Source organism: Hemibagrus wyckioides, linkage group LG10 (assembly GCF_019097595.1).
Source record: "Hemibagrus wyckioides isolate EC202008001 linkage group LG10, SWU_Hwy_1.0, whole genome shotgun sequence".
Lineage (NCBI taxonomy): Eukaryota > Metazoa > Chordata > Actinopteri > Siluriformes > Bagridae > Hemibagrus > Hemibagrus wyckioides.
This window is the reverse complement of record NC_080719.1, coordinates 4,971,365-5,031,234: the sequence shown is the minus strand read 5'-3', so window position 1 is coordinate 5,031,234 and position 59,870 is coordinate 4,971,365. Positions and strand designations below refer to the sequence as shown.

General features: G+C 37.6%; 4 protein-coding genes across 8 annotated transcripts; 2 read left to right on the top strand and 2 right to left on the bottom strand.

The window, feature by feature from the left end:
- Positions 1-9,867: 9,867 nt before the first annotated feature.
- dhodh (dihydroorotate dehydrogenase) lies at positions 9,868-18,787 on the bottom strand. Of its 2 annotated transcripts, none has more exons than XM_058401842.1 (9): positions 18,712-18,787; positions 17,515-17,727; positions 17,054-17,253; positions 13,690-13,772; positions 13,368-13,555; positions 12,686-12,799; positions 11,545-11,698; positions 10,646-10,805; positions 9,868-10,354 (listed from the first exon to the last, which is right to left on the bottom strand). In XM_058401842.1, the coding sequence occupies exons 1-9, from the start codon at positions 18,727-18,729 to the stop codon at positions 10,258-10,260; spliced, it is 1,227 nt and encodes a 408-aa protein (XP_058257825.1). In that variant the 5' UTR covers positions 18,730-18,787; the 3' UTR covers positions 9,868-10,257. The 2 variants fall into 2 exon arrangements, with proteins under 2 accessions (XP_058257825.1, XP_058257826.1); XM_058401843.1 differs by having other exon boundaries at positions 13,368-13,552.
- Positions 18,788-22,102: 3,315 nt separating this feature from the next.
- LOC131360808 (polycystin-1-like protein 2) lies at positions 22,103-35,694 on the top strand. The gene is made up of 22 exons (XM_058401576.1): positions 22,103-22,551; positions 24,273-24,398; positions 24,586-24,651; positions 24,737-24,795; positions 24,898-24,960; positions 25,043-25,186; positions 25,335-25,453; positions 25,789-25,906; positions 26,075-26,203; positions 27,219-27,432; positions 28,350-28,534; positions 28,637-28,867; positions 28,966-29,067; positions 29,227-29,405; positions 29,586-29,729; positions 30,214-30,416; positions 30,767-30,957; positions 31,906-32,041; positions 32,237-32,432; positions 32,745-32,961; positions 34,730-34,814; positions 34,930-35,694. The coding sequence occupies exons 1-22, from the start codon at positions 22,212-22,214 to the stop codon at positions 34,980-34,982; spliced, it is 3,300 nt and encodes a 1,099-aa protein (XP_058257559.1). The 5' UTR covers positions 22,103-22,211; the 3' UTR covers positions 34,983-35,694.
- A 1,690-nt stretch (positions 35,695-37,384) lies between these two features.
- On the bottom strand, positions 37,385-43,308 carry ist1 (IST1 factor associated with ESCRT-III). Of its 4 annotated transcripts, none has more exons than XM_058401098.1 (10): positions 43,169-43,308; positions 42,257-42,357; positions 41,978-42,158; positions 40,825-40,912; positions 40,661-40,744; positions 40,459-40,569; positions 40,196-40,372; positions 39,939-40,052; positions 38,837-38,885; positions 37,385-38,749 (listed from the first exon to the last, which is right to left on the bottom strand). In XM_058401098.1, the coding sequence occupies exons 2-10, from the start codon at positions 42,342-42,344 to the stop codon at positions 38,583-38,585; spliced, it is 1,059 nt and encodes a 352-aa protein (XP_058257081.1). In that variant the 5' UTR covers positions 42,345-42,357; positions 43,169-43,308; the 3' UTR covers positions 37,385-38,582. The 4 variants fall into 4 exon arrangements, with proteins under 4 accessions (XP_058257081.1, XP_058257084.1, XP_058257083.1 ...); XM_058401101.1 differs by having other exon boundaries at positions 38,837-38,846; XM_058401100.1 differs by lacking the exon at positions 43,169-43,308 and adding an exon at positions 42,741-42,763.
- Positions 43,309-47,874: 4,566 nt separating this feature from the next.
- On the top strand, positions 47,875-53,737 carry LOC131360656 (protein kinase C epsilon type-like). Its single transcript, XM_058401299.1, has 3 exons — positions 47,875-48,075; positions 51,729-51,790; positions 52,549-53,737. Exons 1-3 carry the CDS (start codon positions 47,875-47,877, stop codon positions 53,735-53,737), a joined length of 1,452 nt encoding a protein of 483 aa, XP_058257282.1.
- Positions 53,738-59,870: the final 6,133 nt, after the last annotated feature.

The window sequence follows — 59,870 nt, the reverse complement described above, 5'->3', positions numbered from 1 at the left end:
TTCAACAGAAACCCTTCAGATGACAACAAAAGCCCTGAAGAAAAGATGGGAAGAAATTGTACCCCTACTGCTGTGCTTTTGAGAAACATATTACAGCAGTATTGAAGGCGAAACAGGGAACAGGATAGAATTAATTGAGGACATAGAAATAGAAACACAAAGATTTGAATGAAATACTGGTTATGGGGTTAATCATATTATGAATTACCCTTAGAATACATTAAACTCTATTAAAGCACAGTGCTGTTATGGTCCCGCTTCTGATTGGTCAGGAGGTTTTGTTTCTTTCTAGAACAGCAGCTCTGAAAACATTATAAATACATAACAGCTTTCTGTAATGAAACATTTATTTATCTTTTATGGAAGGAGCCTCCAATGCATAAATGTGTTATTTATTACCGAGTGAAAGAGATGCTTTTTTATCCATCTCTAGCTACATTTAACGTGGAACCTCTGTAAAAAAAGAGTTCTTGTTATCATTTTGTTACTTTAACGACAGTTACAGACGTTTTACCAAGATGCATCACAGCCTTACAAAATGTGAGTCTAAACCAAAACTGAATACAAATACCTTCAGGCATCACTGAAACTAAAGGCACAACCTGAATAAACATAATTGAAGTCAAGAAACCAAACGAAACTAACAACACTGTCATGAAAGAGCAGGTATAAATAAGGCAACACATTAGGAGTAATTGGAAATAGGTGACAATACACGTGACATAACCTCATGACATTCAACAATGTATAGCAATGCACCTGCCAGTACCCCCTCTAGTGGTCTGTCAGGGAATTGTCCCAGTAGTTCCTGACAAAAGATAGAAAGGACGCCTATTTAACCGGAAGCTCCTTTTAAAAGGAACGTACAGCTTAAAGTGAGCTAGCTAGCCTGCATGCTATAAAGTGAGTATAGCTAAAATAAACAGAATATCTGACCATATTGCGTCCAAACTGTCTCTCACTGGACTTCTTGTTTATCGAACAATTATATAAAAGACATATGGCACCTGCAGTCGTGTTGGCTTAGCAAATAACAGCAGGTCTGTGATTAGTTACAGTTCAGTGTCAGTCATTCTGATATTTAGTATAACCTTGTGCCATATCACTTAATTAAGCAACACCTTCTGACCAATCATAATCCAAAGGTGTTATGTGATATAAATCAAATTTCAAATTGTGAAAGGCTTTTCTTAATTTAAAAGAATTTTATTTCAGGTACATATTCATGTAAAATCGGTACTACATAGACATTGAATAACAGTTAATAGTCACCTGCTATAATAAATCCAAAATAGTACTGAAAAGTAGAGAAGGAAAAACAAACCTCTCACACTGAAAGACAATAGTGTCCTGACTAATTTTCTATCAGACTTGTGGTCAGAAAATAATTCATTTGTTTATACTGTCTCTCTCTCTCTCTCTCTCTCTCTCTGTCAAGCTACACATAATACCCTCAAGCTCCCAGTCTTCTGAGTTCCCAGTGTGACCACTTCTTGTCTCAGAATATGTCTGATCTATTCTGATGCCCTATCTCTGGTTGAAATCTTGACTCTTGGTGATACATACTGTTGCTTGGGATTGCTCCATGTGGACAGCCCAGAGACCCATGGGTCTGCTGTGGATAGACACTCTTGAAGACTATGAACTGCTGCCGCGGTGGTCAGTTTTGCGCTCAGGTCTTCCTCAGTGAACATTTGAAGACTTGGCAGGAAGGAATTAGTGTTAAATCTATAATGAACTCAGAAATTACACTGACCTATTCGATTGCACAATTCCACTTGACTACATGCAGTTGTAGAAAGGACATTGTCACTTATATTCTCACTCTCTGGTGTCACCTAAATGAAGATGAGGTTCCCTTTTGAGCCTGGTTCCTCTCAAGGTTTCTTCCTTATATCATCTCAGGCAATTTTTCTTCGCCATTGTTGCCTCAGGCTTGCTCATTAGGGATATAATTTAATTTTAAAATTTCTTTAAAGCTGCTTTGAGACATTTTTCATTGTTAAAAACACTATACAAAATATAAAATTGATTTAAATTGAAAATGTCTAATAAGTCCATTTCCATTCAGTCTACAGAATGAAACACCAGAGTCCTAGAAAAAAGGTTTGCACTGAGATTAATCTCATCCTGTAGCTTAAAATGTACAGCTCTTTATTCTTATACTTTACCATATGTGCTTCTGTTATTCCTAGTTCATTGACTCTAAGCTTGGCTTATATTTCTCTTCTTCTGGAATTACGCACATGTAAATGAAGGCTTTTTTTAGGAGAGGATAAATTAGAACACCAGTGAAAAGAAGAAAGTTTTAAGGCGTTTGCGTAAATCAGGGATTTGAATAAGCACGTGCTGAGGCAAATGCTAGGATGTTCAAGGTGACTTCAGAGGGAGTTTGTTAACTACAGGTGTGTTTTATTACAACAAATCAATTGACAAACATAAGCTAAAAGATACATGAATCTGCAGGAGTACAGCCACTCCAGATAGAATCCGTGGACATGTCTATATCGTACTAAGTCCTTAAACCTTAGCGTATCTTATAACAGAATAAACACTGCAAATTTAAGACAGAGTAATGCACGTTTTCAGATCGTTAAGTTAATCAACATTAATTTGCGTTCCATTAACACAGAGTCACAGATCAGTGGTGTAATTTCATGCAGCTAGTCACATCAGCATTGGTTAATGGCTGTGGCTTTCACCTGGTCACACTCTTTCTCTAGGCAAATATGGAAATCAGGTCTTAAAAACAATGCTGTTGGCAAGGCGACGGGCAAAGGCAGCTTGCGCCATCGAGTTTTCAAAGCAATCTTTTCCTTTCTGAGCCGAGGTGCACTTTTAATCGAAATACAGTGGGTGGAAAACAACTGAATGAACCACAAACCATTTCCAGGTATTGTTTATTTTCAGAGATGTGATAACAGAAGCCTTAATTTGCTGACTCATATAGAAACAACCAAAATAACCAAGTCGCTTAAGCAAAATTGGTTAGTGCTTGCTGGGCTGAAAATGAGTGAAACCAATGAAATATGTCCTGCAGAGCCTTCATTCATGCCTCATTATGAATAAAAAAAGAAAGAAATTTGAATGGAACAAAAACAGACCATAGCACATACCTCCACAATTTGATTATTGACATATACAAAAAAAGCTATCTACTATATGTGATTCTATAACACATCCATATAATCCAGTATCCCATAAAATCAATATAATCCCAATCTATAATATTTACAATATGTACATTAATATCGTAGAATGTGCAATATTATCTTAATTCTCAGGCACCTTTTTTTTACATCTTGTACAGTATATATAGCATATTTCATATGTATTTAATTTATATTTGTTTAATTTATATTTAGTTTCTGGCAAAATAGTTTCCTTCAGTATTAATAAAATTCTATCATATCATATCTTATCTTATCTTATCTTATCTTATCTTATCTTATCTTATCTTATCTTATCTTATCTTATCTTATCTTATCTTATCTTATGTTAATCTATCAGAATTTCCATATAAAGTATTAAATATTGCTGTGATAACAGTTCTGGTGCAACCAGTCACCATCAAAATAACTGCAGTATTCAGTATAACAGCTGCCGTTTAGCTTCAGCTGTTACTAGAAGGGTAAAAGTGACCATGGAAAGAAGGCATTAGTCCGAGAAATAACTGAAAGGACACACCTAAAAGATCCACAGCTTGAAAGGGAGAAGCTGTTGGTAAGAAGGTGGTGGTAGCATCATGTTTATTTACCTTTCAGCCTCTTGGTAAATTTAATATTTGATATTTCTGGAAAAATGTAATCTATTACTGCTTACAGCACTCACAGCACAACTGAGGAAAGAAAAAGCTTTTAAAAGAGCTTTAAACTGAACTGTTTGTATTATTCATGATCTGGAGTGAAATGTATTTTGAAGAACCTGAAGGAAGTTAGGATCTGTTCTGACAAAAAGCATTCAGAATTTAACCCAGATTCCTAACAACTTCATTGTTTTGTAATGTATATGTGATAAATAAAGCCTTCTTCTTCATTTGAATAAATTCTGATTTATATTTCTTTCTCAGTTTTTCAATCTGCAGTCGCTTTCACAAATTGAGTTTGGGGGCGTTAGCAAATGAGGGTCAGCTGTAGTAAGGATTTTATTCATCTAATAATTTTACCAATCTTTTGAATTCCCAGCACACTCCATCAATTCCACATTCCACTGTGTAACTAATGATTTAATCTAGTGTTCCTCGGAGGAATGCGGGATCGATGCTGACTCGGGACACTGGTATCAGGTGTTTATCTGTTTACCTCCTCATACTCAAATACTTTGAAATGATATCGATCTATAAGGCACCCATGAGGGCAGCCGGTATGAGCAAAAAGTGACCTAAAGTAAAGTGAGCATACATAGATACTGATGCGCATTTCAGTTAAGCGAGCACTGAACACTTAGAGGCCCAGACATAAATGTGTCTATCCTGTCCTCACATTTTCCAGACCTTACATTTTCTTTTGCGCTCTTTTTTCTTTTTCGTACTATTTTTATTTATACACACATCTAAGAAGCAGCAGGTCGGATTTTAATTTCAGATCAAGTTGCATGCGATATATAACTGTATATAGATAACAAGTAAAATCTTAATCTTGTCCTTGAGTTCTCTCTTAACTGCCTTAACATCAAACTCAGGACAAAGAGTTTGTTACTAGTAGCTCATGGCAGTAATATAAACAGAGCCAAATAAAATGTTCTGTGATATCCATAACTGATTAACACCTAATAGTTCACTCATTTCAGTATCAGTCTCAGGTTCCAAAAAAATTGCATCACTAATGCTGACCTCAGGCAGAAATTGTGCTCCTGATATAACACAGTGTAGAAGTATGTGAGTTAAATGATGCAGTGTAATTATGGCAGCAGTTAAGGCGGTGCGGCTTGCATCTGCTCCAGAGTCCTCAGGCTGTGTCTTCTCCTGCCACAGATCCACATCTGAGACACAAATCACGCAACTGTGGGCCTCAGCAATCATTACCAAATCACTTAGAAATACTACAGAAACATAAACGCTTCAAATTGCTCAAAAATATACAGTACAAGACAACAGGCAAGATGCAGTAAACAACTAATAATGAGCCTAAGGTGTGAGAGTAATTTGATATAATTTAAAAAGTCTCCTGAGTGCAGGACAGTGTTTAAGGTTTCGGCAGCAGCTCTCAACAAATCTACAGGTGATCATCATCTAAAGTAAGTATGATAGACTGTTCTGGAAAAGTGCAAATCATTAGGGTGCCATGTATTTATGATATTACAGGTCATTCATTTTTCATCATCTTATTTTTTTACTTAAACCCAGGTGGATGAAACCAGTTAGATGGGGTTGTATTTGACATTTCTGCTCCTAACTGCCTCTGATCTCTGTCCACCTCTGAGGAGACCATGGCAGAGGAGGCCAGGGCGGATTTCACCCATGAGGAAACAGCAGACCTGAATGTCGCCTTAGGCTGTGCACAGGACACATGAATAAATTGGCTAGCAAAGATTTAACCTGGTTTGGGTACACAGCAAACTTCACTCCACAATAAAAGTACAATAAGTTCGATTTTCTGTTCTCTGTGTCAAAGACACCACGTCACCTTCTCAGTATGAGGCATCATGACTCTTTGACTTGGACTTCGTCACATCCTTTTTCTCAGTGAGTTCATGTTCACACAAAGGCTTGTCTGAGTAATTTTATTGAATATCTTTACACTGACAAGATCTATAATGGTGAGGAACTCTGTTGGCAAATGTCACCCAGGGAAAGTAATGACATTTACTGTTTTTTTCCCCTGTAGGACAACTCTACTAACAGCTTCAGATGCTCCGCCCACAGCCCCAGCATCACTGATAGGTTTTCTACAATTAGATGTACACAAGCTTCAGAAACATGAAAGTTACAGTCGGTACTCAGTGTTTCATCAGCTCACCTTTTAGAGAGAGTGTTCAATGTGCTTCATTTAATGAGGATCTAATACTGATCAGGAAGGAGGAAATCATTTCCATTTCAAAATGCTTGCTTACTTATCACAGTGCAATTTAAAAAATAGCAGTAATCAATTAATAGGTGGTGTGGCACGGCTCAACATGAGGTGGAGTTTCTGTTTCCACCTTGAAGATGATCATGTTCCTATAACAATGACTGGAATGATGTACTTCCTCTATTATTACAGCTCTTTATATAACTCAAATTATAGCAACTATAAACCTTTGTTCCCTAAACTTTCTCTTGGAGCAGTGGTAGCTCAAGTGGTTATGGCTTTCGATTGTTGATTGGAAGGTCGGGGCTGTTATTCCCCTCAGCAAAGTCCTGTATAACGGCTGACCCTGCACACTGACCCCAACTTCCGAGGCTGGAATATACTAAGAAAAGTACTTTACTGTGCTTTAATATATATGTGACATAGAGCCTCCTGGTGGTTCAGCAGCAGGATCCCACACGGTCATTGCCACAGCTTTAACACAGGGAGCTAACCTAGCCAGTGAAGAATTAACTCTCAGTGCTGGTCCCAAGCCTGGGTTAAAATGGGAGGGTTGTGTCAGAAAGGGCATCTGGCGTGGGCGGTGGTAGCACAAGTAGTTGTTTAGCAGAAGATCAGGGTTCAAGCCCCAGCACCACCAAGCTGCCACCACTGGGCCCTTGAGCAAGGCCCCTAACCACCATGCTCCAGGGGTGCTACATCATGGCTGACCCTGCGCTCTGACCCCAACCCACAAGGATGGGATATGCAAAGACAAAATTTCATTGTACAGTAATGTATATACAAATAAAGACAACATAAAACCTGTGCCAAATCAAAACATTCAGATAAAATGATCCACAAACAGGAACATTTGATGTGATGTGTGTGTGTGTGTGTGTGTGTGTGTGTGTGTGTATATATATGTAGTATATAATATACAGTAAGTAGTATACAGTATATATATTGTATTCTACACACACACTGTATGTATGTATGTATGTATGTATCTATCTATCTATCTATGGTAGGTCCTTAGAAATCATTTGACATTTGATTTTATAAATACCTTGGCTTATGACTTGTGATCAAAAAGTGGCTTTTAGTGTGTATACTAATATTTTAAGTTTAAAAAAATGTTAAAATATCTCTGAGCTTTTTCTATTTGATTGAAAAGTCTGGGTTCAAGCCCTAGCACTGCCAAGCTACCACTGTTGGGCCCTTAAGCAATGTCCCTTACCCCCTCTGCTCTAGTTGTGTCATAGCTGTCCCCAAGGAAGGTTTGGCTCAGAGCGCAGAGGCATATGCGAAAATAGGCAAAGAATTTCCACTGTGCTGTAGCGTGTGGCAATAATAAAGGCTTCTACTATAGAAATGATAACTTAGAACAAGATATAAATATTTGCTTAAATTAGCTAGTCACTTCTGTTGAATCAAAAACTTCTGACCAATCAGAATCGAGAATTCTAAAAGATAATTGCACGATGGAAGGTCGAATGTGTTCATCTGGGTTGAATGTCAATGTTCGGGTTAAATGACACTGGTCTGTTGTTGTTCATTTTTCAGATACAGATTAGTCAGGGCCCAGGGAGAGAGCAAGAGCTTGACAGCTGATGCACACTGCAATTTACTCAGAGATCATAAGTGTCAGTCACAGTCTGATAGAAACACTGACACCCCAGGAAAAATCTCAGTACGTCTGCAAAACAAGGGTCACAATTACTTGCACACAATGACATGGAGACTTGACTACCTACAAAATCCTAGTGAAAAATCTTGAGAATACATCAGTGGACAGCCTCCATGCTCAAATGATAAACAGTACACTATCCTGCTCTTTTAATGATTTAAAATAAAACCATAATAAGCAGAATGCTCCACATAATTGACAATAATAATAATAATAATAACAATAATAATAATAATAATAATCGAGTGCGAGTGTGCCCTGTGATGGGTTGGCACTCCGTCCAAGGTGTATCCTGCTTTGATGCCCGATGACGCCTCCCCCATGACCCAAGAATAGATCGGCTATGCAGTACAGACAATTAATTAATTAATAGCTGTTTTTTAATTAAATATGATTTTTATTTATCCTTTATTTAGCCCTGTAACTGATTGGCAATCCTGTACCAATACACCAAGCTCCATGTTGTGCTCATCTTTATTGATCAGCCAAACACTGATTGATAAAAAACACTTTAAAATAATAAAACAGTTATAAAGTGATAAAACAGTTGTGAGTTCAAATCCCAGGACTACCAACCTGCTACTGCTGGGTCCTTAAGTAAGGCCCTTAACGCTCAACTGTATAAATGAGATCAATGTAAGTCACTCAAGATAAGGGAATAATTCCTTACAATTGAGCAGTTGAGGGTTAAGGGTCTTGCTTAAAGGCAGCATAGCAGTGCTAGAATGGAACACCAGAGCTTCTGATCAGTAGTCTGATACCTTAAACACTGACCATTTGAACCCAGAACTGAAAAAGGAAGGAATGCTTTCTGAAATCAATGAAGCCACTCAATCTTCACAAGACACTCAAAATCATTTTAAAGCAATTCACATTCCTTTGTGTGTGAAGCAGGGGTGATGGTGAGCGAGTGTTATGAATGTTTGGAGAATGCTACTTCTGTGTGTCCTGCTGAAGAGAGGGGGGAAAAAAACAACCAACAATCAGTCAATCTGTCAATCCAATCCAGGGAATATAAAAGGCAGGACTAGGGGAGGCAGATAAATAATAAATAAAGAGCTCCATGAAGTGACCGGGGGGACTTGGTCCAAAGGGCTCTCTACATCTCAGAGAAGAAAAGAAAAGATAAGACACAATCTTCAAAATGTCTTTACAATTCCGATCTGAAAGATGACGCAACTATGGCGTCCGGTTGAGACTTTGTGTAGACCACAAGGACAAATCACTGAGAAAGAGAGTGGGATTTATTGTTATTTTGGTGGAATCTATTTAAGAAAATTTCAGTTTCTGAAACGACTGAATAGTCAACCAGTGCACTTCTGTGTACTTCATAACATGGAACTAGAAACCTTGCAGATGACTTTCTGGCATCTTTGTGATCCTTGGAACTACGTTGAAAAATTCAAAAGATGCGGAATCTAATTTAAAAGCGATTCACATCCACACGCTCCCTCAGCATCACAGACGCTTCATACAGAAGAGTTGGATGTTAAAGGAATATTTTTTTCACCCTGCTTTTTGGATGTGAAAAGCATATTTCAATCATAATTGAGGCAGCTGTTCGGTTTCTGAAAGGTCATAATATTTTAAGTAAGTGCACGACTACGTTCTTTATAACATGGAATAAACCTATAAACCTTGACTCATGCTGGAGACAGAACCTATATAAAAAGTTTATTGACTATAAATACGCCAAGTTGTTATCTTCGAGAATCAATTCTAACCTACTGAGTTTGTGTAGCGATTCTGGTGCTAGCCGATGTTTTATTATTAGTGTTATTTACATGAGAAGGCATTCTGGCGTTAAGGGGGACACCGTTATTGCTAGCACAGTTCATAATATTGAGGTGATTGATGAGTGTGATGGTGGTAGTGATATTAGTACGAAAAGGTTAATAGGTGATGCACCGGACAAAAAAAGCACTGCTGCTAAAGCACTGCTGCATCACTCACTGTCAAACAGCGCTGTAGGTAATGTAGGGAGACTGGGAAATAAAGTAAAAATAAATTCACTTTTATTTACAAAAATCTTTAACAGATTGATATTTATGTTGCTCGGTTTAGTTTTCCTTTTAAGTACACATTTAAAGTGGATCTGGCATCCCTGCCTAATTTTATTCCAAAAACTATCCTGTTTAGAGATTCAGTGTAAATTTTATGAAACATTTAAATGGAAAACTCATAGGGTGCTTGTTGTTTAAGTGATATTTATTATTATTACATTATTAAAATCTGACAAGTCACATCACTAAATCTTTACAAAATCTGCTCCATCTTCAGCTTGTTTACTTGTCAGGATTAAGTCTCTGTCCATCACAACACTGTTTCTCTCTGTCTTGAGTCACAATACTGATGCTTGACTTGAGTTTCATCACATCACCTTGTATCCCATCAATTTTTCTAATTCCACTGTCCAGCATCAGAATGCAGCTCAGGGTCATGCGTCGGTTCTCTGAAGCCCCAAATCGGGTCATGTAAAGAAGAAGATCTGGCGCTGGAAACCAGACTCCACCATCTAACACCAGTCTGAGGCTCTGCATGGAGCTGGAGAGTTGCACATGAGCTGTGTTTTAGCTGGGCCTAATTCACTGTTGATCGTCCTGTTTGTGACGACGCCACACCATCAGTCCTATGATCAGCACCTACTGCTTCTGATACACTGCTGAATCCTTGTTCCCTGTAAGAGATACAGAATATTTACATAATATTTATTTATAGATAAAATACATAATATGAAAAGACTTGTACTATTAATAATTATTATTAATAATTTAAAATTAAATTTATTTTATTAATAATAATAATAATAATAATAATAATAAAACTTGCATGTTAAAAAAATTATAAATAAATAACAAGAAATAAAAATAAATCTTACACAATAAAAAAATAATTAGATATTTTATTTAAAAAAAAAACAAAACAAAAACAAAAAAACCCAACTACTCATGAAAAAGTGTGTGCTCACGTTAAGAGCTCGTGCAGTTCCCTTTTGATCTTGGTTATGACTGGAGGACCCTGATACACCAGTGCTGTGTAGAGCTGAACAAGAGATGCTCCGGCACGGATCTTATCCAGGGCATCCTGTCCGCTAGCCACGCCGCCTACACCGACGATGGGCACCTTCCCTATAACACAAAATAATACACTGTAAAAACCAAACCCAAGAACATTAAACATCTTAAGAAACAGAAAACATCTTATATACTGTCAGACCTATGAAGTATTTTCTATTTTATTTTTATTTTTCTATTTTTATTATTTTATTTTATTTTATTATTTTATTTTTCTATTTTTATTATTTTAAATATTTAACTTTTATTATCTCTCTAAAACGCCAAGTTTGTTTGTATTTCAATAACTTGCTGCATAAACTATGCCAAACACATAAGTGAAATCTGCTTCAGAGGCAAGTAAACATTCAGCAAATTTACCACCAACTATAGACACTGCCACTGTCGATTCAGCCATGTTTTCTTACTGACACGCCCCCAGCTCGGAAACTCGGGGCTTAAAGAAACTCCTGAGTTTCCAGCTCGTAATTATGGCTCCGATGCTTTCAACTTTTAAATACGTTTTTTCTGACGTGACTTGAACACATCCTAAGTTCCCATTTCGTATCAAGTATGCTTCGCTAAATGTTTGTAGAGCAAAAGCATGTAGATGAAAGATGCTTTAGCACATGTTGATCTTTCAGCATGATGATCACTCAGATATGTAGCAAAGGATTTATTGTAAATATCAGACATAATCAGACAATAAAAAACAAAGTGTTATTGGTGTGCATAAATACATTTATGTATACGTCTATAAGCAGAAACTTTCTTTATTGCTGATGGATGCCTTTGTTTATTTATTTATTTTTACCTTTGGTTAAGGTGTACATCTCCCGTACTGTGCGAGTGGACAGTTCTTTAAGCGGCTGGCCGCTCAGACCCCCCGCCTCGTTCCTGTTGGGGTCCTGCAGGGTCTCCGGCCTGGACACCGTAGTGTTGGAGACGATTAACCCGTCCACACCGAGCTAACACACAAACAAACATGAAAGCCATCATTCAGACATGAGAACAGCAATATGTAAAGTGTTACAGGAAAATGATGATTAGGTGTGATGTAGCCTGATACGAAGCAGAATTACAATACAGGATTTATTTAGCTATAACAGCACATTCCCACACGCTTTATACATCATCTACTCCACCTGAGTAGCTTTCCAAAGCCAACAACTAATTTATTAAATAACTGTTTATAACTATATGCAGTATTATGGGATGTCCTCTACTGATTTCTGTCATGTGGTGTTCTCTTCTCAGCCTCTTTTTTCTCTCTCGAAGTAAATAAGACAAAAACTCTCATGTTGTAAAATTCAGTTACAGCTTTACCTCTGAATCTTCACCATAAGACCATTTACATGTCTGTTTATGTAAAAGCTCTGCTGTACAAGTCCCTGTGTACGATGTTACCACAGAAACATATAACATATTAGAATGATTTGAATTACCAATCTATTGAGTCGACCAATCAGATTCAAGAATTCGAAAGCACTGTGGTATAATGTTGTTCTTTCGGCTGCTCCCTGTTCGGGGTCACCACAGCGGATCATTTGGTCTGTATATTTGATTCGGCACGGCTTTTACACCAGATGACCTTCCTGACGCAACCCACCCATTTTATCCAGGCTTGGGACCAACACTGAGAGTTCACTTCTCAGTGGCTGGGTTACCTCCATGCCCAAGAATCAAACCCGGGCCACGGCAATGCAATGAAAGCTTGGGATCCTGCCGCTGGACCACCAGGAGGCATAAGTGGTGTTGTATAATACACTTGAACTATTTGCTTTACTTTTTTAGAAACATGATTTAAAAAACAAAAAAAACAAAAAAAACCCAAAAACATACAGACAATCAACATGACTGTCCAGTGGTTTATGTAACATAATTGTAATATAAAATTAACATTATAAAATAACAGTTATTAATGAAGCTGAAAAGAAAGATGCTGTATGTATCACCTCTGTGACGACCTCTGCAATGTCCCGCTTGTCCTGCTGGGAGAGATCTGGAGCAATCTTAACCATTACCGGTGGCCGATTCACCCCCTGCAGAGTATCTCTCGTTTTCAGTACCTAAGTTTGTATTCAACACACACACACACACACACACACACACACACACCCGTGACCCAGTGTAATCCAACAACAAATCCCAGTTGACAATCCCGGCTTGTTACACAACATAAGATCTCAACTTTATAACCAGCCTAATGTTCACACAGCAGAATGAATCTGATTGATCCGATTTATCTAATCTGATTTCTTTGTTTTGTACTGTATGTGGACGATATTCGCTTACATTATTGATTCTGCCATGGATTTGTTTTACATAAGAGCAAAGTCCAGATGCAGTTCCGAGCGTATTTGACGCAGATTGGGAGTTTTTAAGCAAAGACATGAGAACATTTGCTTTTCGGCTCTAGACGCTCATACACTCCTCCTTTGTCATGGTTTTTTTAGTCTATGTTGTTCTACTTGCAAATTTCTGATGTCACTGCACAACAAAAAAAATCCTAAGTACAAAAAAAGTGTCAGCAAAAAAAAAAAGTTAGACTTGGTTAGACTTAGTCATGCTAACGTGTAAAGCCTTCACAGACAGGGCCAGACATTTTTGCATCCAGTAACCCAAGCTGTGTTCTACCTGCTCCAGGAGATGGCGCAGTTCTTTCTTCCCCTGCAGGTCTCTGAGGCCTGGAGTGTTCGGGCTGCTCACGTTCACGACCAGGTAGTCAGCGAGGGGGCCAAGCGTCCTCACTCCCTCCAGATAATCAGCCACGGCATCTGTGGACAGCTTGTTCTTCCCCAGGTTGATGCCTAGCGGTTTGCCTGCTGAGATCATAACGGACTCAGAATCAGAATCCTTTATTGATCCCTTCAGTGAAATTGATAAATAACTCTTTATTGCTTATGGAGACTGAAGTAACAGGAAAAGAAACTGCTCTGCATCTCAGGATGTCCTGTACCTTTCGTGAGTTTAGACTGAACTCCTTCCCTGGCTTTTAATCTCTCCTGAACAGCTACAATGCCACAGCTGTTAAAACCGTATCTGAAACACACACACACACACACACACAGATCATCATGTCATCATCACTAACTTTATTCCAGTCAACACAGGAACAAGATAATTATATGCACTTGTGTCTTTTTATACCAAGGTGGAGGTGTTGATTAATTCTCTCTAACAGCAGCTCTTTTCAACGATTTTATCCCAGGTTTCAGTATCGTTTCCATAGTAACGGCTCATTCACAAGGACTTGCATTGTGCACACGTCACATAATAATAAACAAATGAACGATGTGTTGTTTATTTGACTTCTTACGTAAAAATATATTTTTCTTTAAAAAAAAAAAAAAAAAAAGAAGTAAAAATATATTTTTAGGACATTTAACAGAAAGTTGTGAGTTCTTAAGAAAGCAGGGGGAAAAATTTATTATAATTGTAGACAACAGGCAAAAATATTCTAATTTTATGTTTGGTTGCCAGATTGGGGGTGAATAAGCACCAATATATAAATAACACCTACGAAGTTATATTAACAATAAGAACAGTGGACATGATTAGTTTAGTAATAATTCATGACGTTTAGTTTTGCTAATAATGCAAGAAAAAAAAGCAGAACTGAACAATGAAATGGTAGCTACTGACTCTTTTTATGCATAAATGTATAATCGCAGATATAGTGATGTTTTCTGTAAGGAGACATTTATTTAGCATCTATTAAAGGAGTCTCCACTGACTGTGCTTTATTACAGCCAGCAAGTTCATAGAGAGGCACAAAAAAAAGGCTGGTGAAGGAAGAACTGTAATATTTAAAAGTAACAATAAATGGATAAAAACAACATTCTTTAATTTAATTGTTGATATATTATTGTGGTATAAGATTATTAACATTCTTTAATGGGATGGGGAAGGCACATAATGGATAATTCTAATTCTAAAACATACTTATATTATATAAACTTATACTTATATACTAGACAACAGGAATGAATGATATGGCTCTCGCTCTCTCTGTGTGTGATATATATATATATATATACACACACACAGAGAGAGAGAGAGAGAGAGAGAGAGATGAAAAGCTCAGCTTCAGGGTGCAATTAATAACGATAGCAAATTATTTTCTTCAACACTCATGTTTTATTTCTAATGTAATAAACTAAACACAGAAAACAAGCCACACTAATACAGAATCATATCTAAAATAAGACCATAACTGACTCTGTCCCTCCGAGCATTTCTCAAAGCAATCGTTTCTGCTCATAAAGGCAGCTTTCCTCCTGTGCCCCTCTCCTGCGCTTGTAAGCGTCTGACTCAGCACTTTATCAAAGGGTGTATTAATCTATAAACCAGTTGACGTTTTTTCCGTTCACCTCAAAAGCGATAATATTTCCAAATCTGAGCAAAGCAAACAGACCACGGACGTTTTGCTCAGTCATTAAGACTCATCGATTACCGTTTCCATAGCAACAAATACAATGCAAACTACTCTTTTTCCCCCCCTGCCAATTGAGTCGAGGCAAATAAACTGTAAAGCTGAAAGCTATATTTAATGTCAGGAAGCACTGTGAAGGAGGTGGCTGTGTAGACTTGCGTTGCTGTTGAGCATGTTTTTTATTTTAATGAAATACAATTTTCTACAGCAAGATGATGAGGGGTGCCAATATATTTTTTTTACAGCTGGTTTGATAATGCAGTCTGTCTAAAGCAATAAATATACTAAAGAACAATATCCACAAAATAAAAAATCACATATGTATGTTGGGTTGCCAGATTGGTAGTTAATAAACACTAAAGAATAAATAAAACATAAAACCAAGTTATGGTATATCTATAAAAACAATCAATATGTTTAGTTTAATAAAATATAATTTGGAAACTGTGTATTATATACACAATATTTCATATTTAGTTTAGCTTAAAAAAAGAAAGCTAACAAAAATGACCTACTATTTGATTATTTAGCTTTGCATTATTACCCCTCATAAGACACACAAAAAAACCTTTATAACTTAAACCAAAAATTAAATTCTGCCCATTTTAGAATATTTATATATATGCAAATTTTTGCTCCGAAAAAGATTTCTCCAACTATAACCTTAAAGTTACAATGTAGTAAACCAAATAACCAAGTTCTCACACAGCGGTCCTGCTAATTAAAATATTACCTAATAAATAAAAAAGGTGTTTTTGCGTGATCATCGTCACTTCAGAATTCATGACGGTCACAAGTCTAAGGGCACCTTTTTCCAATCTTATGCAGTATGCCTAACAAAGCAAGAATTTGCCATTCAAAACCTGGAGTGTGTACACACCGCACTGGTTTACGTCAATAGCGCAGGCTCGGCTTGACTTTATCAATGTCTATTAGTTACTACAATAGCTGATGACTGTGTCTGTTGTGCATCGAAGCTATTCACAGACCAAAGGGATGTGAATTTTTCATTCGTTTCATAGCCCAGGACGTATCTGCGCATCAGATTTTCCGATTCATGCCTGTTTCTCAGTGATGTCTGCGACTATTCAAATAGCTTGCATCTCATTTACATAAATCCTACACTCATTTTGTTTATGAGTGTTTGTGAGCATATAAAATAGGCCAATCTGACTTTAAGAAAGGTTTCAGGCAATTTTTAAGAAAGGCTTCTGCACTTGTGTCCCAAATCAACTTGATCACCTGATCAAAAGACTAAAAATAAGAAGCTATATAATTTCAATGAACCCCCCCATCAGGTTTCGTCATCCTCTTCCACCTTGATGTTACCATGACGCTTCACGGTTCTACCTTCCCCATTTCAAATTCAGCATGCCTTCCACCTATTCCTTCTGCCACTTTTACACTTTTACCCAAAGCAACTTAAAGGTGTGACAGAAAACAACCTGAGCGTCTCAAAGAAGCCACGCACGTCTACATGAAAATGTTTTGTTTGTCTGTTTACCGAAATGATTTATTTACATTCTGCATACTTCTGCGTCGACATATTACTTTTCTGACATGCTTAAGCTTCAGCTCTTTAGTTACTATTTAAAAATAGACCATTAAGGAACATTAGATATTGTTCCTTTAGACCTTTTTTTAGTTTCAAACAGAAATTTTATTGGTCACATACACCATACACAGTACAAGCAGTGAACTGACTGTCCATGTCAAAAATAAAAATAAAAAATAGAAGAAATCGAATTTACCTAGATGGGCAGGGAAAAAAAATATCTAGAAAATATAAAAAATATAATATAAGACTGCAGATCACTAGCAAAAACAGAATGACTAAAAATGTACAAGTCCAGAAATGTCCAAGTTCTCTGTTTAGATGTTTTTGTACCTGTTAATAACGGCCTGGTCAGCCTGGAGTCTGAACACACGGGGTTTTGGATTTCCCTCCTGTGGTTTTGGGGTGACCGTGCCTACCTCGACAAAGCCAAAGCCGAGGCGATACAGAGCATCCACCGCCTCACTGTGCTTATCAAAGCCTGCTGCAATCCCAAGAGGATTCCCGAACCTCCGTCCCAGCACATTTACCTCCTGGATTACCACACGATAACATTTTAGATTAATATCGCTAAGGCTTAGTAGAAAATGTAACATCATGTATGTCACACTGAAATAATTTACATTAGACAACTATTCAATCCAGTGATATGTGATGCAGAAAACAAGCTAAGCATTAAGCTGTTAAAAGCACATCAGAAAGCTAGTATAAAGTCATTCATAGCAATAGACAACAACAATACAGCTAATGTGTTAATGTGAACTGAGATACGTGTGAAAATGTTGTACACTCACCAATGATGCAGGATCCTTGTAGCGATTTCTAGGCACCAGGCCCAAGCTGAGGAAGCGCACAGCCATGACATGAGCCGTTTCTGCTCCCACAAGTCTTTGCAGCACGGGCATGAGGGCGGTAGAATAGAAGCGCTCGTCCCCGGTCGCAGTGAGGTATCCCATGAATAAGGTGCTGCCACATCCCAGGATCTTTACAGCGTCCTTAAGACGCTCCTGTGATGGAAAATCAGGAGCCATGATGACCAAACTGACATGAAGATTACACTTGACCTGAGTCAACAGAGCAGTTCATGTTCACGTTACTGTGTCTCAGGCTTGGTTTTTATGACTGGTAAACTGGAGAAAGGAAGCAGGGAAAGTAATAATAGGAAACTGACAATCAATTGCATAAAGCATTTACTTTAAAAGTTAGACACCATCCTCTAATATGTCCTTTTGAAAGGGATTTCTTTCTACAGCTCAGTGGCCTCAGGTGTGTGTCACTACATCATTCATTTATTAGTGACCTTCTTCAATGAGTGCTTTATCCTGGTTAAGGTCATGGTGGAACACAGAGGGCATCCCTGGAACACTGTTCATGAGACAGTGAGACAGTGAGGAATACACCCTGGATGACTTTAGGAAAATCTGACAGCTTACAACCATCCAGGTAATAAAACCAAAAGTATTCACATTTCTTTGATCACATGAATGTTGGGATTGATCGTAAACGTGCAACTACCCAGGATTATCTCTTAATGTCACAAATGTGATTTGATTTTTAAAACGTATTTACATACAAACTAAGATATCGCTCTTGCAAATGACCGGTATCGCGATAACAACAGCCAAATCAAATACTGCGCATGCGTACAAGGTAGAACTCGCAGAAGCGTTGCAATCGCATGGTCGAAGGAAATCAGTTCACTAATGTCTGCGTGTGAGACAAAATTGTTCACAATTTGTCTGAATACATAGTTTATAGTCCCGGAATTGCAAAAGTGATTGATTAAAATTAGAGATTAATTAACACAAGAGAAGACATTTAACATCCGAGACCTTTTTGTCATTTGTACTATTCATTTTAATTTGTTAAAGGTCACGGGTTAAACACATCATGCTATACAGTCTTTGTATATAGTTTTATAGTATTTGTAGCACTTGATTTCTGATATTACTGTGGTGTTGTGGTTGTTTTAATGCTACATGCTAAGTTACCTTTAGCTGTCCCGCCATAACTGTTCACGTTGTAAACACTGGAGGCGTATCCACGTCATTCTACACAACTCTCGCGAGTTCTCGCGATGTTTAGAGCCACTTATAAAGCGTGGCGTAATGAAGTAGGGAGTGCTTTATTATACAGTTGGTGTTAATCAACATTACACTGATCAACTTTGTTTCTCTTATAAATATAGAAAAGTGGCGTTTTGCATTAAACATGTGTAAATAAAGAAATTAATAATGCAGTATGTAATTTTTTGGTCTTTATTTATAAGAAACTACACCCTTGTTGGACTTCTTTGAACTGAGCAAATGATAGGAAAAAGAAAGAACACCCTCATTCAATTCTTTGTTTCTATTAATCAGGGTCTAAACAACAATTATGATATAGTTTGCGTATATGATGTATTTCAAGATCTAGTCTTTGAATCCGGAAAAAAAACAGCATTCAGAAAGCAGGTGGGAAAAAAATATGTGCACCCTTCAATAAACACGTAAATCCACATTTAACAATAATAACTTGAAGTAAACGTTTTCTGTAAGAGTTCGTCAGTCCCCCAAATCATGTGTGAATCCCCCCATCACAGCACAGCTCTCTTAAGATCCCACCACAGCATCTCAATGTGGTTGAGGTCTGGATTGTGACTTGGTCAAACCAACACCTTGATTTTTTCTCCATTAGCTATTCAGATGTCAATTTGCTGGTGTGTTTGGGCTCATTGTCCTGTTGCATCACCTGATTCCGGCTCAGCTTAAGCTGCTGGACAGATGGTCAAATATTTGCCTCAAAAATATTCATGTTCAAAATGGAGTTCATTCTTGTTTCAATGACTGCAGGTTTCCCAGGTCCTGTGGCTGATCCTGTTTCCCAGGTCATTTGGCTGCAAAACATGCCCAATTCATCACCTTTTCACCAACATGCTTGACAGTTGGTTTGAGGTGATTGTGGTGATACACTGCATGTGGATTTCACTAAACACAGCACTGTGCATGATGACCAAACATTTCCACATTGGTCTCATCAATCCAAAGAATATTGTTCCAGACCTTTTGTGGTCTTTGTGGTTTTGGTGCAATTTTGTAAACCATGCTGCCAAATTCTTTCTGGAGAAAAGAGACTTCTTTCTAACATCCCTGTCCTGAAAAGCATAATTTCCCATCTTTCTGATTTCTGCATGTGTAAAACTAAACAATTAATGTGAAGCCTGTAGGTCACATAATGTAGCTCTTGTTTTTTTTCTTCTTATCTCTGAGAATTAAATGAAGTATTTGCTGGGAAGATTGGCAAGAGGTAACTGTCTCAAATTGGCAACTGTCTTAAACCGTTTTTAACCCTTTCTGAAATTGATGAACCACAACAGTTGCTTCACTATGGTCACGGCTGATGTCCTTTTTTCTTGGCGTGATGCAAACACACACACGACGCGACTGCTCCAGAGAACCGAAGTGCCAAAGAATAATTACTCTCTTAATGTCTGTAGATGCAAGAAGATGTTACAGAAGTGTGTTTGTATGTCAGTGAAAAGACATATATTACATAACAGCCCACTTTTCAGGAACAAAAATATAATGACGTTTTTTGGGGTTTTGCCTGAGTGTCCAGCAACACAGTGGCTGATGCTGAGTAAAATTCAATGATTTATTACCTTATAAAACTCTACAAAGTATACCTGGAACTATTATTTAAAAAAAAAAAAAAAGATAGGACAGTCACACTAGACATTAATTATGTGTAGTTTGTTATTGTCTAATAATTACAGTATATATGATGATGATGAAGAATCTTTGGACAAAGTTATTACATTCTTCTGAAAGATTTAATACCATCAGGGATATGTTATTAAAAAAGGCCTAATCTAAGGAAAATGTGCCGTCTCAAATGACCAAAAATTAAAAAATGGTCTCAAAAAAAAAGGTAGGTTAAGAATGTGATGAAACATGAAACATGTTTCCTTCCCATGTAGATAAACAGCTTGAGGATTTCAGTAATGTCTCATTTATCAGGTAGTTTGTTATATTAATGACAAAAAAAAAAGCTTAAACAGGGTGATATATCTGAATTCACTACGTAAGCAATTTGTGCTCCTAAGCGACAATCAGTTTTTAAAAAAAATACAGCTCTTAGAATGAAGAAATGATCTGAGAACAGGGTAAAATCACACAGACAGACACCACAAACACAAGCGCACACACGCACACAAAATTTAACTTCAAAATTTTACTTCCTGACTTAGACATCACCCACGTCACATGCCGTGCAGTCGAGGCTGGAGGGAGTGCTGGAACACTCTTGTTAAAAATAAGAATAAAAAAAAATACATTCAAATCATTTCATTCTTTCATTATTACACTCTCTCTTTATATTGTGATGTGGGAATTGTGACATTTTATTATGTGTTTCATAATGTTCCTTAGAGTAGCATGTAAATAAGATAAGATAAGATAAGATAAGATAAGATAAGATAAGATAAGATAAGATAAGATAAGATAAGATAAGATAAGATAAGAAAAAATAAAATTAGATAAGAGATACTTTATAGTAATTGTATACAGAAATTCACTGAACTCTCAGAAAGCATTTTAAACATAACACTTATTGAAGGAATTTAAACTGAAAGTTAAAATACAGCAATTAAAAATAAATAAACAAAGAGTCCACTATAAAACATTTACAAGATGCCTTGCTTATTGTAATATATTAAGTTGTATCTACAGTATTACACATAATAAAGCCATTAGAGGCATAATGCACATTGTATAGAGTATGAAGTAAACCATAGTGTATAGAAAGTGTACTGTAGTGTGTATTTCTATACTGTGTCTCACATACCATATGATACAATTCTATTCTAAGGTCATTTAAACCCGAAAAAAGGGCAGGGATAATATGGGTTTATACTGTAATCCAGTCTTTACTGTAATGTAGTGGTGTTCACTATAGTGATACGATAATGTACTGAATGTTCATATGTTCCAGTCCTAACACAGACTCACGCTTTTCATCTAGGATAATGTGGATTTTCACTGACAGCTTAAAAATGAGGCCTAATATTTTGTGTGTATCATAATGTATTATGTGTTAATGCAAAGGATCAGAAGTTTTTTGTACCTTGTATGTCATATTTGTTGTTGTTGTTTTTTAAAATGCTTTTTTTTTTTGCCCAAGTAGGCCATCATTCAGTGTGTTAATTACTTTTCTCCACTTAAATTCAGTCGAAAAGCAGTCTGCGTATATCTTTTTGTTTTGTAGCACCCAGTCTGAGCAATCTAAAAATCCCCATTTTTGAAGCAGCTGAAGTTCAGCTGAAATCAGACTTTGCATGTAGTTTGAGTGTCTCCTATCATTTCCCTAATGAAAATGAGGAAGTTAGCTCACATCCACTGTTTTCACAAAGAGAGTTGCCTCGATTTGCCTAAGGTGGACAGAAGCTCCCTGTATTCCAGTCTCTGAGATCTTGACAGAAAGTGAAGTTTGCTCGTTTTCAGCTCTTTCCACGATGCCTTTCTTAAGGCAGCTCTGCGTTTATTGTTGGATTTCAGGAACTTTGCTGTTATCCGCTCACGCCGTGTTTCCAAAGACGTCCAGAGATGTATCCGACAACCAAAATATCAATAATTTCATGTTTCGGGATGTGTCGTATGAATTTGTCAAGAAGCCACAGTCATGGGAACAGGCGAGCGAAACTTGCGAGACTCAAGGAGGCAATCTTCTGAAGTATCTGGACTGTGATATCAAAGATTCCTTTACCAAAGTGTTCAAGGATCCCGAGATCACATCTCTAGGCTGGTGGATCGGTGAAGGTTTGATGGGATCTTACGATGAATGTAATATTCAGGGTGAGTAGAGAAACAAAATCTTGTTCAATTTGTCGGCTCTTTTCCCTTAATAATTCTTAAACTATGATCTCTAAATGTGGAAGAAATATTGAAAGATAAAACAGTTAAAGCTGTAGCTGGGATTATTATAAATTTGACTTTCACTGTTTGACATTTGAAGTTCTTTTTTTGTCTCACACAAAACATGATAATGATATTAGCCCATATTTATCGGCAGTTTATTGGGAAAACACACGCCTGTGGTGTTTAATTCGATGTTTTCAGTGATCCCTTTGGTCTCAGCTGCCCCTTATCTCTGTCTCAGGCTAATTAGCTGATTAAAATAAATGATATTAAATGTCAAAACCAGAGGAGATGACTTTTATCTTGAACCTAGTTGCTGGAAGTCTTAAAAACAAACCTGGAAAAAAAAATTCAAGCTCTTTACTTTAGTACTAGTGGGAGCGAGTGGCTCAAATACGAAGCTGATGGAAAGAAGAAGAAAGGCTAAGTTCATTATTATAGGAGCTGCTTCTATAATGCATCATCAGTCTCTGTTTTGTTCTGGTCTGGAGGTTAAAATGGCTGATTTGGTTTGTAATCAGGGTTTATAGGTAAATTATTAGATTCAACCCACTAAGTAGGCGGATGTGAGATTAATACTAATGCTACAGATTGCATCATATTTAGAAAAGGACACATTGAGGATGTTTAATCTGATCATAAAGACAGATCTTGCAGTAATACGTACATGGTAGTTGGTTCTTATTTATAAAGCAGCTACAGTAATTGTGTTGTACACCGGTTTAAATGTCCCGAACATTCAAGAGCATCACATCTACTTTTAGAGCTGAGGGCAAAAGTTTGCATCCCCTATGCTTTTTGAATAGAAAATGAATGTAAAAACAGAATGAATCTAGAAAAGAATGTAAAAACAGTAAAAATTTGTCCAAAAATGTTCCAAATGAAATGTGTGTTGATCTTCAAATAAATCTACAATTCAAAATTAACTAGAAAAACTCAGTGTGTGTGTGTGTGTGTGTGTGTGTGTGTGTGTGTGTGTGTGTGTAGTTATGGGGCAATTATCTGAAAAATGCAGCATAACTAATCTAGCAGCCGTCACAAATTATTCAATATTTAACGGTCCAATACTTGAATTTTAAAATGTTTGATACTTTAATAAAAAAATAAAAATATGTAAATGTCTAAAAAATATCATTTCATTTTTATGTTTAAATTTTTTCTTATTTATTTATATAAAAAAAACTAATAGTAAAATGAACTGAAAATTTTTTAATATTGTATAATACTGTATATTTCTTTTTAGTATTTTAAAGATTAAGTACACAATTTAAACATCGACTCAGCAGTCAGTTTATAATTATTAAAGCAAATTAAGATATAACAATATCAACAATATATCGGAAAAGTGTGTAGTGACAGAATTTATCGCAATATTGAAAGTACGTCATCATTTCGCCCAGCCCGGGGTGACATCACGTTTTCACTTTGTTCTAAATATATGCAAATGTTTTAAGTTGCTGTACTAACTTCAGTACCTGCCGATATTTTCCTGTTCATTTCACTATTATGTACTGGATTATATGCTGAATAAGCAGGAGGTGTATGGAATTGAACCTGAATACTTAATGTCTGAATACTTCTGCCATGAATGTATTTCTGATTTATTCTCTTTAAATGAAAGAGTAAATGTCCTGTTTCTTCTTATGTGCTACGTGCAGAAATTCACACTACGCAACCTGCTGATAGAGCGAGTTCGCGTTTGTGCACCTACATGACAATGGATCCATTCCAGCTGGTGACCACGCCCTACTGCAATATGACCTTGGGTTACCTGTGCACCCAAGGTAAAAAAAAAAATAAAAAAATAAAAATTATTTTATTTTATTTTATTTTATTTTATTTTATTTCAAATGATGCATTTTCATGTATTTCAAGTCACTGGAAATACCAAAATCCATAGTGTTTCTTCTAAAAGGAATATCCAGTTCTTTAAACTGAGCTAACAAAATGCTGTGCTCTGTCCTCTTACAGATCCAAACGCTGAACATAAACGAGTGCAGAGGAGCGTTCGGGTCCGGAGAGCCACAGATAGCTTGAGTAAATCTATGTAACATGACAGTAGAATATCAGATGGTATATTCTGTATACAGATTTTTAAAAATATCTTTCTCTTTCTTTTCAGTAACTGGATGGTTAGGACAAATGGATACAGCAGGATCAGACTTGACAAAACTATTTGATGTCAGTGTTAAAATTTTTCTCTGTCATTGCATATATCTATACATACATATCAGGCAAATGTGGATCATTTTTTTTATATTAATCTTGTCACGTATTTTGCAGAATGCTAAGCAAATATTAAGGAAAATTGCAGAGGAACCGGTGGAGATGCTGCACGATGCAAAGGTGACACACCTTCAAGTAGCTCTTGAGTCGATTGGAAGCAGTCGTTTATCAGATCTGACTTTTTTCTCTTTTCACCTCACAGCAAAAATATTTAGGGTCCATACTAAAATCACTACAGGCAATTAGCACAATAGATCCTGGGAATAAGGATCTCACTGTGAATTGTACCGGAGGCCTTATTTTGCACATCATAGAGCAGTGTGAATCAGATGACAACGCAGAACATGTAAGCAATAACAGAAAATAACAATAAATAAGCATGCAAAAAAGGATTTATTGAGATGCATATTATATATTCCATAACCAGCAATATGTGCTGTTCTTTGTGTGTGTGTGTGTGTGTGTGTTTGTGTGTGTGTCTTTGATTCAAACAGCTTGAGGAGGTGATCATTCTGTCTGTCCAGATTTATCAGCAATTAAACATACTGACAAAACAAAGCACTAATCAAGTGTACTCCTGGGATTTTGTCTCAGGCACGCTGTTTGCAACCCAGTAGGTGTATTTTAGATTTCTACTTATCAATTAAACCAAATCCAACTTTGATATATTCTATACTGGAATAAAGTTTTCTTCTAGTGTCATGTAGCCTTTTGAACACCGCCTTAAGTAAATACTAAAGTAGGCAGTCTGTATGTCACCTGGTGTTTATTGAAATAAGAGTTTATATAAATGATAATAGATTTAGGTCAGTTGTCATGAAGGGATTACGCAGGGATTATGCCGGTGTTATGAAGGCATATGAACACCACCATATACTGGTAATAAAAACATTTAAATAGAAATAGTTTCATATCATATTCATCTGGGGTTTTTTCTCTCTATTAAAGACAGGTGCCAGCGAATCTGAACAACATGTCACTTGGGAGCATAGACAAGGGTTTCATCCAGTTCCCCACTTTCGATGTGTTAAAGTCACAGCTCCCAACTGGTCCTGTGGACGTTCAGGTTTGTTCAGACATTTACAGAAAAAGCGCAGACTTTTATGCCTGATTTTCAGCTATCTGCTAAAGACATGGCAGCATTCGCAGACCTAATAACTAATCCAAACTATAATATCATTTCAATCATTTTCATTTCTAAAGATGTATTTGTTTATTGCTCATCTCTGTCCAGATGTTCAGTTATAAAACAAACCCAATGGCTGCAGAATCAAACTTTAGCATCAGCGGCTCTGTCTGCAGTCTGTCACTCTCGGATAAATCGTCTAATATCAAACTCAGCAATCTCTCAAGTTTCATCGAGGTGAGTCCTGGTGACCTCTTTATACTGATCCTTCATATCACATTACAAGCCTCGTGCTCAGAGAAAGGTCACATGCATTTTACAGAGGATGACGTGATTTCATGCCCTGAACTTACACACGTGAAGAAAGTGCATCATGCAATATTATTCGAATAATGAATCATGTTAAAAAATCTACAAAAAAATACATTCAAAAAAATATATATGGGGTGAAAAAATAAATCATAAAATGAATCCTGTGAAAATAATTGAATCATGAAAAAATAAATAAATTATATGAGAACTTAATTAAATTAAAATATAATTAAATTAATTATTGTGAAACATACATTATGTGAAACAATAACTAATATGTTTTTTATTTTTATGTTTATTATTGTTGTTATTATTAACAAAAAGTTTCAGGTGAACCATGAATTCTGTGAGAAAATATTCTGTGACATTAAAATAAATGAATTGTGGTAAAAAATAAAATAAAAAATCTTGTGGTAAAAAGAAATCGGAAAAAAATCTAAATATAAATAATTGAATTGTGAGAAAATATGTTAAAAATAGATGAATTATATGAAAGCTGAATCATATGAAAAAACTGCATGTAAAAAAAAAGGAATTATTCACAGGTGTAACATGAAATAATGTGTAAAAAAAATTACTTATTTTAATTAATTAACATTTTTAACAATAATTCCCATGCGAAGCATGAATTTTGCGAGAGAATAATGACATGTGCACGACATAAATCGTGAAAAAAGAATTGTGAAAAGAATTGTAGTAAAAAAAAAGAATTATATATGGAAATTATATGAAAATAATTACATTGTGAATCAAAAACAATATAAGAATAAGATAAGATTATAATATATATATTATATATATACATGCTTATATATTATAAGATTAAAAATCTCAAAAAATTTTGGGAGTAAAAAAAATCACATAAAATGAAACATATGATCTCGGAAAACAACATGTGTAAATTTCAAGTGCAATGCATTGTTATCTTGTCTCTGTGCAGATATTCCTGCCACGTTCAGATGCCCCTGAGCCAACATATACAAACATGTCTATGAAATATGGCTATGCTCTCATTACGTCCTTCAACGTCACTGATCCAAACTCAACTGTCATTGTTACTGCCATACCATATACAAATGTCTCTCTTCTGGTGATCCTGTCTCCCACTTACAAATCAAACAATCAGAGTCATCGTGCTGTCCTGACCGGCAAAGGTATGCAGTGTTCTGAAAAAAATATCTATACAATTCATTGAGATGATTTAGCCATCAGGCTCTAAGAAGTTCATCAGACTTTAAGCAAACAAGTTACGTTTATTCAGAGTTATGCACTTGCTTAAGTTACCAGTCAGAATATGCAAAGTGTTCTGGGTTGCCAGATTCTACTTAAGGAGCAGTGACTTGTGTGGGTTTTTTCACATCTACACCACCTCCTTTATGCATAAGAACATTTCTTTAAGCCTGAAAGGAATTTGAAATACAAAAGTGTGGAATTAATTTGCATTGTCAAATGTACTAGTATACAACATCAAGTCTAGTATATTGGTAGTCAACTGCTGTATAAAATAGCATAGGGCTTTATAGAACAATATGGCTTCCACCCCTGTTATTGAAAACTAATAAAATTGCACTTGATGCAGCAAGGTTTTTTAAAATGTATGTTGCCAAATACAATTAATGCTAGATCTATAATAATAGCTATATTCATAAAAATACCTATAACTATATTTTCAAAGATATATTAAGAGCATTAATGTACACCTTATAGGTCCAATATCCACAGATCACATGTTAATTATTGATCACATGTTAATTAAAGATTGATATGCAAATGGTTCAGGGTGGATTTTTCCTTTTAAGGTAGCAGATCAGTTATTTGTACCACAAGGTTTGATTGTTAAATATTTTATTTATTTATTTATTTATTTTTGCTTTATTTAACAGGAACACACATTAATAAAACATTACTGTAAAATCTTAGGCAAAGGTTATTTTTCATCTGTTGTCTTTAGACAGAATGTTATAAAATCCTCCTAAAAGCACTTATCAATAATGTTGTTTTGTGTTTCTGTGCTGTGTGATTTGATTTTTTTGATCTTTTCATTTCATCTTTCTCACTGCTACACCTGAAGCCGATAATTATCGCTGGATCATCCACCCCGAGATGTTGAACAGCACAAATGGGACCATGTACGTCAACATCACACTGTTCAACTACACGTCCAGCATTCCAGTGTCCATGAACGTCTCACTCATGAACTTCAAGTGTGTGTACTGGGATGTAGACCTAAACGATTGGAGCAGAGATGGCTGCTGGGTGAGTGTGTCATTACCAATTTCTTAAAAATTGCACAGAATTACAAACTGAGTAACAATATAATAGAATCAGGGATAAGAATGTGTAACTTCTTTCACACAGGTTGGTCCTAAAACATCACCCAAAATGACTCACTGCTTATGTAACCACAACACCTTCTATGGGAGCTCCTTCTTCGTCATGCCCAATCCGATAGACCTGTCCCAAACAGCTGCGCTCTTTGCCACCGTCAATCAAAATTACGTGGTCGTCTCTGTCCTGTGCGGCTTCTTTTTCCTCTATCTGCTGCTTGTGATATGGGCGTGGTATGCTGACAAGAAAGCCTTGAGAACGGTACAGACCACTTCCATCCTCATATGTTCTAATATTATGAGAGAGAGAGAGAGAGAGAGAGAGAGAGATGAGAAAATTTTCTTTCTGTATCTTTTCAGCGCAAGATAATGCTGCTGGAGGACAATCATCCATGTGCTCATTATAACTACCTGCTGAATATACAGACAGGAAACCGGAAACACGGAGGAACCACAGCCAAGGTGTGTGCGAATCATTTGTCATGCCAGAAAAACGTCATATAGGAAAAAGTCGTTTTTAGGCACAGTTCGATATGATGGGACCATCAGACCACCACATATTTTTCATATGAGACACTGAGATTGTGTGTGTGTGTGTGTGTGTGGGTGTGTGTTGAACAGGTTATGATGACTGTAGAGGGCACCGATGGCGAGAGTGACACCCATGTCCTAGGTTACCCAGACCAGCCTGCATTTGAGAAAGGAGGAGTGGACATGTTCATACTCAGCACCCCATTCCCTCTGGGAGAGCTGCAGAACATTAAACTTTGGCATGACAACACAGGAGGAGACCCAGACTGGTGAACATGTCTTCCTTCCTCTTTTTAGATTATACCTTTAACACATTAAGAATATAGCTACAAGATTCTCTAAAGCACTGAACGTCTATTGTCCTTTAACTTACATTCTTTTGGTTTGGAAAACAGTAGGAATTTAGGCCAAATTATAGTGATTAACTAGATCAAATTGTTTCCCATCAGGTTTTTGCAGAAGGTGACAGTGCAGGACTTGCAGACTCGTCAGTTCTGGCATTTCCTGTGCAACACCTGGCTGAAGGGCAGCGGAGATACACCTTGCAAAAGAACCTTCAATCCTGCAAAGAAGAACGAGATCACCAGTTTTGGGTAATGAGATCACATTAAAAACTGAGTTATTTGATTTAGGAAATGTATCTAGAGAAAAGCTTTAAGGACCATAACAGACTCACACTGGGAAGGTCCTATGTAGAATTTTGGAGATGTTGGTTGGCATTTCTAGCTATACCAAAGAACCACAGAGGAACTTCTTATTAATATTTTGTGCTTGTGTCATTTTATGTTTCTAATTGATGGTTTCTACTGAATAGATGGAGTCTTTGGATTGTCTGTAAACTGTAAAAACTGTAGTTAAACCATATTATGGTTCAAAACCAATAAATAACGAGCTGAGATTTTAAGGAGGTAATAGTTCTAGTACTTAGAAATAGGAAAACACTCAAGCTTGCAAGCTTGTACACGAAAGCATTATGTATGTGGTTTCTTTTTAGATGGACATCTAAAAAACGTTTAATGGTTTTTCCTTTATTTCTAAGAATGAAACTCACACTCTCGTTCCCTGTGTCCACCCCAGCAACTTATTCCAGGCTCGGACGTCCACTGGGTTCCGAGACGAGCACATTTGGATGTCTGCTGTGAATCCTCCACGCCACAGCCCCTTCACCCGAGTGCAGAGAATCTCCTGCTGTATGTGCCTGCTCCTGTGTACCATGGTCATCAACATCATGTTCTGGAACATTCCCAAAGATGGAGAGTCTCCTGTCATCGTGAAGCTAGGTCAGAGTTGGACCTGATCCACATTTCGTCATTTCATGTTTCAGTGTGCTATTATACAGTCCATATATGAGCGACTGTGTGGTCCATGGTTTACAATCCACACTGCAGGCCACAGTTAATGTTATATATAATTATAAATTATTGAAAATGACCATGTGTCATTCTTTAATCCGTTAAAAATGGTAATCATTGCTGAGTCATCTCCATCACACCAATTTCTCACTGATTATTTTCCTAGAACTATTAATTATTTAAACAGTAAATAGTTATAAATCCCTCCAGGATCACTGTGTATATTTAAAATACATCATCTTTTGTATTCTAAACATTTTGTCCTGTTGCTTCCACAGGATCCTTTCAGCTCACCTGGCAGCAGATCATGGTTGCAGTGGAAAGCGCTCTGCTCATGTTCCCGATTAACATCCTCATTGTCACCATATTCCGCAGCATACAGCCACGCGTTAAAAATGAGGAGGAGGTCAAGGCCAAGACCAGCAGTGGCGACAAATCTTCTGTTGTTTCCATGCAGACTATTCTCAAGGTCCTCGAGTCGAATAGTTCTGAAATAATCTTGTTGCTCTGCTTTATGAAACGTTTGATTATTTATTATATAATGTATATTGTAATGTTATACGTTCATATTTAGTAATACAAATAATTAATTATGGTGTAGGATTAGGAAAAATGTCACCATGGAGTAGTAAATTCATTCAAATGGTATAAAAACTGTGAAAAAGTGACTGGGCCATGAAGGTAAAACAAGACACCAGAAAATTAAAGATACAACAACAATTAAGATATTTAAAAAAAAAAAACAGAACAAACCTCCCTATATATAATACATAGTAATATACAATCAAATATGAAAACCATATTTTATGTTGTTACTATTACAATTTATTCAAAGGGAAAAATGAATTGTGGGTGCATCCTGCAATGTAACAAATAGGATTGTGGTGGATCCAGTGTCTATGCCGGGTTTACTCAACAGGAGGTTAAAATATTCCCTGAAATGGGACACCAATGGGACATGAGAACCCAAAACAAACTCAGAAAGAGCACAGGATTGAAAGAAAGAAACTATTATTTGTCACAAACACATTACATCACACTGAAGTGGGTTTTTCCATATCTAAGCTTGTTAGAAAGTTAGAGCATGGAGACAACCATGATATAGCACCCTTGGAGTAGTGAGGGCTAAGGGCCTTGTTCTTACTCAAAGGCCCAACAGAGGCAGCTTGGCAGTGCTGGGACTTGAACCCCAAGATCTGATCAACACCCCAGTTTAATCATTTAAACCACTACTACCCCTTGCACCGGGGAACCTAGAACTTTGAGGCAGGAATGCTCCCCCCGACAAAATATCCAAAAAAGAGTATAGAACTGGAGAAATATTAGACTTTGAGATACAAATTTTACAGTAAATATTTGATCCTAAAGGTATCCAAAATTTTGTATCTCATGTACATGTTTTATGTCGTCTTTTCAGGACACTCAGGATATTGTGACTCTCCTTGGCAAAAGTCCCAAAAACTGCGTGATTGCATTGCAGCAAAATCTCGAGACCACCGCTGATCTGTTCGCTGCTCTTAATCAGATGCATGAAGTTGTTGTGAATATACAAGGTAGGTATTACAGAAACACGTTCAATCGACGTCTGTCCGAACGAATTGTCTTACTCGATATACCTTTACCTTATCATTAAGACTATTTTTGAGCTATGTTTCTTTATCCTGAAGATAAAAATAAAAATTAAAATAAATAATAATAATAATAATAAAAATAAAAAATAAAAATTTCCTACATTTCCACCAATTCAGGCCAGACTGTCGGGGATCAGCACTGGGCTCACTGCAGCCGCTTTGTCTTCCACACTTTATGCCATCTCTCATCGTTACTGGATCGTGCCGGAGAGAAAGTGTTTCCTCACCCCGAGGACCTCGATCTGGCCAAGAACACGGTGAACATGATGCTGAAGAAGGCTGAGGCGTTGACCAGCACGCATCCAGTGCAGAGGTCAGAATTCTGATTTATTTACAAACAATTAATTATCCAATGAACCAATAAAGATTGCTTGAAAAAAAAAACACTTAGAGTAGCAAGAGAGTTTATATTCTGAATGTAAATTCTTGGTTCTAGATATTAAGAAAAATAATGACTAAATTTGGAGCAAAAAATGTATTCAATTAATACATCAATTCTTAGAAAAGAAGATCCTTCAGATGTTTTTTAAGGGTGCATTAAGGGAAAATTAAGCGATCTTATCTTGAGGCAGCTTAACTTTAAGACAGCAATTCAACAAAAACAAATACATTCTTTCAATTTCAGCTTTGTGCCTGTGCAAGAGAAGAAGAAAAAAGCTGGCTGCAAGCTGCCCTGGTGGTTCGTCTTTATCGGCTGGGGTCTCCTGGTTGCCATAAGTGGCATCTCCACCTTCTTCACTTTGCTCTACGGCTTTCAGTATGGAAGGGAGTCATCCATTAAGTGGGTCATCACCCTGACACTGTCCATGTTCCAGAGCATCTTCATCATCCAGCCTCTGAAGGTGAACATGAACGTTTAGGTCACTCGTCAACCAATGACTGCATCAGTGATGACTTAAGTACATATAGTAATAACATCAATAATGACATGAGTGTATGGAGTAATGAAATCAAAACTGATGTTAGGTTCAATAATGACATCTTTACATGCACTAACAACATCAGAATGTGTAGTGACATCATCATTGCATGCAGTAATATCAGTACATCAATAATGACAACTCTGTTTGCAGTAATTACAGCAGAACACACAGTAATAGCATCAGTACATGCACAATGACATCACTATATGCAAAAATGACATCTGTATATGCAATAATTACATCAGCACATGTAGTAATGACATCAATATATGTAATAATGACATCAATATATTGCAATAATGTCATCTGTACCTCAATTATAACTACAGTACTTCAGTAAGGACATCCTTAAATGCATTAATGACATCAGTCATTACTGATATTATTACACGCAGTAATAATATCTGCCCCTCTATAATGACGTTAGTAAATGCAGCAATGACATCAATATTGAATATGCATCAGTTTAAACGATAATTGGTACAGCCAATAATGGCGCATGTAATAATACAGTACATCAGTAATGACATCAGTAATGGCCACAGCACATGCAATGAAATCAGTAATAATATCAGTACATCATTTATGACATCTGTATATACAGTAAAGACATCAGTATATCATTAATGACATCAGTACATCATTAATGATATCAGAATATGCAGGAATGACATCAGTATGCCATTCATAACATATACAGTACAGCACATCATTTATGACATTTGTATATTCAGTCATGTCATCAGTACATCATTAATGACATCATAATATACAGTAATGACATCGGTACATCGTTAACGACATCATTATACACAGTAATGACATCGATACATCGTTAACGACATCATTATATACAGTAATGACATCGGTACATCGTTAACGACATCATTATATACAGTAATGACATCGGTACATCGTTAACGACATCATTATACACAGTAATGACATCGGTACATCGTTAACGACTTAATTATATACAGTAATGACATCGGTACATCGTTAACGACTTCATTATATACAGTAATGACATCGGTACATCGTTAACGACATCATTATATACAGTAATGACATCGGTACATCGTTAACGACATCATTATATACAGTAATGACATCGGTACATCGTTAACGACTTCATTATATACAGTAATGACATCGGTACATCGTTAACGACATCATTATACACAGTAATGACATCGGTACATCGTTAACGACATCATTATATACAGTAATGACATCGGTACATCGTTAACGACATCATTATACACAGTAATGACATCGGTACATCGTTAACTACATCATTATATACAGTAATGACATCGGTACATCGTTAACGACATCATTATATACAGTAATGACATCGGTACATCGTTAACGACATCATTATATACAGTAATGACATCGGTACATCTTTAACGACATCATTATATACAGTAATGACATCGGTACATCGTTAACGACATCATTATATACAGTAATGACATCGGTACATCATTAATGACATCATTATATACAGTAATGACATCGGTACATCATTAATGACATCATTATATACAGTAATGACATCGGTACATCATTAATGACATCAGTATATATTTTAACAGCATCAGGATGTGATTTGTGACATCAGAACATGCAGTGTGTTGATCTTGAACATGCTGTGACTCATGTATGCTGTTTGAAATGACAGGTTGTTGGTCTGGCCATATTCTTTGCGCTCATTCTGAGGCCGGTGGCAGTCGAGGACAACCAGGAGGTTGAGATATTGCTAGACGGTAGGAACTAAAACAGCGTGCATGCCACTGAACATTTATGATTCCTTGATTTATTACGCTTCAAAACAGATTTATTAAAGAAACATATCAATGGATCATGTTTGGTTTTTTGCAGAACAACGTGAAAAATGCGAGTCATACTGCGGACGGCACATGCACGGATGCTGATACCGAGGCGGACCATTTCTGATGATGTGATTTTGACCGATGCAAAAAATCTCAAACTGAAGATTCTTCAAAAAAAGAGTTTTGAAGATTTTGATGGAAAACAATGATCAGGGTGGAGGTTTTATCTTTTGTATCATAAATGTGTACTATATGAGCCTATATTATTTCCCCTCTAAAATCCCATAATGCATGCAAAAGTAGAATACAACCTGTAAGTAACTGTGCAGTGACACAAGGATTTTGAAATAAATAAATAATAATATTTATAATAAGAGATATTGTGCAACATGAGATATTTACATCCAAATTGGAGCCAGATTTTACTACTGCAGCCCTCCACGCTAAAGTAAATTGTGTCACTGGTTAATTGCTTACAGACAGCTCTGATCTTTATTTATTTACAAGATATCTTCTTAGAAAAACTTTAAAAACCGTGCAATTTATTATACGCTTAGCAATAGAATATGTAACAAAAATATGTAAACACTGCATCACAGCTTTGCGGGAATGTCGAAGCAGGAAAAATGGTCTGGGTTTCCCATGTCAGAGCGTTGGGTGTAACTGTAAATATATCCATATTCATACGCTTGTTCCAGTCATCCTAAGATCCAAGAGGAAGTGACACGTTACCAGATCAGTTTAATTTCTTTCTCTATGTTATTGTTCATTTATCTGTATGGAAATTCTGAAATAAATGGCTTCTCATATCTTATTTTTGAGTCTTGTGTATGATTAAAAAGTGCACTTACAGGCATTCACAAAGAAAGAAAATTATTTAGGCAGAATCTCAGAATTACATATAAGAGGCTTTGGTGGTTTGTACCAACATTAGATTTTAGTGAGTTTGAGTTTCTGTTCACTATACAGTGTGATAGTGGCAAAAAAATAGAACAAACCATATACTGTCCTGTAATAAAGACAACAAAAGACAACATTTCTGCAAGAAGATATTTATTAACTCTTTTCCCAGAGGCCAAACATGGAATTTGCACTGTTTTGTTGTGTCCAAGTTCAGCACTGAATTTCTTTGTCATGTTCCACTCCATAGTGGTGTTTAGTGGCTCATATGAAAGTAGACACTCAGGGCTTTAGGAATTTCACCGTTATAGTTATTATTTATATTTATTATATAAATAATATTTATTCGTTATTAGTTATACACCGATCAGGCATAACATTATGAGCGCTGACAGGTGAAGTGAATAAGACTGATGATCTCCTCATCATGGCACCTGTTAGTGGGTGGGATATATTAGACAGCAAGTGAACATTTTGTCCTCAAAGTTGATGTTAGAAGCAGGAAAAATGGACAAGTGTAAGGATTTGAGCGAGTTTGATGAAGGGCCAAATTGTGATGGCTAGACCACTGGATCAGAGCATCTCCAAAACTGCAGCTCTTGTGGGGTGTTCCCGGTCTGCAGTGGTCAGTATCTATCAAAAGTGGTCCAAGGAAGGAACAGTGGTGAACCGGCGACAGGGTCATGGACAGCCAAGGCTCACTGATGCACGTGGGGAGCAAAGACTGGCCCGTGTGGTCCGATCCAACAGACGAGCTACTGTTGCTCAAACTGCTGAAGGAGTTAATGCTGGTTCTGATAGAAAGGTGTCAGAATACACAGTGCAGGACGGGTCAGGGCTGTTTTGGCAGCAAAAGAGGGACCAACACAATATTAGGCAGGTGGTCATAATATTATGCCTGATCGGTTTATGTTTCTAACTAGCCTACTAGGAACACTATATTCATAGAAAGGTTTTCTTTAAAAAAAAAAAAAAAGGGGGAGAGGGGTCACCCAAATGATTCTAAATTGTGATATTAAACCCATTTCTGGCCCCAAAGGAGTTATCTTCAACCACTAAAATTCTGTGTAAGGTTATCCTACAGAGGTAAAAACGTCTAACACAAAGCCTGACTCACAGCCAGAAAATAATTCTAGTACTTTCTAGTAAAGAGGGTTGATTACAATCGTTTGCAAATTACTGTGGTTCAAAAGGAATAAAATAAAAAAATTCAGGACATGTTGTTAGAGGAAAATAATACACTTCTGAATCACGCCACATGCAGTTGTATTTTCTTCTGTATCTAGTTCAAGAAACAACACTAGAATAGTAATGTAAAGAGACTCTAATATGTGGTATCATATGATGCTGCTAAATTATAAGAGAAAGCGCCATTTGCTTATTCAAAGCACTTTGAGTTTGAAGTACGACCAGGCAGAAGTAGTAGTTAGAGCGCCCTCTGGTGAAGAATCTTTGTTATAACAACCTTTCTTTCTTTACCTTAAAGAAGCATACTGTACTTTTTATTGTTTCCAGGGTCTGTGCCATGCCGTCAATGAAGAAACATACCTTGAAAAACGTGACTCAAAATCAGTCCTTTAATAAAATCCGTCGTTTGAGAAAAGTTATGAGCAAATATACTTTATTAGATGACCGTCCTATATATGTTTCCAGTACATGTTATAACAAGTAACAAACATTCCTAAAGCTCATATCATATTGCTCCTTATAGCTGATCTGAATGGAGACGTTTCTGCACAGTAGTGTTACGAGAAGGGAAAGAATTTTAGAACTATACAAACAAAACGAAAATATTAACACTCTCCAGAAGCCAAGAACAACAACAACGACAACAACAAAAAAAGGTAACCCTTCACCAATAAAAATGAATATACATTTAGAAACCGGACCTAAATGTAAAGACAAGGCCACAGATCTGGATATGATAATATAATGATAAAGGGAATAATAATACTAGGAGTGTTTTATCTTTAAATCAAGAGTCAGTTTGTTGTTTGTTATGATCGTGTTCTTGTGTAAAGGTTTCATCTTGAACAAAGAAAGCAAACCTGGTAATAGGATTTCTAGAATTATGTAGAAATAAGCAAGACTGCTGCCACTTAATATTTTATTTACTTAGTACCAGTGGAGAGAAAAAAAAAAAAAAGCTGTGTCATTCCAGAGATACTCAGGTCACATGACGAATAGCCCTATTGAGCAGTGACATGGTGGGTTAGGTCATTCGAAAAGTCCCTGCCTCGTCACTGGGTGTAATCAGTAGCCGACGGGTTAGACCAGTCTGTTTTGTTAGTGCGGAAAACAACCGCCGACTTATTTAACACTTCCTACACTAATATCAGTGGCTTCAGTCTTTATCATTGTTAATATTTAACTCCCATTACTGTGTTATTTAATGGAAAGGAAAAAATCCAGATGAATGACAGTAACAGCAAAGTTTAGTTAAAAGGAGGTGACATCACACCGTGTGGGCGTGGCAATGCTGTAGCTATAATACATTGCTTTACATTGGAGAAAGGCCATACATGGAAAGTGCTTTAAAAAAGGGATTCTAGCAATAGTCTTGTGTTCGAATTCCATCAGATCCTTCATGTTGTAATGTTTTAAGTAAAGTAACCTCCACCAGAAAGACACCTTTTTTTCGCATGAGGTAAATCTTACACTGATGTCTGAAGTGATTAAAAATCATTGCTTCAGATGAAGATTTTGTGTATATAATCTGACCAGGGCTTATTTTTTTATTTGTTTTTTTGCTTCTCCTGAAGATTCCATCCACCGGACGTACAGACGTGGGCTTTTCAGAGATTAGGTCTTCTTCTTGAGCTCCTCGAAGCGCCGTGACAGGTCGTCAAAGTCAATGTCGTCTGAAGCACCGGGATTGCCGCCCAAGGAGGAGTTAGGGAGCGTGTCGGGGACCGAGGGAAGCTCGGGAAGAACGTTGTTATCGTAGATCTGAGCAGACGGACCAGGGCCTGCGTAGAGAAATTCACAGTGAGGTGACAGGAGGACATAAACTTCTATAACTACGCTACGAGGGTACACAGGATACGGATACGTACCTGGAACAACCTGGGGAGAAGCCGAGGGTTTGAGAGCCAACTCATCAATCTTCAATAAAAACCAAATACATGTTAGAGAGAATTAAAAACATGATACTGTTTTGTAAATTATTGGTAAGATGGCGGGGTTAGTCTCTTATTCCTCTAAAGAAAAGGAAAACGCTTTTCGCATTCCAGCTCTGCTTTGTTTGCTTTTTTTAGGCTAGTAAGCAAAAATCTGAGCATGTTCATTAATGGATTTATAATCACTGGATTTAAACATCAGAATATAACCACTAGATACAAGTGAGTGCAAAAGTTTGCTGAATAAGGGTTATGTTTATCCACACACCAAAATCGTTAATGGAACATAAACTGTTAGTAAACATTACAAAATGAAATATCCCACAATCATGTAATACACCAGCTAGAATCTTCTGAATTAGATTGTTAGTCATTAAAGAATATTTATGCAACACTGAGAAGAAGCTTAAAATAGTGATTCTGTTTTGTTACTGTTGAAAAGATTACTAAATTAGTGCGTAGGTAAAGAAGGGGAAAAAAAGAAAAAAGGACGGAACAATGTCCGATAGGAGAGTCAGTAAGGATCTAAGTCAGGAAGTAAGTAACGGAGGGAGAGGGAGGTGAGTGAGGGATAAAAGGAAGTCAGTATGGAAATAAGGAAGTAAGTGAGAGAGGAATGAAGTCAGGAAGGTAGTATCTGAGGAAGGAAGGAAAAAAGGAAGCAATTGAAAAAAACAAGTCAGGAAAGGAACAAGGAGGAAGCAATTCAGGAAGTCCAGAGACATAGCAGGAAGAGAGAGGAGTGGGATGTCAAGGGAGTGCCAACTTTTACACTCGACTGTAGAGTAGTGATTCAGTGGCGATCATTTAGTGACGATCTATCTGAAATTTAACCTCGTTATCTTCTCGTAAACCTCGGATTTGGTAAACAATGAGACGCAGGGGTTAGTTTTTAAAAAATTAACAAATAAAGAGGAGGCAAAGCAGTGACAAGAGACAGTGCATATGAACTAGAACAAACTCCTCTTTCCTGAAAGGCCAAAAGGACGTCCTGGGTCTGCTGGAAGGGTGAGGAGGGGGCAGGGGTACTTGCACTTACAGACTCGTAGGTTGGGGGGCAGCTGGGGAGTTGAGGCGGCTGCCCTCCCCTCACCGGAGGCTGGAAGTTGGTAAAGCCAACATCATAGGTGGCAGTAGGAGCACTGAAGGGCTCCTGTACACAGTGGGAAAGAAAAGCATGCAGAGGCTTAGAAAAGCATGCTGGCTAAATTAGCAGTAATTTACTATGTAACTAATAAAGAAGCGTGGCTGAAAAAGAGGCATGGCTGTGACTAATAAGGAGGAGGCGTGACTCACAGCTCCTTTGGGTGAAGGGTAGTTGAAGGCTGTAGGTGTTGGCATGGGCATGGGCATAGGCATGGGCATAGCAACAGCCGGAGGAGCAGAGAACCCTCCACCTCCTCCACCTCCACCACCGTGCTTCTTAAAGTCGCTGTCGACGTCTATAAGGTCTGCTTCCTCTCCGACCTCCGGCTATAAACACAGTACTGAATTAAACACAATCTCTTAAATTAAACTCAACATGAAGTGACACTTAGCGAAGTACTGGTGCACCTTACCCGCACCATAGCGTCCGGTTCATACGGGACGTTGTAGTTTTTGGCTATTTCAATGAGGTAACGTTCCACCAGGATCTTTGGCGGGGCTTCCACACTGAGTTTGTGCATGAGCTGGGGGAAAAAAAAAACAAACAAACATAGAAGTTACGCCTAAAAGTGTACGCTTTAAAAGTAATAAATGCTATTGTGAATAAAGTCATACTCGGTCGTTGACTGTTCCGATCTGGTTTGTCCTACACAGCTTGCCGTACTCCTTGCTGTATTTGGCACACAGCTGGTCTGAAACCTGCCGAAGAAACAAGATCACGATGAGAAAACTCAGTCTGCAATCTTGTGTTATATGTGTGTGATTGTAAGGATACTCACGATTTTAAGCTCGGTGACTTCTGATTGAAGGCGAGGAGCCGCCCAAATCAGAGTGGACACTGCTTCCTGAAGGCCAGGATCCAGCTCTCTGTGAGGAAGAAGTCAAAACTCGATTCAAAGTGGAAATGGCCGAAATCATTCGGAAATCGTTCACAGGATCATTTCAACATTTGTGAAAATCCGGTTAGTTCGGAGAGTGCACATATGTATAAATGCGCATTAATGTGAATCTCTAATTTCAGCTTTGAATTATTATAACTATTCAGTTAGAACAAAAGTAATGGCACCCCACAGAAGGTAGCTGACACCGCGATGGCTGTGTTGTATTACAGCTGCTCTTTTATCATTTAGTCAACATTTTTATTTCTGCTGGGAATCTAAATTAACTGTACCATGAACTGGGAATCCTCTGGAATTCACAGCATATTTTCAAAATGTGAGGACAAAGAAATGTTCACAAATCTAGTCAGAGTTTTCAGTTTAGGAAAAAAAAAATACACATTTTTACTTTTTACCCTCTAGTGTAATAAAGATGAACATTTCAGCTCAGTACGACTGTGGCATTAACAGTGTCAGGTCGCTTTTCTGTACTGCAAGGAACAAAATAAATATAGAATATAATAAAGCCTTCGTATGCCATATAGCACAAAATACAAAAGTTCAGTAGGACGTCTATATGTGTAATATCAGGGTATAGCGGAAATTATATCATTACTTGAATGAGCCGCCTTCCTTGGTTAATATTCACTGCTAAAATCTGATTATAGTCGTTATGTTAAATTCTATTCTATTACTCTGACGATGCAGACTGAGTGGGCGCACAGGAAAACTGTCTGAGATGTTAATGTTTTCCACTGATTTCTAAAGAAGGTGTTGATTTATTTACTATATTAGCAGCTTTGACAGTAATTCAAATCACAGGTTTATACCATAGAAAATCTTGTATAGCAGACATTCCACAAAACCTGATCTTTTCCAAAAAAATTGTTGCTATGGTGAAGGTTTCAATAAGGAGGTGTTTATGTCACATTTTTCATGAGTTCATGAGTCTCCAGTGCCAGCGCTTGCTGAGGCAGAGCTGTAACTTTAAGCATTACGATAGCGAATCTCATTATTGGCAATTACTAGTTAACTGCTTGTCTCAGAAACTCACTTCATAGACTGGATTAGACCAAAGCGGGCCAGCAGCAGATCACAGTACAACTCTAGAATCTCCATGGCCTCCACCAGATAATCTTCTCTGATGATATGCTCCACCCTGATCCGTGCTCGCTCATCTTTACCTGCCGACAGGTAGTCTGCTATCTCCTTTCGGGCTTTCTGGGCTAATTCAGCTGGAGATATAGAAAAGAGAAAAAGATTCAGAAATTATATCTACGGCTTTATAACAAGAAGTGAAAAAGAGAGAGGAGAGGGAGGAAAAAAGACTCACTTTTCTTCTTCTCAAGCAGTTTAAGGCGGTTGATGACGAGTCTGAGATTGACTCGCAGTCTCTCTCCTTTGAATCCACTACCGAGCATGACGGACAGACCGCTGTGGATGATTACAAAACACAAAACAAGCACAAAACAACACAATGTTATATGTACAGCCCTTGACACAGCTTTAGAGATTGATAAGGTCTGAGAATTACTGTCTTTTGGGTGATAGGATAACAGACCATTCATAAATTTCAAGTTATTATAAAATATAAGAGCTATAAGATAACATAATATAATAATATAATAATATTATAACATAATACCCATAAAACTATGTAAAAGCTGATACCAATACCACAGTACAGCCATGTTCAGCTAAGCTGCCCGAGTCTATTTGCGTTAAAGGACAATCATCACAACCAGCTAATTATCACATAAAGACATTTTCGATATGCTTACAATGCAAATTATTGCTAATAAAAAAAATACACTAACGTTCTGTATCAAATATGTAAATAAAGTTCGCGCGTGTAAATAAACAAGTTAGCGTCAACCAAGCTAGCAAACCAGGAAACGCGTTATTTTTCACCACCCGTATTCGAAGAAATCCCGCCCCTTCATTACGATTGGTTAGTAGTCATATTCTTGCGTCAATCATCGCTTCCACCCAATGGATTGCTCATACAGAGAACTACCGAACCAATCACAACACAGAAATCGGAAAACGAGTAGGGGGAAAAAAGGCCCCAAAAAACAAGAGTAACCATACCAGGAAGAAACAACACTAACCGGCAGGCTATTTAGGCAGCTAACGTCAAAGGAAGGAAAGTAAACAAAGATCATATCCTTGAAACAGCAGACAAACAAGCAAACAAAGCTGTGTGAATCAGCAACAAGTTAGAAACCTATCGTTTTAAACGTACCTTTCTTCGATTTCGTGTCAAAACTAAGCAGGGAGGTGTATTCAATTCCGATGTTGGAAATGATATGAAGCTTCTTTGCCACTTCCGCATTGAACGTAACTCATGACGTTTTACGTCACATCGTTACTCACCGGGGAAACTCCCCTGTAACAACAATGCGTGTAAAAACTTAACAAATCAACCGGACAGAAACATGAAAGACATTTTTAAACGTAGATAAATAATATTAATAATAATAATAAAGTATTTTAATACAATAAAAGCCGTGTCAATCTGAATAATAGCAAGAATAACTACATTTGAGTACAAAAGTTAACGCATTAGTACAAAAATGACTAAAACATACATACATAATCTCTACACGTACAACATAGACAATCCTTTTAATTTACTAACATAACACGACGATTATTATTATTATTATTATTATTATTATTATTATTATTATTATTATTATTATTATTATTTAAGGCTTACTGGGTGCAGTTCTCAAAATCAACACTAGAGTGTGTAGTTCAGTTTATAACACGAGTCTCAGTCACTCTATTTGAAATATTTACTAGTATTTATTTATTTATATTATATTATATTATATTTATGATGTATTATTTATGTTGTATTAAGCTATAAAAGACGCGCGTTTGAGTCATTCATTTAAAACCTAATTTTATTTAGTCCTGAAATGGAAGAGCAGCAGAGTATGGACTCAAAAGTCTGTGTATTTGTGCAGCAAATGTAATCAGTGCCATTTATTATGGTGTTGATTGAATGCATTCTGAGCACGTGTATTTAGAAACAGAACAGATGCCTCAGCAGGCTCTGATTACAGTGCAATGTCAATACACAATGTCAGTACACACTGCACTTCTAAGTAGTGAAATGCTTGTACAAAAATCTTCCCATCAGAGAGAGTTAAATAAGAGTTAAATAAATGTTGCAGTACAGTTCCAAGGTAGAGCTATGAGGATAGATATAGTAAAAATAAATAAATTTAAAAAAAAAAAAAAGAATAAAATAAAGTAAAACGTGACCAAGACAAAAAATTACTCATAGGAGTTATGTTATAGAATATGTTATAGAATAGTGAGTGGAGTGCAATATCATGATAATCTAGTCTTTGGTCAGTTGTGTGAGTGTGTGTGTAAGTGAGTGAGACTAGAACCAAGTCTGATTATTTCTCAGTTCTCAGTGTGCAACTGGTTGAGGGCCTGCATGGCTCACAGGGTGAAGTTCCTCCTCCTTTAGGGAGCGAAAGCACTTCCCTGACTGCAACAGTGAGAAGAGTCCATTGTTCAGATGGATGAGGTCCTCCTCTGTCTTCCTGGCTTTGGTGCTGATGGATTGCAGATCAGGGAGCTCAGTGTGAATGATGCGCTCAGCTGATCGCACCACTCTCTGTAGGGCTCGTCTGTCCTGCTTGGTGCTGTTTCCAAACCAGGTTGTGATGTTTCCCATCAGGATGCTCACTATGGTGCAGGTGTTAGTTTCTAAGCACTTTGAGTGCAGTCTGAAGTCCTTCAAAGGTCTGGGATGATATAGACGTTGTCAGGCCTTCTTCACCTCGCCCATGAATCGTAATCTGTGTGTGATGACTGTCCCTCTCTACACTGCAGGCATTTCTGCTTGCTCCTTGGTGGGAAGTGGTAGCTTAGTGGTTAAGGCCTTGGATCATAAGGTTGTGAGTTCGACTCCACCATCGGCTGCCGCTAAGCAAGGCCGTTAACCTGCAATTGCTCAGTTATATAAAAAAAATGTAAGTCACTCTGGATTATGGGTGTCTGTCAATTTCTAGAAATATAAATGCAATGCCTTGATCATGTTATCCAAGGTTTTGTTAAATCACCCAGCATGACCATTGCCCATGGGTTGATATGTAGACATTCTGAACTTCTTCATTCCAGCATCTTCCAAAATCACTTGGCTTTTGAAGTTGGCTCCTTGACTCAAACTGATCTTTTCTAGAAAGTCAAAAACACAGAAGTACCTGTCCAATAGCAATCTCGCAAATGGCCTAGCTGATTGGTCATAACAAGGAAAAGCATGGGCCAACTTAGTAAAAAGGTCAGTTATGACCAGGACATCCACAGTGTGACCGCTGGCAGCCAAAAATCTATGCAGCCTGCAGAGGGCTTGATGTTTTAATGCTTTCCAGAGGAGCTCTTCCTTCAGGTTCAGGCATTTTGATTAATACACAACACTTGAAAATGATGGTCAAGTGAAATCAGGATGAGCCAGCACAACAGATTCTAACAGGGCTACCTGCCAACTTATGTAACACTTCACTGTGTTCTTGCTTCCAGTCTCCAGGGTTCAATTTCTTAAAAATTTGCAGCACCTTTCACAAAGCCTGTCTTCCCTTTTGGTTAGGTTGAACGAGGGCTTGGCTACACCGATAGTACAGCACCATTCCCAGAAAAGACCTGATCTTCTTTTGTGAGGGCGTCACTCTATCCGACATCCGATATTTGCCTCACATCTGCACTCTGGTGGTGTTGATTTAGTTCATTTGAATAATTAAGCACAGACATTTGCTCAGAAGGGTCAGAAGGGTGCGTCCAGGTGTTTTATTTCTGTAGAGACAGAGCAATATCAGCAAATATGTCCCTCTCTAGATGCACAAGCTCCAAATGAAATCAGTTAATTATGTACATATGAAAGTTTTTAAATATACTAAATTACTTTGCCTTTTAACTATTATTTGTTTATATGAACAAACACACCATGGAAATCATTGTCATGGTATAGGGTATTGCAGCAGAATGTGAACAGTTAAGATTTTTCAAATTCATTTTACTTCTGAATTACTTTGCCATCAGCAGTTACACCATCAGTGAAGATGAATGATGAGTGTCTTTGTCCTGAAACATTATGGAGGGCTGTGTATATGTGTGCTTTTGTGTGTATCCACCATGAAAAGCAGCTTTTTGTTCATTGTACATTTTAGACCAATGCTGTGGAAAAACGCAGACGCTGATAATCTCATCAGACATTACCAGTGAGTGTCTGGAATACACAGAATGCTCTATGGTATTTGTCTGATTTACTGAAATCGACCACCTTGAAAGGTGAGCTCCAAACCTAATAATCAGTTTCAACCAATTAGACAAAAGTAAAACAATAGACTTAAGTAAAACCTTTATTTTCTTTCTTAAATATGTTGTTACTTGAAAACATTCTGTCTCATTAGTGCTGTCACTTTTATCCCCCCTTTTATATATATTTAAATAACAATCAATAACATACATTCACATATCAACACAACTAACAACGCAGCATGCATACAGACATTGTGCTTTAGCATTGTGTACATGTAGCATATACACCGATCAGGCATAACATTATGAGCACTGCCAGGTGAAGTGAATAACACTGATGATCTCCTCATCATGGCACCTGTTAGTGGGTGGGATATATTAGACAGCAAGTGAACATTTTGTCCTCAAAGTTGATGTGTTAGAAGCAGGAAAAATGGAGAAGCGTAAGGATTTGAGCAAGTTTTAAGGCCAAATTGTGATGGCTAGACCACTGGATCAGAGCATCTCCAAAACTGCAGCTCTTGTGGGGTGTTCCCGGTCTGCAGTGGTCAGTATCTATCAAAAGTGGTCCAAGGAAGGAACAGTGGTGAACCGGCGACAGGGTCATGGGCAACCAAGGCTCATTGATGCACGTAGGGAGCGAAGGCTAATCCGTGTAATCCGATCCAACAGACGAGCTACTGTTGCTCAAACTGCTGCAAAAGGGGGACCAACACAATCTTAGGCAGGTGGTCATAATGCTATGCCTTTTCAGTGTATAAACAAAAAAAAGAGAGAGAGAGAGAGAGAGAGAGAGAAAATACCACCAATTCCCACTGTTAAAAGAAGGGGGAAATGACTGTTCCCAATTAATTAGAATTAAGCGCCTTGCCAAAAGAGAAGTAAATGCCAATTCACCTTTTGACAAAATGTTGTTTTCACACACAATATCAAAGGTAAATGATTTAAGTTAGATGTTTTGTGATTTATATATAATGATTTATATATATATATATATATATATATATATATATATATATATATATATATATATATATATATATATATATATATATATATATATATATATATATATATATATATATATATATGTAAAGATATATATATATCATATATATATATATAGACCAAAAAACAGACAGACTAGGACACATAGCCAGGGCTGTCACTTTTTAACTGGTATTTGGATGTGAAAAATTCATATCCGAACTATAATTTGAACCCATATGAATATTAATGTGCAGCTTAAGTGCATTAGACAGCTTTTCATTTTGTTGTTTAGCATCTGATCCAACAGTGGGCTCCCTAAATGTTTGGAATGTCATCTTGACTTATCAGTAAATTAAGCTAATGATAAGAAAATGGAAGATAACAGCAAGTAGCAGAGCTGCCTTGAGCGGACAATTACGACCCCCAAATCATTTAAAAGCAGCGTGTGGGAAGTATTTTGGGTTCAAAGTTACAGTCGACTTTGTAAAAACATATCTATGACAACAAATGTAGGCTGACCTACTGAGCCAAGCAGCACCAAGCATACAACCTCATATGACTTTGTATTATTCAGAGTTGTTGTACAGAGTGTTAATAAAATACTGAAAAGAATGTAGCCGATTTTGAAGGGCGGGTATTTAAAAGTATTATATTTTATCCCACTATAAACCAATCGAAAACATGGCAAGTATTTTTGCAAGTGAATACACATTTGCTATGCTTTTCTTTAAGGATACTCGTGTGGACCTGGATGAAGTGGAACAGCAAACACTGAGGATTATCACGAAAGGTGGCTCCATGGTTGATCCTTTAGAGATTGGGATAGTGCTGGAAGGCACAGAGGTGCTTACAGGGTCAGCAGTTGTATTACGAATCATTACGGTACATCATTACATTTTGTTTCATTGCACATGTTCTTCTTCGGCGCTGTGTGTCCTGTCTTGTGTTGGGGTTTTTTTGTACTTCTTGGTTGCACACGTTGCACTTTATGTGGCTAGGACAAACTCCTGTGTTGTTATCTGGTGTAATTATACGTTGTATACTGTTTATGTAGCACCAGGGTCTTGGAGAAATGTTGTTTCATTTCACTGTGTACTGTATCAGCTACAGTATATGTGGTTGAAATGACAATAAAAGCTTCTTGAATTGACTTGACTTGACTTGACGAAGGCTCGTGCTTTGCTACTTGGCCTAATATACGCAGTATATTTGAGTTAACCTAAACAACTTCAATACACATTTCAATTTTTTAAAGAAGACCGTTTTGTACAGAAGTCCTATGCGTTATTATATTTTCTGCTTCTAGTTTTCTCAGGATCACGACTTCATTTTCTCGACGTAACAAAAGCACATGGACCACTGGGTAGAGCCACAATCCTTCTTCAGTTTTCACATGTTGACTCGCACAGCTAAACCAGAAAATCTGCCCGGCTGTGATCCTTTTCTGAACAGACAAATGTAAAATGAGGCAACAGACAATAAGTATATTAAATTTGTTAAATATTCATTTGTTTGCATTCCTCTGTTACTGTTAAGCATGTCAATGGAATCAGGGCACCCATCTTTAATTTATTTTCTCTCTCCAAGATTCAAGATTCAAGAAGCTTTATTGTCATTTCAACCACATATAGCTGACGCAGTACATAGTGAAATGAAACAACGTTTCTCCAGGACCTGGTGCTACATAAACATACAACAACAAAGTTCAACACAAAACAACACCACAGAGCTAGGACAGAAGTTTGTCTTAGCCATGTAAAGTGCACAGTGTGCAGCTAGGTGCAAACAGAGCATAGACAAGACAGTGCAAAAGACAATAAATACAAGAAAGACAACACAAAAGAACACAGGACACTTAGCGCCGAAAAAGAAAGAAAAGAACATGTGTAATGGAATGTGAGTGAAATAAAATAAGATAAAGTGAAATGATGTAAAAAAGTAGTGTGCAAAAATATTGTGCAAAAATACACAGCAGCGGTTGAGGTAGTGCAAATAGAAATAAACATAAATATGACTATAGCAGCCAAGGAGTGAAAAACAACAGCTACATAATGCGATGCCTGCTATGTGCACCAAAACAAGCTGACATCTCAGTGTAGAGGAATTCCAGCTCCAACTTACAAAATGTACATGTCACAGTAATGTCTGCATCAGGGTAAATTTGACCTTTGAATTTTGAAGGTCAGGGTAACACTGTCTGATGGGGCAGTGGTTGTTCAAGTGGTTAAGGCTTTGGGTTGTTGATTGGAAGAGCGGTGTTCAAGCCCCAGCACCACCAAGGTCCACTTTTAGGCAACTGAGCAAGGCTCTTAACCCTCTCTGCTCCAGGGGTACTGTATCATAGCTGCCCCTGTGCTCTGACCACAACTTCCTCACCTTGGATATGTGAAGAAAAGAATTCCACTGTGCCGTAATGTATTTGAGGCGATAATAAAGGCTTCGTGCCCTCAGTACTTCTTCTACATTTCAACTTACAGTAATATAAAATCTCACACATGGACTTCATTTTCCTCATCTTGCATTCATACACAAAGCACCCTTAAAGAACTGCCCTGAGTTTAAGTGTCACATGAAGAATCTTGTTGAGGTGAAACATGATTGTGTATTTATTTGTATATCCTTATTATATCTGCTTATATTTATACCTTGATTGCATTGTGTAAGTGACTTTGAATAAAAACCTCTGCCAAATGCATTAATGTTAATGTGAAATGCATTTTTATGAGAATAATATGTAACAAGTATAAGCTTTAGAGCTCCATTTAGCCAGCATGCTATTGATTTTACATATTATATATTGATTATACAGACTACAGTGTGTTCAAGGCACATCTGCAGTCGTATCTGCTCCACTGTTTGCTGTTTCTTCCACACACATACTGTAGTATAGTGGCATCAATAATGAAACAAATGAGCTATAAGCCTGGAGGTCGCTTCTGGGGCTCTGATTGAATAGGAAACCGAATATGGAAAGTGAAAATGGTATCATTGTAAAGTCACATTCTCGAAAAGTATAAGATTACTGCACTCTAGAACTCTTGGTCAAAGTATAAGCGTAAGCAAGTGCAGAACTTTGATATTAAGGATTTTGTCCATTTCAGAAGTGGGGTTTTCCAGGATAAAGATAACTTTGAAGCATGAGCATGGAGGAATCGGCAGCCATGGTAATATATTTCTTCTTATTATTACCTTTTTTTAAATTAATTTATTATTTTTTACAGGATACATGCATTGGTGTGTTTACTCTCAGCAACCAGATTATATTTTTGTGTTGTTGTTGTTGCTGTTGTTTTGGTTTTCATCATCCTCAGCATTCAACTTAACCAATGGAAGATGTTTTTCCTACATCACCCTAAAAACCCTGGAACTATATTTCAGATAAAAAATTTTAAACACTACCTCAATACCTCTTTATTTTTGCTGCTGTTTTTTGTTTGTTTGTTTGTTTAATATATATTTAATGAGTCCTGTCTCCACCGTGTGTGTGTGTGTGTGGAGTTTGTGTGTTCTCCAGTTTCCTCCACCAATCCAAATACATGGACAAGACAGGCCTACTGGCACCTCTAAATTGTCTGGAGTGTGTAAATGTGTGTGTGTGTGTGTGTGTGTGATTGTGCCCTGTAGTGGTGTCAGGGTGTCCAGCGTATCTATCCCCTGCCTTGTGCCCTAGCTTTTTGATACAGGCTCCTGGCTCAATGTGACCCTGTGTTAGATAAGTGTAGAATTCTATTTCTACAGAAATACCATGTAATGATAGAATCTACAGAATCTGTAGATCAGAATCTACAGAAATAGAATGCATGGACGTATGGACGGACTTGTCAACAAAACAAATGCAAAATACTGCCACCATAACACATTTTCCCATAAGTTATAGTTATCAGATACAGCTCATATAGTCTAAGGCATCAGCTGTGCTCGGCTCTTTTCAATCTCTCCTCCATAGAAATGATCTAGAAATTATAGCAGGAATATTTGAAGCGGTAAAATAAAAGAGCTACATAAAGAATTATAATTATTACTTGTATTTGTAGTAGTAGTAGTAGTAGTAGTAGTAGTAGAAGTAGTAGTCACCTTGAGTTGTGTAAAACAAAAATACAAATAAATCCAGGTTTAATTTTAAAAAAAATTAGAATCAGAGAATTTACACTACAGAATTAGACCACACAGTGACATGATAGTGACCGTTTGAGAGCATATAGAGACCACATGCCAGATTCTTACGCCGTATGAAGTGTTGCATTGTGTATTTGTAATTTGTGTTTCGATCGCGTTCGTCTTTATTTACAAGAAGATTGTTCTGCGATGGGAATCTCATTGGGCTTATTTCAGTGTGTGAGGAGGGTAAGGATGGACCATAGATACTGATTTACAAATAATACGTTGAAATGCTTTGGAGAAATGTCTTGAGAAACTTTGAGAAACTTGGATAAGGAGAAGACATGATATTTCTCTGCAGTGTGTTTGAAATTTGGTAATATGTAATACCTTGTGTTTATGTGCATAAAACTGAACATTGGTGTATTTGTGAGCAGAAGAAGAAGAACAAAGTGAAGCTGATGAGATGTAATAACGTCATGGAGATCATTGATGAAAGGTAATTAAATAAATAAATGTTAAATATGAAGGCTAATGTTAAATTTGGAAGTTAGATATATTGTTCAGGTGCTAATTGGCCACACACTCTGAGTGTTTTGCCTCTTTGGGGAAGCACAGCTTGGGAAAGGTTGCCAGGGCCACCTTTCTTAAACCAAATTGTGCTTTGGAAGAAGGCCGCAGGTCTAAAGAGCGTGGCAGCCATTTTTACCATAACTTATAACTGTTATGTTACTTGGAAAAATATCAGAATGGCTTCAAATGATAAAAAAATATGTCAGATATGATCAAAATGATCAAGCTTCAACAATAACATTTGTTGACTGACCAAATGCCAGGGAAAAGTACAAGGACGGCAGACTGTATAATTTCAAGCTCAGAAATCTTAGCTACACCTTTTAATATTTAAGTACTGTATGTCTGTTTGATCCTGTTTGTGGAATTGCTGGACATAACTCCACCACCAGTATAATCTCTGCAGTGGTGGACAGTAATGAAGTAAATGTAACTCGTTACTGTACTTAAGTATCTATTTCCATTATCAATAATCATAATGGCCATTTTCTTTAATATGAAATCCAATGTTAATGACAGAAGACTGCCTGAGAATGTCTTCTTTGTTCAATGTTCTACTTTTACTGGAGTAACATTTTATCTAGAGTATCTCTACTTTGCCCACCATTGAATCTCTGCCAGAAAAATAAAAACTGTTCTAATGTATAGAAGTGTTAATCTGCTGTGCTTGTTTCTCCATTGCAGTGAGCAGAGACAGAAAACGACTGACAAAGTTGCAGAAACTCCAGAGCCTCCGGAACAACCAGAGGAGGATCGCCTGAGGTCATGCGACAGAGACATAACACCACCATCTCTTGATCACAATGAGGAAGTGCAGAAAGTAGAGCCAAGTCTACATCTGAGTGAGGATGATTTAAAGTTGAGCAGCATAGAGCTGCAGTTTAAAAAGAAGAGCCTAGAGGATTTCGAGCTCCTCAAAGTGCTCGGAAGGGGTGGATTTGGCAAGGTTTTTCTGGCCGAACTCAGAGGCACCGATGAGGTGTTTGCGGTAAAGATGCTGAAGAAGGACAAGATTCAGAGTTTTAAAGGTGTGCTCAACACGGTGATAGAGAGACATGTCCTGGAACTGGGTATGGAACACCCCTACCTCACCCAGCTCTGCTACAGCTTCCAGACTAATGAACGCTTGTGCTTTGCTATGGAGTACGTAAACGGAGGCGATCTTGCATATCACATTGCACGCTCTGGCCGATTTAACGAATCGCGTGCTCGCTTTTATGCTGCTGAGATCGTCTCTGCTCTCATGTTCCTCCACCGCAACGGCATCATTCACAGAGACCTCAAACCCAGCAACGTCCTGTTAGATGCTGATGGCCACTGCAAGGTTGCTGACTTCGGCTTGTGCAAAGGGGGCATTCTAGATGGCAAGACCACCAACACATTCTGTGGTACACCTCTTTACATGGCACCTGAGATACTGCTGGAAAGTGAATATGGTGCATCGGTGGACTGGTGGTGTCTAGGTGTCATCATGTATGAGATGATGGTGGGCTATACTCCATTTGATGCTGAGAATAAGGCGACGTTGTTCAAGTCCATCCTACAGGATGCTCCATGCTTCCCATGTTGGCTGAGCTGCAAGGCAGTAAGAATTCTCAAGGCGTTCCTGTTGAAGTGTCCTGCGGCTCGGCTTGGCTGTGTGGCATTACAGGGTCAGGAGGAAGCCATCAAATTTCATCCGTTCTTCAGTGAGATCGACTGGGTTCTTCTGGAACAGAGGAAGATTACGCCGCCTTTTAAACCACAAATTACAAGCAAAATGGATGCCAACAACTTTAAACAACCCTTCACTCATCAGGAGCTCAGGATTACTCCCATTGACAGTGCTACCATTGATCCATTCTGGCAGGAGGTCTTTAATGTACTACTGTAACCCCAAAATATTATTATGTATATATTTATGTATTATGTGTGTTTGTATTTATTTATTAATTCTATGCTAATTAAAATCTCTGTGCTGATTAAAACCTGTGTGTTATTTTCTGTTTTTTTGGCATACTTGTCATTGTGCGACTGTAACATTTTCACTCTGGATATGTAGTAGATTTAGTTGTTGTTTCGAATAATCAAGGACAGACATCAATGGGAAATATTAAAGAGTACTTTATTAAGAAACACCACCTGCACTAATAAGAAATGTCTAGATAGATTCATTGAGGGATAAAATAAAATAGGGATAAAATAGTTTATTATTTATTAATTTATTTTTATTTTTATTTAGTCAGCTATTTTTTTTCCTCTCCTTTCTCTGTTTCTCTTCTTTTGTAAAGCTGCTTTGAGACAATGTCCATTGTAAAAGGTGCTATACAAATAAATTGAATTGAATTCATTCACTGGTTTTACTTTGGCAGCATCGTAGCTTTATTCCTAATGCTGTCGAATCCCCAGCAGCTTCAAAGTTGAATGGATCCGCCATGTGTTTGTTTTCATCCTTTATACAAACTACTTCAATGTGTGCTTATAGATTTACGTTTATATAAAGCTTCCATGTACGGTTTTGGTGCTAGCTTTGTGTATTATACTGTGTTATGTTCAATTTTGCACATATTCTATAAAGCTTTAGGCGAGCTACTCAGAACTGGGTCTCCTGAGCAATGTGTTGGAGACCCCTGCTGTAGAGACAGAGCAATATCAGCATATATGGCTCACATGTCTCTCCGCGTGTCACGTCACATTGTTCACAGCATTGCTGTGGGAAGAACAACAAAAATGTGTGTGGATCCTTCAGCCATTAAGAGCTGACGAAATAAACCTGCTACACGAGGCACAGGGTGCGCTTTAAAAAAAAAAAGCCCACTGAAACATGAATGAGTTCCTAACAAAATTAATTAATTACACACATATTTATTTATAAACATTAATGTAATTAGGTATATATACACTATATTGCCAAAATTATTCGCTCACCCATCCAAATAAACAGAATCAGGTGTTCCAATCACTTCCATGGCCACAGGTGTATAAAATCAAGCACCTAGGCATGCAGACTGTCTTTACAAACATTTGTGAAAGAATGGGTCGCTCTCAGGAGCTCAGTGAATTCCAGTGTGGAACTGTGATAGGATGCCACCTGTGCAACAAATCCAGTCGTGAAATTTCCTCGCTCCTAAATATTCCACGGTCAACTGTCAGCTGTATTATAAGAACGTGGAAGTGTTTGGGAATGACAGCAACTCAGCCACGAAGTGGTAGGCCACGTAAACTGACGGAGCGGGGTCAGCGGATGCTGAGGCGCATAGTGCGAAGAGGTCGCCAACTTTCTGCAGAGTCAATCGCTACAGACCTCCAAACTTCATGTGGCCTTCAGATTAGCTCAAGAACAGTGCACAGAGAGCTTCATGGAATGGGTTTCCATGGCCGAGCAGCTGCATCCAAGCCATACATCACCAAGTGCAATGCAAAGCGTCGGATGCAGTGGTGTAAAGCATGCCGCCACTGGACTCTAGAACAGTGGAGACGCGTTCTCTGGAGTGACGAATCGTGCTTCTCCATCTGGCAATCTGATGGACGAGTCTGGGTTTGGCGGTTGCCAGGAGAACGGTACTTGTCTGACTGCATTGTGCCAAGTGTAAAGTTTGGTGGATGGGGATTATGGTGTGGGGTTGTTTTTCAGGAGCTGGGCTTGGCCCCTTAGTTCCAGTGAAAGGAACTCTGAATGCTTCAGCATACCAAGACATTTTGGACAATTCCATGCTCCCAACTTTGTGGGAACAGTTTGGAGCTGGCCCCTTCCTCTTCCAACATGACTGTGCACCAGTGCACAAAGCAAGGTCCATAAAGACATGGATGACAGAGTCTGGTGTGGATGAACTTGACTGGCCTGCACAGAGTCCTGACCTCAACCCGATAGAACACCTTTGGGATGAATTAGAGCGGAGACTGAGAGCCAGGCCTTCTCGTCCAACATCAGTGTGTGACCTCACAAATGCGCTTCTGGAAGAATGGTCAAAAATTCCCATAAACACACTCCTAAACCTTGTGGACAGCCTTCCCAGAAGAGTTGAAGCTGTTATAGCTGCAAAGGGTGGACCGACGTCATATTGAACCCTATGGATTAGGAATGGGATGTCACTTAAGTTCATATGTGAGTCAAGGCAGGTGAGCGAATACATACGGCAATACGGCAATATAGTGTATTTAATATTCTGTATATATGTTCTTTAAACATGCATACATCTACATATGTAGAAGTAGATCTAGATGTGCGCGTTGGTGTCCTAAGTCCGTGACCTGTTGAACCAGTGTTAATATATTAATTGATAGAGACTTTAAAGCACATTTGTACATCGCTCTGGATAAGAGTGTCTGCCAAATGCCTAAAATGTAAATATGTATATCCTGGTTCTGATAGAAAGGTGTCAGAATACACAGTGCATTGCAGTTTGTTGCGTATGGGGCTGTATAGTTGCAGACCAGTCAGGGTGTCCATGCTGACCCCTGTGCACCGCCAAAAGCACCAACAATGCGCACCTGAGCATCAGAACTGGGCCACGGAGGAATGGAAGAAGGTGGCCTGGTCTGATGAATCACCTATTCTTTTACATCATGTGGACGGCCGGGTGGGTGTGTGTCACTTTTCACTTGTGTCACTGGGAAACACATGACACCAGGATGCACTATATAAAGACCCTTATATAAACACAGGGTCTGTAGCTTGTAAATTGTTTCCTACATGAAGTGCTTAAAAATGAAAATACAAAAATACATCATGGCAGAAGAAAATATGAAGTACTACAGTGGAACAGTCTGACTTGGTAACTCATACAGTATAACTAATGTGTGCTGGACACGCTTGAGTCCTGGGGAATCAGTTTTAAACAAATGACAAGCAAAAATCCAAGCAGATTGACTTTAACAGAAACTTTGCTGTTCCACAGATTCAGAAGAAAAAAAGTTCAAATTCAGCACAGTCAATATTTCAGTATTTAGTAACTAATGTTTTGGTGTGTGTGATGGCAAATTACCGTATTTATGCAGTAATCTTATCCTGCTTTAAATAAGAAAAACTATGAAAAAGAAAATTTACCTGGTGACTGGTCAAATATATGCACTAAAAGTTAAGCTATTGGGTTATTGTGTTGCTGTATAACATCAGTAACTTTTATATAGACTGCTGCTCAAGGGTTATTCATTACATTAGCTTACTTGGCTAACTAAAGCGTAACAAGCCTATAATCGAGATAATGACAGATTTATTCACATACACAATAAAAGCTAACATTAGATTCATATTAAAGAAAATGGCCGTTATGATTATTACAGGTTCACCTCTACGTTTTCTCAAATATGATGTTACTGCAGCAGAGCAGGAATCTGAATATGAAAGAATCTGTTCTACTCAAAATAAATCCTGCAGGTAAGGCCATGGGTCATGGGTGTGCAGGTGGCAGGACGGGGTCAGAGTGTCCTTCCATCGCAGGCTACGGTATTTCTGGCTGTGACACTGCAGTTTTAATGCTCTACTGAACCTAGCTGCATTTAGTGAAACCAAAAAGATACGTTATGTTGGTTTAAAAAGAAGCGTTTATTGTGACTTAATTGGACAACTGCTTGTTTTGTTTTGTTTTGTTTTGTTTTGTTTTAAATACAAGTAACGAGAGATGTGGGACAATGCAGTGGAGTAGAATGTATGATAGGTTACTTCAAAATAGTGGAGTGAAAGTAAAAATTCTCAAAATATTTTATACTTTAGTAAAGGAAAAGATACTGTACTTAAGTATAGTAATGAATTACATTTACTTTGTTACTGCCCACCACTGCAGGTAAGGAGTCCCAAACATCACTATTTGGTGGGTTGCACACGTAACACAGGAAACAGTATGAACCACCCTGAGTAAACTTAATCACAGGACAATACATCAACCTCGAGAACGCAATGTGAACAATGCAAAAAACAAAACAATAAAACAGGAAGCAATGAAAATCTTAACACGGAAGGTATCTCTAGTGGAAGCAATCAGGGGAACAGGTGTGCAAAGGCGGGAAGGGGCGGGACAAAGAGCTGGGCGGTGCAAGCACATGTGAAGACACAAATGTAAACAAAAGAACATGGCAAAGAAACACAAACAATAATAAAAAAAAAAAGCCTTGTTAGATTGCCCTCTGGTGTTCGGGCAGAAACCCGTCCAAGCGGTCCATGACAGTCTTTTGCAAGACTTTGCAAACTCACTGACAGAACCTGTCATCTTTTCATTTTGTGCCTTGTTCTGAATTAATCCGTTCAACTGCTTCACAAGTCTTTCGATGTTAGCTCTAACTTGAAATGTGACTAGATTAGATTAGAGGGAGAATCCACAAAATCCGTGGTCGTCACATCAGCATCAACTGGTTCACTCTTAGATGTGGGCGTTGCTGTGTCACAATTTGCCTCTCCATCACTTGAATAAATGGTGACATCATCACAACTCAAAGATTTGTCCTGTACTGTCCTAAACTCAGTCCTTGAAGATTGTCATCTGGAACAGCTGTCTTAGTATCCCAGCTAGCAGTTCAACAGAGACATGGGTATCACAGCATCACTCAAAACTCCATCAGCTTATTCCTCATCATCACTGAACAAAGGTTCAATCTCATCAACTTCAATCAGCAGAAGGTTAGCTTAAAAAAGTAGATTACAAGGGACAATCTTCTCCTGACCAGTGCTAGAGTTACAGATGCAATAAGTGTAACAATGAGTGTTCAAGGCAAAGATGATATAAGGTGTGGACTCCCACTTATCTTCAAATTCTTCAGAGGAGTTCTGTCACAGTAATAGGTGCAAAATAGGCTTTGGGCAAATGAGCTGAGTGCAATAATGAGTAGAATGTACTGTACTTCACTGAGTAGTAATGAGTAGTATTTCTTCAAGCACCTTGATCTTCTTCCACTGTTTCAGAGTTTTGAGCACCTCTCACAGACAAATCACTTCAAAGCCAGACGAGGGTCAGGGCATTCAGTTTGTGCACGAGTGAGGGCTTTGCTGATACGTGCCTTCCTTTCACCTTCCAGTACTTGTAAAAGTATTGCCCCAAACCATCCAATCTGTATGCAACTGTAGACCGTCTGTTTTTCATGTATTCTATTATCTAATCTGTGTGTTTTGCTCTCTAACTTGCCAAAAAACATCACACACACACAGTGCACAGTGTTCACTAAAATGCTACTTTAAAATCAGAGCAAATAAATAAACACAGACAGAGGGCGAGAAGATGCCCCGGATGATTCACCCTCTTGTTAGTGACTAGCTGGCTATGAGTTACAAAAACCATGCAAATTCAAAAGCGAGGACTTCACCAGAATAAATAAACGCTGTACCTGTTCAACAAAGAACGGCTAAAACATAAAGGTGAATTTATTTTCAAGCGCTCTCGTATGCGTTTTTTGTTCTCTCACACTCTCACTCTGTCTCCTGAATGCATGCTGGGTTTTTCCTCTCTTCTTTCGTTCCTAATGTTGAGGCTTGACATAATGTTTGACTTTGGATCCAATTTCAGTATTTTGGATTATTGGTGTCAGGGGGTTAAATCGATGAAACACCAAGGGAGGGGGGGGTGCCATCTGATGACTGGCTGTAACTACCAACCCTTGTACAGTTGAGAGATTTAGCCAAGACTTGATCTGGTGCTTGAAAGGAGGAGAGAAGGAGAAGAGAAGTGATGCCACTGGCTCACAGTTGGTGCAGGGCCGAGTACCTGGTGGGCCAGTTGCGATGGTTCCAACATTTTTTATGATTCAAGACAGAGACAAATGTTTAACAATGATTCATAAATAAATGCAGAATTGTAAAATTCTCTTAAGATAACAAAAGTTAAAGGGTTTTTTTTTCATGCCACTCCTTTAAATAATGTCCCTATGTTTGCATACAATTTGTTATGTTTATGTACAATTTAATCATATATACAATGTCTTCATTATAAAAGCAAGGTCGATTTAATTCAAAAATGGTCACTTGGAATAATGGAATGATATTAGCATATATTTTAGCTGACTATGGGGAAGCATCCAGAGGAAGTGCTGAAAGGCAAACT

What these genes read in the sequence shown, in the direction of transcription:
- dhodh (XM_058401842.1), bottom strand. An exon ending in TCAGTCTAAACTCACGAAAG is followed by an intron (nt 13,556 to 13,689) that starts GTACAGGACATC and finishes TTATGATCTCAG; the next exon opens with CAGGCAAACCGCTAGGCATC. An exon ending in TTGCAGAGGTCGTCACAGAG is followed by an intron (nt 11,699 to 12,685) that starts GTGATACATACA and finishes TTTGTGTGTTAG; the next exon opens with CTCGGTGTGGACGGGTTAAT.
- LOC131360808 (XM_058401576.1), top strand. Translation starts at nt 22,212, where the DNA reads ATGCCTTTCTTAAGGCAGCTCTGCGTTTATTGTTGGATTTCAGGAACT. An exon ending in CGATGAATGTAATATTCAGG is followed by an intron (nt 22,552 to 24,272) that starts GTGAGTAGAGAA and finishes TGCTACGTGCAG; the next exon opens with AAATTCACACTACGCAACCT. An exon ending in ATCTCTCAAGTTTCATCGAG is followed by an intron (nt 26,204 to 27,218) that starts GTGAGTCCTGGT and finishes GTCTCTGTGCAG; the next exon opens with ATATTCCTGCCACGTTCAGA.
- ist1 (XM_058401098.1), bottom strand. Translation starts at nt 42,344, where the DNA reads ATGCTCGGTAGTGGATTCAAAGGAGAGAGACTGCGAGTCAATCTCAGA. An exon ending in GCCCCCCAACCTACGAGTCT is followed by an intron (nt 38,886 to 39,938) that starts GTAAGTGCAAGT and finishes TTTTTATTGAAG; the next exon opens with ATTGATGAGTTGGCTCTCAA. An exon ending in TTCTCCCCAGGTTGTTCCAG is followed by an intron (nt 38,750 to 38,836) that starts GTACGTATCCGT and finishes TTCTCTACGCAG; the next exon opens with GCCCTGGTCCGTCTGCTCAG.
- LOC131360656 (XM_058401299.1), top strand. Translation starts at nt 47,875, where the DNA reads ATGGCAAGTATTTTTGCAAGTGAATACACATTTGCTATGCTTTTCTTT. An exon ending in TTGTATTACGAATCATTACG is followed by an intron (nt 48,076 to 51,728) that starts GTACATCATTAC and finishes ATTTGTGAGCAG; the next exon opens with AAGAAGAAGAACAAAGTGAA. An exon ending in ATGGAGATCATTGATGAAAG is followed by an intron (nt 51,791 to 52,548) that starts GTAATTAAATAA and finishes TCTCCATTGCAG; the next exon opens with TGAGCAGAGACAGAAAACGA.